General features: G+C 35.8%; 8 protein-coding genes across 12 annotated transcripts in view; 6 read left to right on the plus strand and 2 right to left on the minus strand.

Moving 5' to 3' along the window:
• Positions 1-4,215: 4,215 nt before the first annotated feature.
• On the minus strand, positions 4,216-16,157 carry LOC114531251. Of its 3 annotated transcripts, XM_028552892.1 has the most exons (14): positions 15,880-16,157; positions 15,714-15,785; positions 15,022-15,105; positions 14,515-14,883; positions 14,187-14,288; positions 13,697-13,935; positions 13,342-13,520; positions 13,117-13,219; positions 12,678-13,019; positions 12,398-12,515; positions 12,221-12,312; positions 11,969-12,095; positions 11,786-11,880; positions 11,626-11,718 (listed from the first exon to the last, which is right to left on the minus strand). In XM_028552892.1, exons 1-14 carry the CDS (start codon positions 16,109-16,111, stop codon positions 11,701-11,703), a joined length of 2,172 nt encoding a protein of 723 aa, XP_028408693.1. In that variant the 5' UTR covers positions 16,112-16,157; the 3' UTR covers positions 11,626-11,700. The 3 variants fall into 3 exon arrangements, with proteins under 3 accessions (XP_028408692.1, XP_028408694.1, XP_028408693.1); XM_028552891.1 differs by lacking the exons at positions 11,626-11,718; positions 11,786-11,880 and adding an exon at positions 4,216-4,743; XM_028552893.1 differs by lacking the exons at positions 11,626-11,718; positions 11,786-11,880 and adding an exon at positions 4,879-5,522 and having other exon boundaries at positions 11,944-12,095.
• Positions 16,158-16,359: 202 nt separating this feature from the next.
• On the plus strand, positions 16,360-18,559 carry LOC114531254. Its single transcript, XM_028552896.1, has 4 exons — positions 16,360-16,591; positions 17,110-17,217; positions 17,605-17,724; positions 18,298-18,559. The coding sequence occupies exons 1-4, from the start codon at positions 16,504-16,506 to the stop codon at positions 18,408-18,410; spliced, it is 429 nt and encodes a 142-aa protein (XP_028408697.1). The 5' UTR covers positions 16,360-16,503; the 3' UTR covers positions 18,411-18,559.
• A 1,542-nt stretch (positions 18,560-20,101) lies between these two features.
• LOC114531253 (store-operated calcium entry-associated regulatory factor-like) lies at positions 20,102-30,108 on the plus strand. 2 transcript variants are annotated; one of them, XM_028552894.1, is made up of 12 exons: positions 20,102-20,279; positions 23,070-23,254; positions 23,319-23,429; positions 23,660-23,760; positions 23,843-23,941; positions 24,552-24,610; positions 25,244-25,309; positions 25,508-25,564; positions 25,815-25,874; positions 26,096-26,135; positions 26,457-26,701; positions 29,474-30,108. In XM_028552894.1, exons 1-12 carry the CDS (start codon positions 20,204-20,206, stop codon positions 29,497-29,499), a joined length of 1,125 nt encoding a protein of 374 aa, XP_028408695.1. In that variant the 5' UTR covers positions 20,102-20,203; the 3' UTR covers positions 29,500-30,108. The 2 variants fall into 2 exon arrangements, with proteins under 2 accessions (XP_028408695.1, XP_028408696.1); XM_028552895.1 differs by lacking the exon at positions 25,244-25,309.
• A 2,342-nt stretch (positions 30,109-32,450) lies between these two features.
• Positions 32,451-34,919, plus strand: LOC114531324. The gene is made up of 2 exons (XM_028552959.1): positions 32,451-33,507; positions 34,462-34,919. Exons 1-2 carry the CDS (start codon positions 32,539-32,541, stop codon positions 34,834-34,836), a joined length of 1,344 nt encoding a protein of 447 aa, XP_028408760.1. The 5' UTR covers positions 32,451-32,538; the 3' UTR covers positions 34,837-34,919.
• Positions 34,920-42,033: 7,114 nt separating this feature from the next.
• Positions 42,034-43,368, plus strand: LOC114531357. Its single transcript, XM_028552990.1, has 4 exons — positions 42,034-42,117; positions 42,398-42,464; positions 42,933-42,994; positions 43,094-43,368. Exons 1-4 carry the CDS (start codon positions 42,036-42,038, stop codon positions 43,270-43,272), a joined length of 390 nt encoding a protein of 129 aa, XP_028408791.1. The 5' UTR covers positions 42,034-42,035; the 3' UTR covers positions 43,273-43,368.
• A 391-nt stretch (positions 43,369-43,759) lies between these two features.
• On the minus strand, positions 43,760-48,449 carry LOC114531313 (target of EGR1 protein 1-like). The gene is made up of 6 exons (XM_028552950.1): positions 48,257-48,449; positions 46,881-46,921; positions 46,524-46,794; positions 45,357-45,616; positions 44,933-45,086; positions 43,760-44,588 (listed from the first exon to the last, which is right to left on the minus strand). The coding sequence occupies exons 1-6, from the start codon at positions 48,365-48,367 to the stop codon at positions 44,103-44,105; spliced, it is 1,323 nt and encodes a 440-aa protein (XP_028408751.1). The 5' UTR covers positions 48,368-48,449; the 3' UTR covers positions 43,760-44,102.
• A 226-nt stretch (positions 48,450-48,675) lies between these two features.
• On the plus strand, positions 48,676-57,073 carry LOC114531320 (U2 small nuclear ribonucleoprotein A'-like). Its single transcript, XM_028552956.1, has 9 exons — positions 48,676-48,924; positions 49,270-49,310; positions 49,822-49,928; positions 51,106-51,184; positions 51,458-51,504; positions 54,946-55,048; positions 55,263-55,345; positions 55,874-55,955; positions 56,561-57,073. Exons 1-9 carry the CDS (start codon positions 48,846-48,848, stop codon positions 56,669-56,671), a joined length of 732 nt encoding a protein of 243 aa, XP_028408757.1. The 5' UTR covers positions 48,676-48,845; the 3' UTR covers positions 56,672-57,073.
• Positions 57,074-65,478: 8,405 nt separating this feature from the next.
• Positions 65,479-70,622, plus strand: part of LOC114531325 — a 6,267-nt gene continuing 1,123 nt past the window's right edge. The window contains exons 1-9 of one of the 2 annotated variants that reach the window (XM_028552961.1): positions 65,906-65,920; positions 66,199-66,266; positions 67,307-67,675; positions 67,980-68,022; positions 69,012-69,171; positions 69,277-69,348; positions 69,577-69,649; positions 69,721-69,797; positions 70,267-70,357. In XM_028552961.1, coding sequence (XP_028408762.1) covers positions 67,325-67,675; positions 67,980-68,022; positions 69,012-69,171; positions 69,277-69,348; positions 69,577-69,649; positions 69,721-69,797; positions 70,267-70,357 — 867 coding nt within the window. In that variant the 5' untranslated portion in view covers positions 65,906-65,920; positions 66,199-66,266; positions 67,307-67,324. Of the gene's footprint in view, positions 65,921-66,198; positions 66,267-67,306; positions 67,676-67,979; positions 68,023-69,011; positions 69,172-69,276; positions 69,349-69,576; positions 69,650-69,720; positions 69,798-70,266; positions 70,358-70,622 lie in introns of both variants that reach the window. The other variant, XM_028552960.1, reaches the window with a different exon arrangement.

Genomic DNA, 70,622 nt, shown 5'->3' on the forward strand with positions numbered 1-70,622 from the left:
TTAAGAAATATTAACTTTTAGTTGTCCGCCATAATTTATAACTGCATTAAGTAACTTTCGTTTGTCATACTTCTCTTTGTGTAATCATAGACAATCCAGAAAACATGTCTTCTGGATTGTCTATGGTGTAATCAATCGACAGTCGAAAAGGTTAGATTACTTGCATTGGTATTGTGCATCTATAGCTGTGGGTGGGAATGTGGTTTGTAAAAAGTGCATGATTTGCCTGACCACTTTAAATAAATGCAAGTGCTAAATTGAAGTTGTTCGATATTATCATAGACAATCCAAAAGACAGGGACTGGAAACGCCGTTAAAAAACAATAGCGTCTCCAGTCCCTGTCTTTTGGATTGTCTATGATATTATGTACCGGACATAAAGAGGTAAGTGGTCATGGACGTTGGTTGGGCCTTTTTAATTGTTACTTGCATGCGCGAGTTTAAGACGATTTTAAACTGGTAACAAGCAAGCCTATGTTTGGCTAGACATAAATTTTGTTTCGAACAAAAGTATATGAGCAATTTAACTAACCAAAGGGTAGATATGTATATAAAGAGGGTTCACTCTGCGAAAATGCAACACTTAAAGATATGCCCACGCAATTAAAAGGCAAATTAACTATTCCAATTAAAAATTTTATATGCAGCAGATACTTTATGATACAAAGTGTCCCGAACAATCATTTCTGAACATCGTCTGATTATTTTTAACAGAAACTATACACAAAGAAGTACATAAAAATGAAAAATTATTTTTCATGCACGGGTTATAATGTTGTGACATAATTACCAAAAAGGTCTACTGCATCCTTCGCATGTGCACGTTACATGCATGGATAGAGAAATACTTTGATAATGTGATTCAGGTTCTTTGACATTCAACGTTTAGTTTCCTCTCGTTTTTCACTTCACGCCGGAAAAAGTCGCATATATCTTATATAATAGGGTAAATAAATGTAGAAATGAAACATATCTCAAATACATGTACTCATAATAACTAAAGATACTCACGACTTAATACAACGCGTATACCTATATGTAGTTACACTGATAATTTTTTTTATTGCATCCTGCACCGCCAACTTTTCGCAAGAAGGAGCAGGTAAAGACTGTGGCGATTATTGCTATTTTAAAATCATCGAGAAAAAAAAATTCAGATTTCAGACAGATCGAAATACATAACCAACATAACCCACAACGCAATGAGGAAGCATGCGTTGAAAGAAGATTCAACGTATTAACCGCTTTTGCAAGCGAGACTGATCATGGATAAGTTTCGGAAAGCTCAGACCTTTTCCTCAATTACATGCACTTACTTTTCTGTAGCGTCTCAGCTAGGGCAAGATGAACTATAAAAAGGCTCTAAATCATACCATAACTGATGTGGAATATTTTTTCTGACCCTGTACATATCTTTGTCTTGCGCTTATCAATATATATTATTATAGTTTTGGAGATTGCAGCGAAAAGTTTCTATTATAGCGTTTTATAGCGTAGTGTCTATTATGTTGTGTAGATTCCCCCTCGACAACAATACCGTAATGGTCTAGGGAGACCAAAATCTAGTGGTTAATGTCGACAATTTTTAGAAACATAGAATAGACGTATCAACGGAGTACAAGTACAATAATTAAGGCTGTTTTCCACTTCCACCGTATCGTAGCGAAACGTAGCGTATCTCATTGTTTTTTAAAAAGTCATTAGTTCTGGTCGAATACTTCGGAAACAAAGAAATACGCTACGTTACGTTACGATACGGTTGAAGTGGAAAACAGGCCTTAGGGAAAGGCAACACGCTCGGAAACTGGGGGATTCACATTTATGAAAATTCTAATATAAACTGGACAACCCAGTCTCTTCCTAAAATTGACTGTATATACTAATTGTGTTCTGCTGGGCAAATTGACTGTGAGAATCAATTTCAAGGACGCTTTACAATCTACCAGGCCTGGTTACGCTGGATTTATTTCACGCAAATATTTCGCAATTTTGCTCGTTCTCTGCAGCCATATTTCAGTAAAATTTGCATATCGAAGCGTCGGTGTTTGAAAATCATATATTAAACATGCAAATAGGCAATGACAAAGGTATGTGGGACTAGTTGTAAATGATATTGATTCCTTGGGATAAAAGCATTATGTCTATATATTCGTATAAAATCGCTCTGAGATTATGAAAATGTGGCATTTCTGGGGGGCTACATTTTGCTCAGCCCCCCATTTTATACATAAAATATTAAAGACAGAGTAAATTTATTTCACATTTTAGGCCCTGTTCACAAGGTACCTTATTAGCCGGTCACGACAACTTCGTTTGCCGTTATTAAGCAAATGTATTATTGTAAATTTATATGTGTAATGTGTGAGGCCTAATTGTGGGCCTCAATTTAATACTGTAAGACAAATTAAACTAATGAGAAGACATCTCTGAATATTTGAATAAATAAAGTTATTTAAAAATTTTATGACTTAAACATTTTATGCACTGTACAGTTTGTACTCAGTCTTCGACTACATTATTTACACTTTTACTGCCTGTACTAATTACTGTATTATATATTAATTGATATGTATTATATATTGATATCGATATATAATGCAGTAATTAGTACAGACAGTAGAAGCTGACCGCACGCGTAAACAATGTAGTCGAAGACTGTGTACAAAGTACTACAAACAGATTTCTGGGCAACCTATGGTTGTACAGTATGCTTCTTACACATGTGGAGGGGCATAATGCAAACAATTTAAACTGTATGGTACTTTTTGTTTGACAGTTAAGTGAGTTAACTAATTTACATGTATCCAAAGCTCACCTATCAACACACAAGACAGTCATTTCTGGCATGAATGCTTGATAAATAATTTTTGTGTTAACTATTATTATTATGTCATTATATTATTCTCATAACTATTTTAAAATTTTCTTCTGCACAGCTGCATGAGGAACTTATTTATAGTCTATATAGGTATTTGCACCATAGTGTATAGCATATTTTATAACTGCATGAATGCTTAATTATTTTAGAAGAATTTATCCATCAAAAAGCATTAACCAACCTGTGAAATATAATTGTATTTTTTAAAGTGATTTAAAGCTGCTTCAATGGTTAACCCTTTTAGTGATGTGATATTTGCTTCATGACATTAATAAACAGGCTTACATTTCAACTCAAATTTTTTATGTAAGCATGACAAAATTTCACTGCATGAGTTTACTTCTTTGAATAATCACCTATTCTGATTTAGTTATGATTTAATAAGCATACAGGTATTGTATCTACTACTTTAGTACTTATGACAATGTTAGCCAAAAAGAAGCAAAATATTTTGTTGATAATCCATAATGAAATCTTACTGATCAATATTTAATTTGTAAACATTCCCATCTGTTCCCTCCCAAGGAGATTTTGTACCCTGTATATAATGTAGTGTAGTCTATATCTAAACGACATTGTGAAATTCATAAGCAATTAATGAACTTACACATAAAAACTATTATTTTGGCAAATTTATGGGAATTTGGATCACATGAATACCTCTGTAAATGTTACAAACTACATGTATAGGGAGTGATTTGATTTCATACACATGAGTACCAGCAGTAATTGTAATAAGCCTGATAATCTGATGAAGAGTACTTATCTAATAGGGTATAAATTACAGCCAACATTCTCATTCGTGTAGTGTACATGACTATAATATTCCATTTTGTGCCTATCCAGTGACTGCTTATGTTGTAAATAATACTTCTTAATTTACAATGACCCAGTCTTTTAATTGCCTTTGTTTTTCCTCAATATTATTACTAGATGATGAAAAACAAGTTGTGAGTGCCACATCAGAAAAGTTTGTATGTTGTCACGTTTTAGTAAATTCAAAATATTTTGTTGTGTGGAAAAGTTTTAATATCTCATTTTTATATATCAAAATAATATACCCTAGTGTGATACAGTATGTTTTTAACAGTATGAAGGATATGTGATCAAGCAGTAAATATAGTAATATTTTTATTATTTTGTTATTATCTTCATGATGGGTTTGTATCATTAGTCACTGTAAATACTTGTACATATCTGACAGAAGTTGACAGCCTGAGAACAAAGCTGATCATTGACTTAAGGCCAGGGCCGTAGCTAGACCGCTTAACTGGAGGGCGTATATTCATATATTCATGTTTATCTACCCCAGAAACAATAGCGTACAAAAGAAATCAGTCGGGCATAAGATGAATTTATGAATATACACCCCCCAATTTAAGCTTCTAGCTACGGCCCTGCTTAAGGCTGGCTTGCATTATCACAGTTTCTGCAGGTAAGCACAGTTTCTGTGATCAAAGTACACTTTGATCCATGTATTTGACAATGTGAACACCTTCAAAGAGGGCAGTTGCTTTGAAGCTCTGTGATTCTGTGAACACAGACTTCTCACAGAGGCTAATTGATCACAGAAACATTGACAGTGCAAATCGGCCTTTACTTCGTGTTACATTGCAACCATATCTTCCACCCATTCATTTTATTCATTCCTGATTCTAGTCTGCGCTCTTCTCCCGAACTTAGGTAATTTCTATTTATGCTCACATTAAAATTGTCATTTTAAGCATCATTGATCGTATGTGTTTTTTAGACTACATCTCGTAAGAAAGTGTGCCAGAGTTGTTCAGCTGAGGTGGGCAATGCTTGTAAGCGTTGTTCAAACTGTGGTGAAGTTTTCCCGAAGCGCCTCTGTAACATTTCACTCCCTAAACATACAAGCACCACCAGTCAAAAAGAGCTTCTTATGAGGAGGGTTTGTATACAATACATATATATATATATATATATATATATATATATATATATATATATATATATATAATATATATATAGGTCAGGTATATATATAACGAGGTCAGGTAACTGAAAAAAGCCTATAATCAGGGATGCCGTAAAATGACGTAAATTGATGCCGCGACGATGCGAATCTGGTATGGCGAAAACAGGGCCGTAAGGTAACAATTGAACAACTAGCACCAGTTTTTGATGCTGATGCTGTTGTGCAATGTCGGCCAATTTAAGCGTGAGTAAAGACCCACACACACTGGACGCGATTGGCCAACGCGACGCGAGTTTTCTACTCAGTGTTAAAAACTGAGAAATTCCTACAGATCGCGTCGCGTTGGCGGATCGCGTTCGGTGTGTGTCGGCCTTAAGGCTTTGTGGCTCCAATGTAAACAGCAACGCAATTTTTATTGTACAGGCGTTGACACTTCACCAGAACCACGGATACCACGTAGTTGTCATGTATTGCCATCCATCTTCAACTGGTGGAAAGACTATGTGGGATTTTGCATCTACTCCTGGTTTTGGAGCAGACTTTATATCAGAGAAAAGTAAAACTGGAAAAGCAGCCCGGGAGTTGTTCAAACACGGTATGAAATCACTGTTTTCTAGACAGCGTGTCGAAGGCTCGTCGTCTGACCGTGAAACGCCTCAAACAAGTCGAAGCACGTCATCCACTGGCAAAAGCCCACCAATGCCTACGTCGTCTCCACCTACAACTCCCACCGAATCAATGTCAATTGCATCGTCTTCCGAAACATCATCCACAACCTGCATCTCAAAGGCTGGCGAAACCTCATCAAGCTCTCGTACAATTGTAACTCCTTCCTCGCCGTTGTCTTCAAAGTCTCTCACAAAATCCACCAGACCACCAAATGAGGCAACCAGACAACCAAATCAATCAACCAGACCACCCAACCAAACATCAAAACCATTAGATGAAACATCTGACTTACCAAATCAATCAACCCGGCCAATAACTCATACAACCAGACCGCCAAATCTAGTAGCGAAACCGTCTTCAACAACATTGAAAAGTTTATTTTCTGCAGGTAATATAAATCTTTGTTTTGCAACCTTGCTTATATAATTTATTACCTAGCTTGTTATATAATCTCAAAAGAGTTCACGATATTACCTATATATATATATATATATATATATATATATATATATATATATATATATATATATATATATATATATATATATATACACCCGTTTGCAAAAACGTTGGCCGCAGATAGATATATAGATAGATACTCGAAATCTACTTAGAATTGCGTATGTTGTGTAATATGATTGAAATCCCATGCAAATGTAATCATATGCAATTCTAATTAGACTTCGAGTATCTATATCTATCTATCTATCTGCGGCCAACGTTTTTGCAAACGGGTGTATATATATACATTTGTTTCTTTTCAGGTACGGTTGTGTCCTTGACTGACAATAAAGGCACATTTTGCGGTGAGGCATGTGTAACAGGTTTTAAGAGGGTGCACAATGTTGCAGTCCCACCAGGCCATTTGTCAGTTGTAATAACATCTTTGGTGGAAGGGATGGTTATCCCCCCTCCGTGTCCTAGTTCTTTTGATACCAGCAAGGTTGAAGTTGGCGAATTTCATGCTTGGCCACTATTGAGAATGCATTCCAAGCCTTAACCTTTATATTATTTGATTTTGTATTCCAAATTTAATAAACTTAGCTATTATATATCTCAAACAACTGTGAAAAAAAACTATTTCGGGGTGGCCCACAAGCAGAACGTTATAAAATGTGTAATTTCTTAACTTATATACAATTGGGGAATGTTGTGACAATATATATGAGATGCGAAAAGTACTTACGTACGCCTTCATCTATGCACGCTTATAACACTAGCTATAACCACGTGGAAGTTGAATTGGAAGTATATATATAGACGTTCCAAGGATGCAACGTGATAATGGTTTTAAAATGCATATAAAGTATAAAATAACCACGACTCATACATTGTGTTTTTTCCTTCTATATATTATAGAACAATGCTACTCCTGTTTTAAATTATTACATAAACCATATGACATGGTTTTTATTTATATAGTTTATGTTTAATGTATAAGTTCCTGAATAAGCGATGTTGAAATTCCTGTTCAACTTTGTTTCGGCAGATAATTTGCGAAAACTCCATAAAAACATAATTTTTAAAAGCTATGAAACAACAATTTCAATATAACAATTTTTTTATATTTCAAAACAACAATTTTTTATATTTATCGTCTATGCTACTGCTTCTATACATAATCTTAACTTTTTATATCGATAAACAAAATGAAAATAAAACTAAAATAAACTGTGCATGGTTGAAGGAAATGTCAGCTATCTGCATGAGTGACTTTCCAGTTGGTTCAATTCCAACTCACAGTTCTATAATTGAATTCTATTATTGTTGTTATAATAAATTATTATTATTAAAAAAATATACCAAAATAACGTTATAGGTTAAAAAGAATGAGGAAAAAGGATATTTTTGATTATTTTTCGTTACTTTAGCAAAAGGAAGAATTTGGTTACTTTGGTATTACAACCATGCATATAGACATAGGAGTTTAATGAAGACTGTTTTACAAGAATATGCCAGCAATTTCTCGTGAATATCTAAAATTTTCTTACATAATACCATGATTACCTCGTTTTTTACTTTTGTTCGCTAAAGACAATTTAGTCCCTATATCCCGCAAACATATGAAATTAATGTAATTTTCCCGAAGTTTCCCGAAATTTGACATTGTTTCGAAAAAACAATTTGTAACAAGAAATTTTTTATTTGAACTTTGACTAATTTTAATTTGACTATGTGTACGGACTGATTTAAAATTTATTATTAATATCTTAACTTTTAAGGACAATACCCTAACAACAATAGACGAAATCTGTGAGATCTCAGACTGTCTTGATTTTCCGGCATGAGATCGTTTTTTACACAAATATACGTGAGTCTCACGCCTAATCCGTGAGACTTGGCAACTATGTTAACTTGCCAATATTGGTATTACAAACTATATAGGTAATACCATAGTGAGTGCATAATTAGTGATTAAAGTTTCGATACCTTTTAACGAAAAAAAAGGTGATTCGGGTGTTCAACAAAAACGTGCGGTATCAAGCTATATTATGGATTGCAATGATTAATTTAAAATTTTCGTGTTACTTTTATCATATAGAAAGATCATTATTTCACATCGCCAAAATTAAAAACAAATGGGACATACATATATAAGGATCCTCACGTCCATAGCCAATCCAAAAGGATCAAAAGAAATAAAAATTTGAAAAAGTCGAGGTGATTCGGGTGTTAAAAACATGCCGCTTCAAAATGCTATAAGTTCCTTCCCATAAAAAATATCATGTGTTGCTTTCGTAATTGAGTTTTTAGTACTTTCTTTATATATCGCAAAGTGAACATTAAAGCGAAATTTTATAGTTAGTATCCAAAACCGTTAAATAAAACATATATACTCAGTCAATACAAAATCACTTACACTACACCTGAACATTACATCGGTATTTAGAAAGGAGAAATTTAAGAATAACCCTTCAATTTTGAACAAGTTTACGTTTTGTGGTTCTCGTGATCCAATAAAAAGGTTAACAATACTGAAACATAGATAATGGAATCAATGTAAATAATAGTAAACATCAAAATTACAACAACTAACCTACCAAATATAGTTAGTGTCACCATAATCCTAATACCCTAACCCTAACCCTAGAGCCTTGACCAGTATGAAAGACGAACAACGTGCTCACTAGTTGAAGTTACGTAGAAGTTCAACGAAGAATCTTTAATACACGTAGCGTAATGTTACTGTAAGATCGATTTTGTTCTGTGCAATTAGCCTAGCTTTCTCACGATGACGAATATGCCGCCATTTTTGGGGTTCTTTATAGCAACCGTGAGTGTATGGCTTCGTAACGACGACTGTCTTTAATTTTAGGCTGGAGTTATTCTTCAAATGGTCTGTTGATTTTAAAAAAAATGCTTTTCATGTTGGTATTATTTTTTAAACACATTTGAGAAAATTGAAAGTACCCCAAAAACGTCATCGTGAAGGCTAATAATCAAATCTAGAAAAAGTTTCCTAAGGAATACTTGACAAGAAAATTTTGTTGAGAAACGTTTTCTCGAAAACTTTTTATTATTTTGAGAAAATTTCTCTAGAGACTCTATGATTCTTATTTCATGCAAAACATGTTCTATTTCCTTAGGCCATAAGTATGATCAATGAAGAATGAAATATTTTTAAAATCTCTGCATTTGAAGTTTAGCCTAATTTCTATTGCAGAATTTCTTCAAATTTCTAATTTCTAAATTTTAGTAAAATTTTAATGAAACGATCTTGCTGCTTCCTTTTTCAGAATCTGAATTTATTATGTAGGTAAACTCGTTTGAAGGTCATGGCAACTTTCAAAATATACGGTATACGAAAATTATACTACAAACAAATGTGCTTGTTTATCCGATATTTCTCAGCGAACCTTTCAGAAGTACACTACAGCTCATTAACTATATACTTTTGCCAGGTTTATGCAAGAATGTGTTCCTTTCGCTCGTCACGAGGAAGGACGAAATGCAATACATATAACAGATATATACAAAAACAATTGTTATATAGGTGCTGTATATTTTAAATGTGATTGGTTCATTCGTAGTCACATGACTTTAAATAAATGTAATGTTTCCCAAACAAGTGAAAAATTGGTGCCCGCATATTGTCATAACATTTTGAAATGAAATTGTCGTGTAAGATGTATGTTTTTGTTCCTATATAACAAAACACTTAATGTTCGCTACACCTCGGGAAATAGTGAGTTTTGTTTTCCCTCGAGTCTAAATGTTTCCCTCGACATTCAGACTCTTGGGAAAACAAAACTCGTTATTTCCCTCCGGAGCATACATTAAGTGTATATTGTATTAGGTTTATGAAGGAGTATATTGCGAGACTATCGATTGATGGACGCCTAAAAAATCTTTCCTACAAGTGACTGCACTGCACGTAAAGTCTGTAATTTTTTTAAAAAAATGTTCTACTGATTTAAGTCATCATCACAAAACAACGATACTGCATTCCTAATATTAAATGACGCTTAATTACAGAACTGCGAGTTGGAATTGAACCAACTGGAAAGTCAAACAGACAGCTTGACATTTCGTTCTACCAGACACAGTTTGGCATTTATTGGTTGGAGTCTATATAGAAACTTTTTCTTGTCGGTCTGTTAAGATCTGGGATCATGATCCTGATCTGAACACCCCCAAGTTCTTTTATACATCGCTTTGGTTCATAACTGCAAGAGCTTTGGCAACTAAGAAAATAGCAAAAATGAAATGCTTTTAATTCTTCTAAGAGAAAAAGGAATTGTCATATATAGATGTTGTACAAATTTAGAGTTTTATTACTATTTATTTTTCGTATAATATATGATATTATGAATAAGGTATCTGAACTTCAATTTCAAAAACTCTTTAAAACTAAAATTATTCTAATTCATTATTGTCGTCACTTGACCAATCTTCTTCACTTTCATTGTAATATTCATCATCATCATCATCATCGCATTTATCATCAATTTCTTCCAGGCATGCCAGAGAAGTATCTAGATGTCGAAAATATTTCAAACCAACTGCAATCTGGCTTTTGGCAAAAGCTATTCCTTTGTTAGTAATAGCAAGTTGACCCTGCAATGTCTCGATTCTTTCGCAACGCAAGGAATAACACTTCCTATCACCCAATAAGTTCTACAACAACAGAAAATGTAAAATACGAAAAAAATTGGAGACTAACACTAAACCTCAGAAGACTACATGCCATTATGGTGCACACATATTAATACATTGTTATACCTCATTTTCATTTTGATATTTGTCATCAGGTTCATTGACGTCGTGAATAAAAGCTAAAAATACAAATTCAGGTGAAAACAGTGCTTTGCAAAGACCATTGGAAAAAAAATCAATGAAGGAATCAAAAATAGATTTCTAGCAATTTCTAGCAAGTTTATTGTCAAGATTTATACAATAACAGCTATTGCAAAAGTTCGGAAAATATCTGATAATTATACCTATCCGCTCATTAATGACTGCTTTTCTTTGATGAAGGTTGTCCAAAATATTCTTTAAATAGAACACGAGGAAGTTCTTCATTTCTTTTCTTATTTGATCCTCTTCTTCTTTTAGCCTTTGAACCAGCATGAACTTTTCTACTACTTGTGCTTTGTAGCGTACAGGAAGACCTATAGTATAGCAAAAAGTCTAAATCAATTTATATAGAGATTAAGAAAAAATTCTATTCTTTCGATAAAAATGTAGCCATGATACACTAGTAAATTCGCTATACTTTTCGTAGTTGCTGGTTCCTCACTAAACGACCAAAGAAAATCTCCCGCAAGAATAGCTTCAGCACTTGTTGCAGGCAGTTTCAGAAGGCTGTTAACTGAGTTTAACTCTTCTACTGTGGACGCTATTTCTGTTTTTTCCCTTGAGCATTTTGCTCGCATAGATGATCTCCTTTTACTAGAATCTAAAAGAAAGCCTTTATTTAACCAAATAAAATAAAGTACGCGGACCTAGTTATTAACTCCTAACGATGTGAGTGACCGAGATAAACATATTATATTAAAGTAACAATAAAATTGTTATATACACCAACCAGCAAGCGCCGAAATCTCCTTCATCCGCCTCGTAATGGAAAAGTACAGCATCTCCAATTTTCTCTGCAACCTGGACAATGTTACTTTCGCAAGTTCAACCTTCCCCCGAGCTAGAAGCTCCTCCTCTGTTACAGTGGAATTCAAAAGCTCGGACGACAAAACACGCAATCTTTCCATGTTCTTATTCAACTGCTTTGTTTTATCTGCAGCAAGTTGGTGAAATTCTTTATCCCCGATTAAAATCCGCGTCTGGTCATCGTTCCTACTTACAAACGTATTTAGTTGTTGAGCATTTTGTACCACATGATGTAAAAGGTAGAATTCTCCTAAATCCCCAACGTCAACATTTTTTCCTGCTTTTTGTTCTAAAGACGTGAAATCCATAAAGTATATACATTTTATCAATTCGTACGGTACAGTATATAATTTAACACGATCAATCATTAGTCGTACCAGTAGCAAACTGCTGAACATCTCTTTTCCATGACACAACTGAGGCATCCAAATCAGCGTCTGATAAATTAATCTCACGTGCATACGTAGCAAGTTCCGTTTTCGCATCGGCGAGTTTCTTTTCCGTCTACAGAAAGGCATTGAAAGAAAGACTAAACGAATGCTGAAAAGAACAACGCATAAGCTCAAGTATGCAACGAGCACGTTTTACACCACCTCGCATTTAAAGCGAAAATATATACTGTAATTAACCTTTTTCAGGCGAAGAACCAACAGCTTAGGTAGATTACAAATTTTTCGCTTATTCCAACTCAATAGATGCTCAGTGATGCAATCCTCGCGACCTGTAAAAGGAATGTATGGAATGTCAATGTTATACCGTTCATCTCCATTAAGATGCAGTGATGCACAATTATATACTATATTAACCTGATGCTATCATATTCTTGGTGGTGGATCCAAGTCTGGAGAGATAGCTGTTGATTTGTTCAACTTCCTCCCCAGGAGTTGCAGCAGCACCTTCTTGCCATCTTCCACTCCAAATAACCTATGTTAAATGCAATGAAAATTTGCTACACATTATGTCATGCCCCAAAATTTATATTGACGTTCTGTCCAAAAAAACTCTTGCCAAATTGAAAGAGAAATTTTTAAACGTTTCAAACCAATACAAAGACCAGAACGAATAATTTAGACCTAGTAAAAATACCTGACAGTTCCAACTGTGCGATTTTCCATGCATGAGTGACAAGGCTGGTTTTGTATCAGTTAATGCCATCTTGTTTTGCTCTGAAGTGACTCGCTTAGCCCATGGCCAGTACTTACATATCACATCTTCCCACAAGAACCTAACATTGTTTGGATGAACAAAGTTTAAATGTAGATAGTGAGCATAACCATAAACTTCTCCTCTAAACATATTCAAGGCGGCTTGACAAACAGAATGTCTGCAGCCAGCCACTACCAATCCAGTTTCATCTTGGTTCTTCTTCGCTTTCGACACAGCTTTTGCAGCTTTCCAATGCGTATCACCACAAGAACTATCTTCTTTCTAAACAAAAAAAGATTCCACCTAAATTTACCTATGTGAAGAACGAAAAAGAACAAAAATATCGGCCAACGACCAGTATTTTATACTGTAACCTTACCATATCTTTCTTCGTGATTTTGGAATTCAAGCTTCTTATGTGAGAATCTACTTTCGCATTTTCGACAATCAGATGGTCATTGTAATAAGAAGGACTTGTACCCCTAAATATTCAAATTTCCTGGGTGACATATAGCCAGTTAGTTTTATAATGTACGTAGTCTTACAAATGTCATGTTAGGAAAATATAAATCACACAAGTACATGAACTATTAGGGTGTGGTACCTTGATACTTTATCATATCTATAAACCTTGTGGTTGCCATCAATATGACAAGAGTGTTGGTCAACACTGCATGGTGGGCATTTTCTCCAATCCTGAAGTTGTAGCGAAGCCAGTTCAAATTGACAATAGCACCACTCTGCAAAGGCCTTCCGAAATGTTGCTGCAGTTATCACATCTGCCTTTAATACAAAGAAAAAAGACATTTGTATGCTCTGACCCTACTGAGTGCTAATTAAATACCATCCAACATATTTTATATGTACCCCATTGAATTTGTATGCACATGATTATCATCTTTTAGTGTGATCAGGCTATTTCTAATACATTCATAACTGCCATTATATACAGCACTCACCCTTTTTTTGGAACGAGACATGTCTTCCAAGCTTCTTATAAAAGCAGTTTGTGAGGAGCCTGGCATTTGCTTCCGGAAGGCATCCCAAAGAAGGAACAGCTCTTGATGAAACAAGTAGTTTACATTGGCAGGACTTCCTGGCCAAAAACCACTTTGAACTATACAGTCAAACGAAATTGGTGACCATTGCCAAGGACATGATGAACAGTGTATGTTAAACCAATTGAGGTCAAAACGACCTTAAATATGAAAAAAATCCATTAACTTTAACCGTTTACTTATACTCAATCTTAGCATATACTGTTAATGATTGACTGTGAATGTATAATTACATTATATTAATTATCTTAATATACACTCTACTGTATACTATAAACATCAGCACAGAAATAAAAAAAATAACAAAAAGAATTGGCACTAACATGTACGGCATTATTTTGTAATAAACTTATGACTAGGTTCAATTTTTGATAGCGTTAAAATACAATACCTTCAGATGTGATGAGTATAACTTTTGAGCTGTTCAATGTTTTCAAAGTAGATTCCCCGCACACCAAGCAAGATGTTGGGTAAAGAAGAGGACATGCACGACCTTAAATATAGTAAGAAAATTACAGCTTATCCCTTAGGTCCTTCCATTATAAATAAAAGCCTCTGAATTCCAAACTTCTCATTCAAATTTGGAAGTGCAGATTCCTGTATACCTCATATCCTTTTAAGTTATTTTATAGACAGTTGCTTGTAAACAGTTTGCAACCATATTGCACGGTACATTGCCTTTAAAAAATTATTAATTGAAAATAATTATTGACACATACCAACAGGAACAAGCTTTCCATCATCAGTTATTGACTCAGTTGGAAGAATGTATTGAAAATACCCATTAATCCAAACTTCACGATCATGAAGCGGCTGACACTGATGTACTTCTTCATCACAGTTGACACATAAATATTGAAAAACACCACACTGCTTACACCTCAATTGTGCATCATTGGGGCAATCAATTTTAGAGCAATGTAATGAGGAAGTGGGAGGGGCAAATGAACACAAAACACTGTGAAATATGGCTCCTCTAGCATTCTCCCAGTTTTCCTCAAGATTGTTTATTCGTTTTTGCCACACAGTGGTATTATCATTCATTTCACCAACAGCTTCCTCACACTGTTCAATGATTGCATCAAGGTCTATAAAATAATACATATACCATTTACAATTAATTCCAGTTGAAATGTTATTGTAGGTCACATACTGTTACTGTACAGTACCTTCAAACATGGAACACTCTAGGTTATTTAAGATGGTAGATCCAAAATTAATTTTACCTGTACCTTGCTCAAAAGTTTCAGAATGTTCATCTACTTTGTCAGTTAAGAGATCAACAGGTTCGTTCAATCTTGTGTATTCCACTATTTAGTTATAAAAGCTATACATTAAAGTGATTTAAAACTTGCATGCTTGTCTATTTAAATAAAATCGCAACTATATTACCTAGGAAAATTAATATCTTAAGGTAGACCACAAAAACCCATTAAACCACATCCTACAATCGCATACCCACATTATGTTTATACATAGGCTAATTTGTAATGATATTTCTAACCTCACTCTCTAGTTCCAATATGCTTTAATAACTTAAGGTAATAGTGAGATTAGCCATATATATGTTTATTTATTATTTATTTAAGGCAATACCACCCTAACCCACTGTAATTTTATAACTGATTTGAGGCTGATTTTAGTATAATGATTTGACTGTAGTGCAAGACTAATTATGGTAGTTGTAGTCCAAAACTAAACAGTAAAACCATTATACTTGTAAAATAAAATTCATACATCATTTTATTGGGCGAATATTTGGACGTATTTACAGCCTGGATTCCAGCAAAGCAGATGCAACATGCAGGCTTGGAAAAGGTTATCAAAAATTTGTATGGTTCGATCTACCTTCTAATATGAGAATATACAGTTAGAATATATAACTGCATAACACATGAACTGTGATTGAAGTGTTTACCTGACTCTGGATTGCTTTCGTTCACAGAGTCTGTCTCGACAAATCCTTCCTTGTTTGCAGTGATATTGCTGCCTATTAATAAGTGGTGTAAAACAGTAAAAGTCAAAGCTTAAATAACCTACAAAACTCCACAACACAAAAACTTTATTGACATTTCCACGTTTACCTCGTCTTGCCCAACTAGATTGCGACAATCGTCTTGGGTTGTGATATATTCGCTGGCCAGATTCGTCTCTTCTCAGCACGATGTCAATATCTTTATTTTTACTTGAGTGGTCAGGTCGAGTCTTTCTACTTTTAGAAGACTCTGCACCTGTAATGGTGTTAATTTCATCAATTATCGAGTCTAGATGTTCATCTTCATTCTTTTTGCGTTTTCCAGCAGATTTACGAGACATGATAGCATAAAAATTAGGCGATATTCAAAGAATACAACATACTGTAAGAAATGCAATGTTGTGTTTAGTTAATTAACCTGCGAACAGGCGATTAGCGAACAGGCAGCGTAACCAGGCCTGGTAGATTGTAAAGCGTCCTTGAAATTGATTCTCACAGTCAATTTGCCCAGCAGAACACAATTAGTATATACAGTCAATTTTAGGAAGAGACTGGGTTGAACTGGAAGCACAGTAGTCACTGAATGCCCGACCAGTGCCCGACCATGCCCGACACCTTACGGCTGCAAACCGATTACTCCCGAATACAAAATATTGGTAAATTTACTGATTATATACTGTAATACTGTCTTGTGTGCACTTTAAATCGTATTTTATCTGCCAAATGGTTTAAAATGAGCTCTGAATTAACTTTGGACGAGTTTGATGGCTCCCACTGTATCAATCGTGTCGTTTCGTTTGGTGGAAATGCAGCAGTTGCAGGTGAAATACGTCCGACTATATCAATAAACCCCTTATTTAGTATTTAATAATAAAAATCTATTATATAAGACATCAATCCTATATGAAAATCCCTAATTAATTTACAGTAACAAAGCCTACTGATAATTTAATATTTTGTGTTTTGCAACGTGCATAATCCCTAGCCAAATCACAATTACACCACCATAAAATGATTGACAGTTCAGAGTTAAGAAGTTGTTAAAAATCTATGGTTAACACAACTATTTTTACAGTTTTAACACTTGTGTATTCACTAACCAAAACATCTGCTAAGAGAGAGTGGGTTTAATCCTTTCAAATGCATGGGATTAACTTTAGGTGGTGAATAATTGAAAGCAGTGTCTCTGGAAGAAGTGACTAAACTATTTTGCTTAGGAAATTAAGTTTAAAAAACATGGCCAAACTTGCATACAAAATGGATCCTCACAGTTGCATGCATCAGCGATTACTTGTCAATCAGTGGCGAAAAATATTTTGCATTTATTCCATCACCATAGGAGCTCTATATGGTAGCGTTGCCGCAGCTTTTATGACGCCTGCTCCACATCCCAAACCAAATATAATTCAAGCAATGGGACTTGTTAGCAGATACACTTTGCTCATAGGTAAGTTTACATAGTATTCCAATATTGTATAACACAATGGCAGTTCCTTAAGGCATTAACAAAAATTAAACCAGTTTAGTACATGACATTCAGTGAAATTTTCTCTCAAGGTTTGATGGGACCAAGATGTGACCAAGTGGATTAGAGCATTCTGGCTCACATAAACCTGAGTGCTTATGAATATATATTAAAAGAATAGACTTGCAGTGCAAACAGACCTTATTGGACATTTGAGTGATTCTCTGGTCACATACATCACATCAATTGCTGTTTTTTCAGGCTTCATATTTTGCATGTAACAAAATAAAATAGCATTGTCACATGATTGTGTGGCCAGAGAATCACCCATTTTGAAATAGATCCTATTTCCTGTATTATCTCTTGCAGGTAGTGCAGGTGCGGTATTTGCAGGTTCAACATGTGCATTGGCTTCAATACGAGATAAAGATGATTATAAAAATTGGGCTTTTGGTGGAGCAGTAGCTGGTTCAATATTTGGTATACAAGGTTAGCTATTTATTAACACTGAAATATATTGACATTTTATGAGTACAGGTATTAATTGTCTTTACATAGAGTTGCCCACTTTTTATTTATATGTGACATTGGGGCACTAGTATGTAGTTTGAGAAGACCAATTTCTTGTCTCTATTCATGTGTATTTTAGATAAAACACATTTTTGCCCATCTCATAAGTCATAACCTCTCTCAGGTTCAGTGAGCAGTGTGTCAGTTTCAACACTGTGCAATGTGTTTCAACACTGAGCAATGTCAGTTTCAATGAGCAATGTCAGTTTCAACAATGAGCAATATCAGTTTCAACACTGAGCAATGTCAAGTTTCAACACTGAGCAATGTCAGTTTCAACACTGAGCAATGTCAGTTTCAACACTGAGCAATGTCAGTTTCAACACTGAGCAATGTCAAGTTTCAACACTGAGCAATGTCAGTTTCAACACTGAGCAGTGTGTTTCAACACTGAGCAATGTCAGTTTCAACACTGAGCAGTGTATTTCAACACTGAGCAGTGTGTCTCAGCCTCAGGGCTGAGCAGTGTGTTTACCTTGTTTTTCTTTTCAGCACGAAGAATACCGGTTGGACTTGGCTGTTCACTGGCATTAGCTGGTCTAGGGGCACTTGTTAAATATACCGAAGTATACAAAGATCCACTCCCGCGCCGAGAGATGCCTTGAAAGGCTCGAATTACTGGGCTTTCTTTGCCGCTGATGTCTGAAAGTGAATCGTTGCAATTTATTGCACAAATAATATTATAAACGTGGCTTTGGCCAAGGCTAAATTTGTAAAGGCGAAGAAAGAGATTCTTGTTATAAAAATAAATTATCTTTTTATTTACTGTGGATTTTACTTGTATCAAGCTGTAAAATACACTTTTCACTATTATTTATACACAAGGGATTGTTTGAGGGTAGTTTTATTACATTATATATTATCATTAAATGCATGCATCTCGGCCAAACCAAAGGAAAAAGACGGCTGGGACCACGGTGTGAACTTTTCGTTTCCAATTGCCCCATTGCATCGATATAGCGGCTGTTGAATTATATGTCACGTTGTTTGCCAATCACAAAAGGGGTGTTGACTGTTGAGGCGAGCGCGGAGGGGACAGCGCAGTTGCGCCGGGATCAGGAGCAAACAGGGGTCTCACCTAATTTGCTGTGTTGGAGGACGAAACTAAGCTTATTACAATAGATAAGTATAAGACCAACTGACTAATATAAGAGTCAAAAAGGGCTTTTAATTATTGCCTCTGAAGATGTCGTTCCAGTAATGCAGAAATGTCGCAAACGGGCCCTTTTTCCTAGATTGCAGGTGAAACGAGAAGGAGTCTGAAGGACTGTATTTCCACAATCCAGGACGGTTCCTTAGCTTTCTATTCAGTACTATAGGATTGATCTGGAAGTCGATGCGACTCCGAGATCGATCTTTCATGTCACTAACCCTGCCTAACAGAGCTTAATTTCGCAAAAATATAGAGCTATATTTACAATGTCAGTAGGTACTGGGATTTTTTTAAATAGATCTTGGTTCCAAATCATTGTACTGAAGATGGTGGCTGAAATATATTGGGTTAACCTTTCATGTTTCATACCGCTCTAAAGCTCTTTATACTTCATTAATCTTGTAATTCTAGTTACAGTAGATCACTTTAGACTTTAGTAATGATAAAACTACCTTCAAGAGCATATGACTGGCGGGAAAAACGAGAGAAGAAAGTTGTATTAGATCGGATACCCAGTAACTGCGTAGTGATTTTTAATAGTGATTTCAGTTTTCAACCGTGCTTGAACATGCAGCGATAAAATTTTAGCCTTTGGAACCAACAATTGTTAAAGAGGATCCTTAATTTAGGAAATACTAAGATTTAATCAAAGTTGCACCCAACAACAGGCGACTTTAAAGGGACTTGGAAAAAAACACTATTTGTGGATAGCGCTATCCGGCTGTCATACAACCGGCCCCAGATCGATCGACCTGAACCACCAATGACAATAGCCCCGATTACGCCCCATTTCATTTGTGCTCGGCCTTTGTTTTAGTAGCCTGATTTACTGCCTGAACACTGAAAAAATTGGGTACGGGTACCAATTTTAGCCGTGCCGTGCCAATAAATCGTGTGTAGTGTAAACGGGGCTAATGTGTACAGGTTCCAGTTTGCTTCACAGTAAATCTGATACGAAAATCAATTTTGCAAGGTCAAGAAAAAATCATTAAAATTTAAATCCTACAGCTGATGAAACATTATGGAACTATACCACCTAGATGAATAAGCAAAAGCGTTGGCCAATAGTAGCCTGCCAGCAATAACAGGTCAAAAATACGCAAAAATAATGACGTCATTTCTGATAAATAAATGTATATAAACAAGCGATATAATATCTTGTTCATATCCAAACTCTTTTAAATTTTCAAACCGTATAAAAACTGTTCTATCTTAATTGTATGACGAAAATTGTATATTTCTAGTATGGATTCTCGACGAAATACATTTTTTCTACTTCTGTGTATAAATTGTCTCCTTTGGAACCTAAAATTCGTAGTCGGTGAGTATATTACTATTGAGACTTCAAGGCAATGATGGAGCGTTGCAACTAATAAATAATAAAGTGTCTTAAAAAGCGTCCTCATTTGATGAGAAAAAGTCAACCAACCTGTTCAATAATATAGTATAGAAAATTAGTCGTAGCTACTTTCATCCGTTTCTGGCAAACTCTGAGGGAATGTGCAATGCATTATAAACTGTAGCTATATATTATGTGTTCATCATTTTCAAGCTGCTACACTACACTACACTACAGCAAATATTGTTGAACATGGTGCGATAATTGAACGTAATGTACGAGTCAAGAAGTTTTGAAATACCCTATGGACTATGGATAATCCTCACAGACACAGGCGTAGCTTGATATTTTATTGGGCTCGATCGCTATTAACAACTTAGTCTTCTGACAACACTTAAGTCTATTTATTTAGTCAGCTGTCTTACTGAAATGGCAGACATTATACGAAATTGCACACAAAAAGAAGGGATTTCCTATACCAGTTTAATCCTTAAGCAATGAAATATAGCACCCAATGATCAGTTGAAATGTTCCCAGAAAGGCTAGACATAAGAAGTTGCTATTTATGCTCCTAATGGCATCACAATAAAGGTTTACATACGTATATACTGTATGTTTATATATTAGTCTGGCTTCCATGAGTTCCATCCCACCCATACAGAATCCAGTGAGTCCGTCTATATTGCTGAGACCTTGCTTATAAGTGATAAACTTCCCTACAGGTTATTTGGCAATAGCAATCCCAAAGTATACCGGCTGTAAACTAAATATTTCTTGCTTTACAATTGCGAGCATTTATTGAAATATGTCCTAACAAAATTAAAGCAAGTCCTATAGTAACACTAACTTACTAAGTAGGTTTAATGCTGCAAAATTTAAATTTAAGACAAAAACTAATATGGGACAATTTAGGAAAACAAACCTTTAAAACCTGACTATTAAGATCAACCTACCTTACTGCCTATTAAGACCAGAATGTTTATAATCTATAACTCTCACAAATCATCAGGGTCTTAGCATACAGTTTGCATATGAACTGTTTTGTTATCAGTTTACATTAAAAATCTGCAAATTATATTTCCAATTGCAAAGATTTAAGCTCAATTTATATACATGCACAGCTCAATTGCATAAAGAGCTATTCTGCAATATTTAATGGGCCTCTATGGTTTTAGTTGTTGGACAATGCCATACATGAACATAAAAATCAATGGATGTATATAATTAGCAAAATCATAATTGTGATTTTGTGATTGATCCCCTTTCGTAATTTTTACCATTTTACACTATAACCTGCAGTTTTGTACATAATATTAATGCCATGCAGTGACATTCACACATTGTGCTAAACTCCCTGCAGAGGTTCACAGGAGTCACAACGTACTACTTGGGTCACTTTTTTTATCTATCCCTTATATAAAAGTTTAAAAAAATACATCTTGGGAAATAAACTCATTAAAGTAGCAGTGAAGTCTATTCTTATCTTCAGTTATGCTCATAACATTTTGATTTAAAAATTGCCCATTATATTGTAAATGTTTTGCCAATTTTATTTTTTCCTGAACATAAAGTGTAGTTCATAGTAATTTGAAGGTGGAGCAAACCTAAATGGTAATAGATATTTAAAAAATACACATACAGTGAGTACATTGTATTTCAAAAAGTATGGAAGTTCAAAATGTATTAAACAAACCGTTTGTTTATACACATACGAGTTTGATTTTCACTTTAATATTGTACGCAGAAGATACAAAATATTCTATAGTCGTACGTCCTGCCTAAAACAGTAAATGAAACCAGGTGCTGACTGCTGAGGCTGTAGATTTGTATCAATTTGACTATCAACCAATATAAAATACGCGCAATCGCCACGCATAATTGGTTTATAATATAGCTAAATCCCATAATTTAAACAGCAGCAAATTCACAAAAAGTTTTGACTAGGATGCTTAATAAATTTCCAATATTTGGATTGTTTTTTATATGCAAAACTAAATTTCAACAATCAACGCCTACTTTATTTCATAAGGGCTTTTGTCTGCTTTACTTACCACGATGAAATATTTGCATTCTATATCTTGTTACTTTGCCTTGTCTTAACTTATTATAACTGCATATTTCGGAAGTGTTTTTTAAATTTCTTGCATCGTGTATTCGTGTTGACCATTGACGAAAATAGTCGGCCATTTTGTTTAAAGGACTAACTGTCAGTCATTGGTTAATACATATACTGTACCCTGAGCAGTTCAACCAATCAGATTTCAGAAAACTCATATAAAGGGAAATGTAGATATTTTACCTCGATCACCTGGGTAAAGTTTTCATCTACTTTTGAATTTAATACGCAATTCTGATGGATTAACAATGCACCAACCAAATCTCAATAATAGAAGTCTCCCATAATACGTCAAACGCAGTCTGATGTTACACAAAGTTTGATTGGCTTCGCAAAACGTGCAGTGGTGCCTGTGCCCCCCCTATTTTTAAAGCACTTGAGATTATCTTAATCGATGTGTTGATGATTGTACGAAATATTACTTGTGCTTAGAAATCTTTTAAAAGTCATTTCAGAGAGGTACAGCGCTCGTGAAGAAATATAGCTAATTAATATTAGAGGGGGGCATCAGTACCCCGGTGTCTCTCTTCATACATTTATTGGATAAACTTTATGGTATTCTATACGTTTATCAGCTCATAGCCTCATTGTATAGTGGCTTGGCTCTGTGTAAAAGCGATATTCGACAGTGCTTTTGTTTTCATGTTGTTCTAAAGGTTCTGATAGAGTTCAAATCCGTAACGTCGAAGTATTAACCCTGTATCAAGGTAAAATGACCACGGGAAGAAGAAGCACTCCCGTTCTTCAGTTGAGATGCTCTGGTGGATCTGCGGGTTGTTCTGCTTTTGTCCCACAAGTTGTGCAGTGTTACAACAGAGGCTGGGATGGCTATGACGCCCAGGTATTGTAACCCCATGCATAGTCTCTTGCAATATCATATTACTTATGTCATTGTTTCATTTTAGTGGGAATGTAAGACAGACATGGATAGCAAGTACAGATTCGGCAAGATTGACGTGAACTGTGAGGGATATGATTATCCGGATGATCCCTATATTCTTCGAGGATCGTGTGGGGTATGTTAACTAATTTCATCCAGTATACATGTTCTCATAAATTAGAGTATGGCATAACACAGTATACTTCGGTGTGGTAAGGTTTGGTGTGGTTGTTATATTGGTATATGTGGACTTATGATATAGTTTGATATACCATATGGTATCGCAGGGTATAGCACGACGCAGTCTGTAAAAAATGCAAATGTAACCTCAGTAATTTCGTGCATTAAATAAATATTTTTTTGCAGTTGGAATATACTATCGAATTAACGGAAGAGGGGAATGCTAAAAAACAAGGATGGTCAAATTATCACGGATACGACAATTATCAAGGTGGATATCGTAAAAGGTGCGTCTTTTTGCTTTTACTCTTCATAAACATGCAAACTAAAGTTCCCCACTCGGCATCATGTTACTATATACTCCGGTAGGTATAACAGTTCCAGTGGTTTCGGTGAACTGGTCATGTTCATTGCTATTGCCGTCATTTTCTACATGGTTTTCAAGACATGTACATCTAATCCACATATATATCCTTTTGTGTGTATTTGAATGAGTATTCTGCCTGCAGAATTGCTTGGTGCCTGCAAAACTGCCTGTTAAATTCGCTCGCAGGTTAAGTGTGCAAAAAAATTTCCCAACATTTAAACTGATAGAACTAGTTCAAAAAAGTGGGGTACCAGTATGAATACAGTGTAAACACTAGAAGCTTTTTCCGAGGTGTGGCCGTTCGCAGTATTTATAGAAAGAACGGACTCGATACTCGAAAAATCATCTCATATGGTGTATATTCTACGTCAATGCTGTTGAGCCCTTTGAATGATGAGTTTTGCTACTGTACGTACTGTTTTGCTAAAACGCATTGCTACATTCATGTACACTAATTTAAAAAATCGATTAACCATGGTTCAAGATTTTTAAATTTATTTTCTACCTAGAATTAAAAGTATTTTGAAACCCTTTATTGGAAAGGCTGAACTAACTAATACCGTTAACTTGTTTAAGTTGAGCTTGTTCATCATTGAGGCTGAAAGTAGCAGTAGGACTATTATCCCGGCCTGCCTTTCCAAGATTTTCTTCCGTTATTGGAGTTGATAAATATAACAATGTCACTATATTCTCTCCCTAACCGCTGCGCACAGATACAGAGGCAACTGCTCCTCCTTATAACCAGGATCCGAACAACATGGGAAGGCCAGGTGAGGTTATACATTTCAATTCTATTGTCATCATGAAGAATATCATCCTGGTTGGAAATGATAAGTCCGTGAAGTGACCTTTTAACATTACATATCTCATGACAATACGGCACCCGTAAAAAAATTAAAACTAAGTTAAAGTTCCATCAAATTACAGCCTTGGGGAATGCTTTTACAGCCCTAAATTTATATGTTTATAACAACGCATATAAACACCGATGTTTTACGGCCCACTTAAAAAATCGTTAAACTTGCATGAGGAATAGACCATTTCAGCTTGCATGCAAATTAACCCATTTCAGATGTTGTGACCATTGAATAGCCATTTCAGACCATGTAATTTGAGATGGGTTAATTTGCATATTATACAAGCTGTAAAGGTCTATTCGCTTTAAAAAGTGATCAAGCCAAAGCAATGAACTTTGTCCTTTTTCGATCAAATCGAATTTGATGGAAAACCGTGAAACTAATGTCTCAATTAAAAGTAGGAAAATGTCTTCAGAATTCGAACCCGGCCATGTTAGACTTGTCTGTCGGGTATGCCTTTTACCATGCATGCACGGACGCATATTATTGTCAAGAATAAGGATTAGGAGTACTTTACTGCATATTAATGGTAATATTTCATGCCAGGTCCAAGTGCCCCGCCGCCACCTTATGGACCAGACCCTCCCGGCTTTAAGCGAGAATATACACAAGGTATATACATTTCCGTACTAGAGGTATCACGCGCAAATTAGGGAGCCTTTTTGTGTAATAATACGTAAAATAGTTTGAGTGTGGCTTTTGAGAGATTTTCAATCTGATTGAACTAAGCAGTTCATATGTAGGAAGCAATTAATATCATGAGAAAAATGTTCAAGAGCGTATAGACTGTATATTCTTTTCGTATACTAGGTCACACAGCCCCGCCTCCATATCAGGAACCTGGATACCGTAACGAGTACACACAAGGTTTGTGAGATTTGAATTTATTGCGGGCTAATCATAGTCAATTGCTCCGTACCGCTCGCCACGGACAGAGAAAATTGCAAGTAATTGCTTTAGTTATTAAAACATCAATATCTAGTATTGAAAGAAACTCTTTGATGAAAGAAATATACAAATTCAATCAACCCTTCTTGCATTGACTTTCAGTTAGTATTCACGCATAGCATAAATTATATATTTATTATTCTAATTTATTTTTTGCCTTGCAAAAAAGGTGCCGCTGGAAGTACAACAACTGGATCTGCTACGAACTCAAATGCTGGATTTTGGACCGGTAGGTTTCGTATGGTTCAAGTCCGAAAGTTTGTATCACAACAAGCAGTAAAAATTCTCTGCAATTAATTCACATTCACGCCAATTCCGCAGTTCAATTGTTATTACTGTCAACTTAGTTTGAGTAATTCTGATAGTAAAATAGTGGAATTTCAACTTCTCCCGATTATAATAAACTTAATTTATTACGCTTTATCTCTTGTGTGTCAATTTTGCATGTAGGTGCTGCTACTGGAGGTCTGCTTGGATACTTGTTCGGCGGGTAAGTAGTACAACAAACTTCATCCGACGCTGTGTAGTCGTTCTACATATTTATAAGGTCCCTATTGTAACTGCAATGAAACCTATCAAAGAGGGACAAAAGCTTGTGTGCAGCGTTTTGTCTTCTCTCGAAAATGTTTACATGGTGCTGAAAATCGTAGATTTTCACAATTCACAAAATAGCTCAAAGCTAGTGTGGATATTCCAGAAAAATCTTAGCGATATTTAACGGTGAAATGACCCCCAGGTATGTAGGAGTGATACACCTCTTGGTAGTCACTACGAAATAGAAGACTGATTCAATCCTTTTTCCCTTTTCTAGACGAACGAGAACAGGCTACCATTACAATCCCTATAACAACAGAGGATGGGGTGGGGATTGGGGCGGTGGCTGGGGATCATCCTATCAGTATTCACCTCGAAATTCAGGCGGATTTTTTGGGAATTGGTTCGGAGGAAGCGGATCTTATCGACCTTCCCATAATTCCTATGGTTTCTCGTCTTTTGGCGGCTCGTCGTCATCGTCATCGTCATCGTCACCAAGCAGTGGATCTCGGACCACTTCAGGCAAGTAAACTTTTTGTAAAAATGCATTGAGTGGAGAAATGGAGTTTCTCTCGAGATCATATATGAGTGCGATAGCCGTTGCCCATTGTGCGACAGATTCGTACGTATACTGCCTCCTGAGTTAAGGCTCATTATATTTTATGTCGTAGAGTCCCCCTGCATGTTTGGCTTAATAAGTCTAAAATACTGATAAACGAAATGGATGTTGGGGATATTTATACTAATATAGACCTTGCTTTTCTCTGGACATTTTATTGCTGGATTTTTAAATCAATTCGACTGCTTGTAAAAGTGGTTGGTTTTTTACCCTGCAGATTATTTTCACACGATCTGCGGATTAACTAACAAAATAAATTACGACTTACCGACCTAATTCAGTTTCTCTATATTTTAATTTGAATTTCGTGTTTTGGCGCTTTTTGAAGTAGTTTTGAATTTGAAACGCAGTTTAAAAAAATATAATAAATCATTACAAAATTATGCAGTCTATTCCAAGTAATCTTATACAAAGAACTAATTAATAGTTGGTTTTGAACAGAGTCTTACAGAGAATATAGTTTTTATGAGGCTTGCATGTGCGTATAATAAGTCATAATTTCATAAAGACTATACATGCATGGGTTACAATTAAGAAAGAGATTCTTCGATTTTTTCTTTTCTTTCTCCGAGAAGTTTCTAATTCATCCACATGTCGCTCTGGCTTCTTCTTTTGCATGTGCTTTATCGGGTGAAAATCCATCAGTTCCTTTAGCATCTTTGCATCTCCATGTATACTAGCCGGTTTTTTCATCACGTGTGAGTTCGTACGGGCGTCTGAATAACCAGCTTGATGACGGACGAGGGAATTCTAATTGAATAGGGAAAAGATAGCTTGGCACGTGATTTTGAGCAACAATGAAATGAGTAGCCGTATACCGACTTTTATCCATGCATGCTCGGGTTACCAACGAAACTAATTAATATTAGCATGATTTAATGCGCGAACAGTTGTCACTTCAATTACTAAACCTACAGTTGGCCGGGCGTATTCTGGTGACTAGTTGCGAACTTTATATAGACCTATGTATGCATTGAAAATTAATATTGAAACTAGGGCGAAACGAGACACTGCTGTATATCTTATACATATCGTACAGCCACTGTAAACATGCATTTACATAGCTATAAAAAAGCTTTAATCTTAATAGGATGAACCTTACCAACTAAACTGAGCAAAAGAAACAATAGGATCAGTGTGGTCGATGTCCTTGCCATACCAGTTGCGTTTACTCTCACTCGACAATGAAACGTCTTCGAACGACTATAATACGTATTATACTATTTCGCCTGTAAAATTTGCCCTTTTTATGCTACTGCCATACGTCATAGCCTACCTTGAGATATTTCCTATCGTCGAAATTAAGAGGGCGTTCCGTGTATGATAGGCTTCTCAAAACAAGTGCAGAAATCCGAAATAAGTTTCCGCAGGCGCAGGTAACCGAAAAGAAAAAGAGGTAAATGCACGAGATGCCGGCTAAACTTTCTTCCTGCAAATGGTCTTATCTTTAGCCGTATGCATGAGAATGTTCATATTATAGTTTACATTTTATTTGGAAACATCGTCCAAAACGCATGAGTAAAATGTATTTATTTCTATATTTATTTCTACTGGTTTACTTATATTTGACACAACCGTATATAACTAGTATATAGACAATAACACTTCCGAGCACTTTGATGTTACTCGGCATTTTTTTGTAACTATAGTTCTGCATTATAGCTGAAAGCATTATTAGTAAAACGTTTTTGATCTGTCGTGTAGTAAAAAGCTATTATAGCGTTTTAGCTTTTTTTCTCCTTTAGTTTACCTCTCAGAACTGTCATGTGTTCAAAACGTTCATTAAAGTGCATTTATTAAATTTTTCTCACCTTTCCTTCCTGTACGAAACATTACAGCTGCAGTATTGGCTGCCTCCCGTTTTCTTTGGATGCGATATCTCTCATGACGTAAATATTGTCTTCTGTCGATTCATTTTCCGTTTTTTGTTTACATATGACATGGGTGTGACTTATTATTAATTTCCTTATTGAAGAAGAATTCTGAGGTTCTTTCTTTTGAGAAGGAATTCATGCCCAGAAGTATAAAGAAATTAGATTATTAATTCCCTATTTACACCACAGTCGATTTATTGGCACAACACGGCTAAATCTGGTACCCGTATTAAATGTTATCCGCGTAATCAGGCTATATATTATACCAATAGAATTAAAGTCCGAGCAAGGATGAACTGGTCCACACAGGCACCCATTTTAGCCGTGCTGTGCCAGTAAACTGAGTGTAGTGTTAACGGAGCTATATAGGGCCACAGGTTTGTCAGTATAGCTTTGCTGACTGTTATATGTGTTTAAAATCCTGTTTAAATAAAATCCATCATCATTAGCTAAATTCATTTGCCGTGTTAGTCTCAAGCTTGACTAGCTCTCATCTGAGTTTAATTTCAACCCATCTGCATTTTTCTTTATTATGTGTTATTATACAATTCTCTCTAGCTTTAGGCAGTGAATCCCTCTCTACTGTTGAGAGATTAAATTTATAACATATTTCGGTTTATATCCATAAAGCACTTTTAAACTACGTTTTAATTTATACTGCACCCAGTATAGATTTTAGATCCAATTCATATATACATCCGGCATATACAGGTAAAAACACCCGAAATCCACAATTTTTTCAATAAAATGTAACATAATGAATGCTCAATGTTCATCGCGTCTTTTTATTTTTATATTTAGGAATGGGTGGAACCTCAAGGCGATGACTCATTAAAAATATTTGTTATATCAGTTATATATATATGCTAGTTTGTAGATACAGCACGAAAATTTGCACTGATGGAGAATCAGGGTATATTGCCTTTATATATGTTGTCTTTTTCATGTTGCCTATTGCTTGACGTTTTTAGCTAAATAATACAAGGTGCGTGATGTATGAATATCATACTTCCATGTGTGTGCAGTCTGCAACGTCCGATTTGTTGCGGAATTTAGGTTAAAGCATGGTTGAGTACACCAATCATAATCACGCGTATGCGCAAATATATAGTGTTATGGTTATAAATTGTATATGTATTGTTAAAGAAATTGTTAAGTAATGTTAATAGTGTAGTATTATATAGCATAGGAAATGGAGGTTTTGAGGTAGCACGTTGTAGCAACCGCGAAACTAATGTCCCACATAATAACGTAAGCGGACGCAAGTGTGGGTTGTAGTGGAGCGAAAACCAAAGAAAAACATCCTGTAGTTCCGTAAGAGATGCATCAGGAAATGCATCATTTTGGTAAAGCATCCTATTTTGTTATTTTAAATATATAGGTTAAAATCACTGTTGTAAGTTACGGTTGTGTATTAGAGCGTGAATTGTTGTGAATTCAATTCCCAAATCGTACTATTTTTGATCATTAATCACATCATTTATAAGCCAAAAAGATTGAAGTGTAAGTGAAACTATCCGATCAAATTACAGGAGAAAATGGCACAAAATTTTAATATTTTGTCTTTGAATTTTCAAATGCCCCGCAAAATTTCTTGACAAAAATAGATGAAAATTACTCGCATTTTACACTGTTACGGTATTTTCAGCCAATAAATCGTTTTGAATTTGTTTAATTTTTTGTACAATTTCAAAATGAATTTAATAAAGTGGAAATTGCACTTCGTGTCGTGCAATTGTGGTGTGAAATCAAACTTGTAAAGTGGTTTTTTTTTTAAATGAAATTGTTGTGCAACAGGAATTTTAGCCCTCCGAAACATGAATCTGGAATCTTCTTTTTAAACATCTCTAAGTTCTCACGACTAATGATGATACGGACATTTCAGTTCTGCAATTTTTGTTTTCTCCTTATGCTCAGCCGAACGAATAAGTACATTTGAGAGTCGATTTCAGTCATTATAAAGCATGTCATAAGGATAACCAAGACCATTCTTCACAGTATACATCTTCATGCCACTCTAGGGAGTTCCAATTTCACTGCCGGAAGTTAGTGGGGTTAGTCCGAATAAGTTATATAGGGAGTTATAAGGTAAGTCCGAATTTGTTATATAGAAACAAAAACATACATGTTACACCAGACTTTATTACAACCGCGTACCCATGGCCTTCTCGTAGGGGGAGGACGCTGCCCACGTGACTTCAAAGTTTTTGGAGTATTCGGTCAACTGCAGGCTGCTTCATTTACTGTTCGGAGTACTCCAGATTTCAGGAGCAGTAATGGAGTGGAACAGAATACTGTCACGTGAAAGTTCGGAACTGTTCTGATTACCTTAGGGGCAATCTTACTTAGGGGCAGTTAGAACATAACACGTGACACGTACAATTTTCACATGTTTCAAAGTGATGATAACAGATAATGTGTTCAACCGTGTGATGTTATGTTTGTCTTAAGACTTTATCGTCATCCATAGACATATGTCTATTTTCAGGAATGTGATGGCTATAGTTGTGAGAGATTCAATGTGTAAAAGTGTCTAAAAAGTGCATTTAGACATGAAAATACATGAAATCATTATACTGTGTATTATGCGAACAATTATAAAACGCATCGTTGAACGCATATAAAATAGACTGAACACTGTTCCAGAACAATACGCGCATCCATTACACACACTTCTCGCACAGTGTTCTGAATTATCCAGAACAGTAAATGGAGCAACCCTCTAGTACCTGAATATTGAATACTCAAAATAATTTGGAGTCACGTGGGCAGCCTTTCCCAGGGCCTTCTCCTCCCCCCTACGAAGCCCTGGGTACGAAGATGCGACTTTATTAATGCTCAGCTGTCGTGTTGTGACACATCATGACTCCATCAAATAAGTCACAAATAATACCAATAGCCAAAATAATGAAAAGGTCATGTTTGACAAGACACTGTATTTATGTGTTGCTTATATGATGAAGGTTACCACGGTTTTCGGGAAACTAAATTCACTCGAAAATAGAGCGATATACGTATAAACAAAGCCTAGAATTAGTCTGCATGGTCTATAATACTATGAGGTTATATCGTTCATGGATTTTTCAAACCATGTGCAAGTCGAGGTTTGTAACTACATTTATAATATCGTTGCCGACTAATAACCGACAGAATATTGTTAATTTAACGTAGTTCAGGTCATTCGGTTGCCCTTATATACTATCGACCAATTAAAATACCATGCTAAACGCTCTCGAATCTTTGCCGTGCATGGAAAGTACATATAAATTAATTATGACCAGCTTACCCTGCTATTCGGTGACTCCGCTGATGGCAAGCCGGTGTATACGAGAATTCTTATTGTTGCGGCAAATCAGTAATTCCAGTAATTCCAATAACACATATAGGAGCATGCACTTTCCCACAGAAAGCTAGGACATATTGTAACACTGACGACATCATGGAAAACTATACTTTATTAACGCGAAACGTTATTTGAATATTTGCATGTGTATATACTTAAGCAAACAATTAGCCATTGCAGTCAATTTAAAATTTGGTAAAATTGTTGGTAAAATTTTCCAGCCTATGAAATGACCTGAAAATGACCTGAACTACTTAAAATGTAAAAAATCATACCAGCCTTGAGTCTTTACACAATGATTCACCTAGGTTAACTATCGATGATTCCAGCCTCGTAATAGAAAATCATCCAACCTTGCATTCAGCTATATATAGAGGTCATATAGTGCATAATTGTATATTCGTATAGGAGGAAACTCTCTTTGCAGTTTATTATTCCGATTTTCGTGTTTATCGGCGTTTTCTTTCTTCCAATTTGGCATCTGGTTTTTAAAACGAAAGAGGAAGTTCTCGATCAAATATATATGAAACGTGAGTGCAAAGCAGAACTGGAGTTCGAAGACTTACCCGCAATAATAAAAGAGAGTGTTGGTCAAAATCTAAAGTTGAATGTAAGTCAGGCGCGTGGCAGGTGCACCGGAAAACCGACGATAACTGCAAATTTCACTGCATTGGTTTTCCCCCAAATTATCAACATTTCGAAGGCATTTAAACGATATTCCGCGAGGAAATACGTTTTTCCGTACTACCAATACACCGACCAACTTTCGGTAAACACTCGTGCGTTTCTTAGCCTCTGCGCGCAAGCTGGCACAACGGGGCGCAAGGTTGTGAAACCCTCAGTGAAACAAACGAGACTTCGTTCTGACGATTCGTGGCTTCCCCTGGACACTTATTACGATGTTAAATACTTGGAAAGCCTATTAGCATCTTCTGGTTATGCCGAACTTGTGGAAAAGATGGAGTACCTCAAGGAATGTCCGCCAAATAGCCCGGATCATGTAAGCGTGCACTTCATTGACAACTCGGAAGCATCGATGGGTTTCACTAAAGCGAACTTACGCTTGGAAAAAGGTTTTTACAACGATATAGTGAAGAACACGTCTCGAAAAGGTTGGACAGAATGCGAGTTTCTGGATAGAGCTATGGCGAAAACTCCTGGCAAACAGTACTGTGTGAACGGAGATATCATACAAGATTGGAAAGTCTTTGAAAGGGATGTTGCGAAGAATGAAAAATGCCTGAACATATTCGTCTGGCGAGGAGTCGAAGGTCCTACTTATCGCTTGAAATTCAGTGAAGACCGTATGAAGTATTCATCAACCGATCTTGCATTAGCTTTGAAGCCAGGGCAGCCTGTCATGGAAGAGGTCGAGCGTTTTCAAAATGAGATACTGTCACAAAACTACATTGCGGTGTACATACGAAGTGAATTCATGTTGCGTGAATTTTCCATCAGTTATCTTCGAGACTGTATTCAACTAGTACTTCAGGTTCGTATTGCACTGATTTCAACTCTTTGAATTGCACATTAGGCCTAGTTTATCAATTTTGCACGTCGCATTTTGATTGCGTAAAATGCAATTCATATACAATGCAATATAGCTAACAGCTTTTTCGTTTTTATTAACCTCGCTTGCTGCTCAATTACCTGGGGGAAGAAATGGACCGTTGAAATTTTTTCTCAGCCATTCACTGGCCTTTCCATATCAATATAATGAAATGGTAATAGGAATCTTAAGGTGGCTCAAAAAGAAAAAAAATAGGTATTTTCGATAGCTCAAATGACAATGAAAGATTTAACCAAATGCAACCATTTTTTTTGAGAAGAAGTGTAACAGTTTATTCCTTAACATTATCCTCACAAAAAATTGTTAACAGTATATAGATGAAAGGGACATGAGTTATAAATTTGACACTCAACCCATATTTTGACGACACCAAAAATTAAGGTATTACAAGAAAGCAAATATCTCTGAATGTATTATACATGGTTCTTTGAAACTTATAAAGTTATAATCATGAATATATTAGCTATGCAGGGAACTAGAATTATCCAGATAGGGCAAAGCAGTCATATTTTTTTCCACCTGCCAAAATGTTTCATTATTTTTTTTCTGTTGAGCCACCTTAATGAGGTTTATCATCTCATTATCTGATGTTTAAATTGCATCCAACGCGAGCAAAATGCATGCGAAGTATTTTTGCTCATAACTTTTTTACAAAATTATTTACAAACCTGGTTCCATGATGATGACAATAATCACAGCTATATATATACAAGCCCATGCAGGCATAAGTCAAGAGCTCTGAAGTCGCCTATGTTTTGATTTGGAGTGCACATACATGCTCGTATTTTAGAATTAACTACAAGTCTATAACTAATTATAGAGTTACCTAACCAATCACAGCTTAAAAAAATATCCGACCAAAAATCTTTATTACAGGCCCTGTTTGCTCTAAAAAGGATCACTGGGTTATCTCGTGTTTACGTCGCCACGGATATGGGTGAATACGGTTCGAGCTGGCTGGTTCGCTTCCGGAGTAAGAATCATTACCATGAGAATTTTTTTAAAGATATTCATGATGATGTAGTGAAACAATCCCAAGGCGTAACCTACAGACCCCCGTCTAATGTGGTTGATCGCGGTATTATCGCAATGGTCGACCTAACTTTGTTATCCCGGGCGCGACATCTCATAAGTGCCGGGCCGGGAACCTTTCGAGAAACGGTCGCTGCGAAGTTTTTAGAGAATCGTCGAAGCGATAAACAGACATTGTCACAAATCACCGTTTGTGCTGATTACAAAACGAGCGATTAAAAACCCGCTCTGCCATGCTACTGCGCTCTTCTCAACGGATGCATGTCGAATACGGACTGTATTCGTATATTGCGTACCAATTGATCGAGAATGAGTTACAGTCCGTATTCGTTTGAACCCGAAAAAAACAAAGGATATGTGGATATGTTTCACTGATTCAATCCCAGAACCACCTCGCACCCGAATTGGAGATGAGGAAATAGAAAGGGTTGATAGTTTTGTTAGATACTTTGTTGCCGGACTACAGAGAAGACTCATACGATCTTAGGGAAAAAAACATATGTATAGTTAGCTCTCTTTTAATATTGTATATATTGTATGTAGCCATTGTATATATTCCTGTAAATCCATTGTACTTTTTACCCAAAGATGGAACAAATAAATTCATTCATTCATACCAATAACGCGTGCATGCATGCATGTGCTAACAATCTTTCGCCGTACTTTTTGAAAGGCAATATTTCCTCTTAGCAATAGAAAGCATTCTACCATATAATCTTTACGATGAGACGATTATTTCACTGAGTTTAGTAAAAGGTAGGTAGTAAAGGTAGTAAAGGTGGTAAAAGAAGGTAGTAAAAGCGCGCATTTCTAAGTTCTAAGTTTCTAAGTTTTGAAGCAGCTACTCGTAACTATATTAACTAATCGACAATCATACATATTTGAGTAGAATCCTCAATCAAGTACAAGTATCTGGGGCTTTGTCAACTATATTAATGTGCTACGAATAGTTTTAATACTTAAATTTTTAGCGAAATTTAAACTGTTTTTTTGAGGTTCACTTATAAACTTGGTTTGAGATAACTGCTTCTTCCCAATTCAAACTCACGGATAAACAGCTATAATCAGTAATTAATGAACATAACTTCAAAGGGTTTCATACATTTTGCGATCCACATATCAAACTTACAAAATGCGCGCATTAAAATAAAACTTTTCGACGTTTTTCTCAACTCTTAGTTTTTCGAAAAAAATATTCCACAAAAATTTTTTTGCGAATATGAGGTTCTCTGTGAGGTTCCTCAGAATATGACGTTTTTCTCTGAGGAACATGAAGTTTTAGGCTGCATGTGGCTTCATTAGTTCGGTGAAGTGCAAGGGGGCTTACCGCGCGAATAAATACTAGGTTACCCATAGGTGGAAATGCTGCCTGAATAAAGGAATCCTAAATGGTTTTCCGTGCAGGACTGCGTGATACGGCACGCGGGAAATTGCGAGACTCTCGGAAAGCGTGAAAAAGCACGAGCCGTAGGCGAGTATCACGCAATCCTGCACGTAAAACCATGTACTAGTTTCTTTATAAAAGAACTACAGTGAAACGACGGTCAAATTTTAACAACAAAAAAAAGCGGCATTGTAAACTTTGCGTACAAGATTGTCTCATACTGCACGCCTACGAACCAATCAAACTGCGTGTTTCATTGTAGTTATTATATAAAGCATGATCATGTTCGGATTGCCAATCTCGTTCCTACGGGAATTCTGTACGAAGGGTGTTTAGGGAGTCTCTAAGGAGAGTCCAGTATATGAAAGCTGTTCATCTTAACATGGTTCCTAGTTGAATTTTTAAATATTCCATTTAATCCCACACAGCAAAAAATGAATTTCTTAAGAAATTGAATTTTCTTAATTTAAGAAAATATTTACTTGTTTCAAGAAACAATTTTCTTATTTTGAGAAAATATTTTCTTAAGATTTTTTTCTTCTTAATTTGAGAAAACATTTTCTTGAAATAAGAAAATTATTTCTCGAGAAAATATCAGAGATATCACTTTCTTATCATAAGAAAATGTTTTTCTTAAAATGAGAAATTGTTTTCTTAAGAAAATATTGAGATATCAATTTCTTGTTATAAGAAATATATATTCTTAAACTAAGAAAATGCTCTTCGTATTAAATGTGAAGAATTTCAGCTAAGAGTAAACTTCAAAATTACTTGTGTTTCAAATGTTCCTTATTGTTGAAGTTTGTTGATTTCAAAAAGTTATATATGTTTCATATTTTATTGTTTTTAGTTCCGATCATTAGATGATTTTATTAATTTAGCGCTAGCTAACTACATCAGTATGAGTCAACAATGAAGCTTTTCGTACTTGCACTTTACACTGAAGCATGGCGTGACATATTCGGTCAAGAACCGTTAAAATAGAACAAAGTCATAATATAATGTTTGCAAAATGCTGTTTTCATTTACGGAAATCCAGCGTGAGATAATTCAAAGCATTCCAAGTTAATACTTATTATTATATGGTCCAGCCTGACGCAGAGCCTGATTATTCCATTTATCCCATTATGCCTTTCGAGCGTAGACCACGAGGGAAATTTGAATACTTAGCGAAACAACCTATAACGCTATTAACGGATAGTAAAGAAATATTGTTTTTTTACGGCGAATATGGCATTTGTATCTTGTTATTAACTTTATATATTACCGATAAAGATATGGACGTTTAGGATGTGAGAAAATATACTCTATATCGGCGCAAATTTGTGGTATTTCATAAGGTGAGTTGATGTTTCATGATGTCATATGCCAACATGCTGATCGAGTGTGTTATTATATCAGTACAACGTATAAGCCTTTATTTGTTAGCTTTCGTTAGCCTTTATTCCACCCTATTATAGATCAAGAATTGTATTTTCATCGTTCAATGATTTGCGCTATGATTTTCCATGTTATTATCTGTTTATATAGTTAAATAATTGGCTATAGCACTAATAGCAGGGATAGCTAAACAATATCTTAGAATTTCTCAGCAATTATGGCCTAGAATACCTCAGAGGAGCAAAACAGAATAGTCCAATGTTGTGATATATACATTTAAGGAGCAGCATATGGCAGTGTTTCTAATGTCTTTGTTTGAAATGAAGGATAGGAGTTGAGTTCTATTTTCAGATTGATACTAATTACTAAATCCAGAGGGGTTAATGTAACAGTGCTTCTCCACAGTAGGGTTGAGACTGTTCCAAAGGGTATAAATTGTGCATCAGAGTCTGCCTATATCATTAAAATGATCACAAAGCTCTCTATTTTGCCTTCAGATACATTTACCCATCCATATTTTGTTAGGGACAATTTTTGGATTTAACACCATTTGATTTCATTGGATAAGGGCTCTATCTATATATTGTTTTAATTAATTACATGTATTTTCATGGTGAATTGATTGGAATTTAAACTATCATAGGGATGTAGAAAAGCAGTGTAGAATGGGTTGAAGGATGGGTGTATTTGATAAAGGTCTTAAAGTAGTTTTCTTAAAGATGCCGGTATAGCAGGGAATAGCTAAAGAAAAGCTTAAAATTCCCCAGAGTAGCTAAATTATTATTTACCAGTATTTTTTGTTTGATGTACTCATTCCTAACATGATTGCAAAGTTTTATTTTAAGTTAAATGTGAACTTAGGATTTACTTCACACCAATTTTTAAATTATTTACTCTCAAATTTATCTGATGATGTCTCGTCTGATTTTAAGGACCACAAAAATCCTTTTGCAATAATTGATCTGTACTGCAATAATTGATATTTGAAAACATGTCAAATAAACACTGGACAAATACAAAACCTTCAAAGCCGGGGTGCAATATTATATAATCATGCATTTCTCTGTATTTCTATATAATCATGTAGGGCCTATAATTCTCATGTATTAATGTCTGCTGTGTATTCTATATTATGACTCATGAATATTTTAGTAAATTTACATTACATTACTTACTTATAACAAAATATCATGTCAGAGTTTCTAGGGTTTCTTGAGAATTAACTTTTCTTATTATAAGAAAATATTTTCTTGGAAATATTTCTTATATTAAGACAAATTTCTTAAGAAAATTTTTCTCATTATGAACATTCTATAAGAAATTTTGGACTAATTTCAAGAAAATTTTCTTAAACTGAGAAATTATTTGTTAGCAACTTTTCTTATTCTAAGAAAATTTTCTTAAGAAAAAATTTCTTAAGAAAAAAAGTAAGAAAATTTTCTTATTATTCTCCCAAGAAAATTTGAACTCATTTTAAGAAAATTTTCTTAAAATGAGTTTTTTTTTTCTTGAAATAAGAAAATGATTTTTTGCTGTGCAAGTATTCGCTATTTTGGTTGCTATTTACTTATGGAGTAGTTTGTTGCTGATCTATCAACCCTTTGGAGTAAAATTTACCTGCATGGCATTGTAGTAGGGTTCAAAATTTATCTCTTTGTTAATCTACATGGCCAATTCGTGGTATATGGCCTGAAGTATATTTCTCGCGTTTGCAACGTTACGAATCCCTACAAGAATAATAAATTCGTTGGAATATTAAGCGCGCGGATACAAAGGTGGCAGACTATAAAGCATCTTTGTCTTCCCATCCAATAAAGGTTCAATGAAAGACTCTCTATTGTCTTTTTATTCAAGAGTATCGTGACGTGTATACGCTTTGCCTTTGGGAAAACATGTATATACAAAGATATATAAAAAGCGGTTGGCGGTATAGAAAAGTCAATACGATATTGCTTTTCAATACGATTGTGGGATAGACGAACTTGTAGAATAATAAATATCCGCTAAAAATTTCATGTTTTATAATGAATGAGCAGCTTCGGGGGCTGGTTTGGGGCATAAAGATAAATTATGCACATCACGATTCACGAGTGACCTATCTATCTTGAAAACAAATGTCATAGCATTCGGTATAGAAATATCGAGATTATATTGACTGTGGGACAAATATATTTATACCTTTGTTTGAATGATATATAATGTATTTTGATAAATCAGAGTCGTTTCTTCGAAACCTATATAATTTTTTACACATGCATGCACATATACAGAGTTTTGTTCTCATTTCATAACCATTTTAAGACAGATACAAATCTTTATTCCATTTTCTTGTAAATCTGATAAAAAAATGTACCGTCGTATACCTCGCTTTTAACAACCACTGTTTTCATGTTTTCAATGAAATGGTTTGCCGAACAAGTTTAGGTAATCGCCTGAATGGAGCGTAGATACGATGGCGAGTGCGATTTCGGATTAATAGTATGTTGTTTAATTAACGAATGATTTTGCAAAAATTTTGTGAAATTCAGACCAGTCCCCGCATTGACAGTCCTTCCGAACTTTTATCTAATATTTTTTACTTTAAAAATAATGTATATAGTAGTGGAATTAATATATGCAAGTAATAACCACGGATTAAAACGTTACGCATATATATATGCATGCATTCATTGCAAGTAACTCTCGAATTACCGGCCGTCGTAGACCAAGCAATCACCTGTTTAACTTGATGAAATGAAACCTTTTTTATTGTAAATTTAAAGAGTGCTGGACCAGGATACGGTGCTTGTGAGTGATAAGAGAAAGTAAAGTGTTTGTTTTCCAAAAGCCAAACAAATAATCTCATATAGTTATAAAAAAATCATGATTGCATAGTGCATATATATATACGACGTAGAACTTTTCAATTTTCTCTATTCATTGCATGATGCATTACTGCCTATAATGCGCCAAAATACGTACTGCAAATCAGTGGTTTCAGCTTAAAACACTTAAAACCAGGGCTCAAATTCCACGATTCCCATCAAAGTCCCTGTTTGTTGAAATTTAATGGCTATATAATTTGCGATGATTTTCGGCTTTACAGTCAAATATCTCTCAACTCAATAGAGAGGTTTATAAATATTCTTAGTTATGAACAATAGGCCTTTCTATGTGTTCTATGCCGAATAATAAGTCTTTATGTCATGATTGTTGTTACACGTACCTTGTACCAATTACTCATCCTTAATTGCCTCGTTCTGGTGTTATTATATTCCAGTATATATTAGAAGGAAAATGGAATTGTTTCGATTTTCTTTCTCCTCGTAATCCTGAGCCCAATAACAGCTGAACAACAGCAACAGTTTTTAAACCACGAAGCATGCATGCATGAGCAAGTATTTATATAAGACATCCGAGGCAATAGCTAAAAATTTTAAATTATCCATAACTTATATTTCGCGATGAAATGTGTGTATATATATTATTGTGAGACTGTGAGTACACATATTGAGTTTTATAATAGGTGTATAAGCACAATCTAGTCGTATAGTAGCTATATCACAAAATAATCAGAACAATAAGCATAAATTTTCGCCATTACTGTACATATACATGCAGTTCAAGGTGATTCTAAAAACACCATGAAGCCAAACATCAGTTCTCTTGGGCGGATGGATATAAATATAACTATATTGCATCAAAGATCTCGTGTTACAAAAACGTTTTACCTTGCAAAAGCCTTTGTTTGTCACACAAAAGGTTTTTGTAAAACTCCACGCTCAAGTTGTATTCAGTTTGTATAAAGAGATCCGGCACATCGATAGGCCTTACACTACAGAAAGTTAATCACTTTACGAGTTGCCAGAGTGAAGAAAATCATGTCTTTAAAAATTTTCGTTTTAACTTTGCTGGCGTGTCTTGCAACGGCAAAAGTGAGTGAGTAAAAGACAAATGTGTTACAAAAAGAATCTTTAAAAAAATCCTATATTTGTTCATAAGAATATAATGGCACGTGAGTTAAGGCTGTCTTGCGTTTATAGTATACATGCATACTGTGTATTTATACGTTCATATACCTACCTGGAAATTAGAAATAGTATAATTTATAGTCAACTGAGTTTTTATATTTAGTCGGTTTATGACGCCTTTTGTACCACCATGTTGCATTCACATAATTTCTAAGTGCAGAACATGCATGCGGCAACTTTTTGATAAATAATTATACCTCATGCATATATCTGGCTTTTCTTTAGTACATATAGCCAATATATAGAAAACATTTTCCGTGTTTCTATACACGGTTATAGTGTAAATTTCGAGGTGACTATTGATTTTTCTACATTCTGGTCAGTGCATGACTATAGGCTAGCTTTTTGATGCTTTTTTTCAAATAAGAAACTTTAAGTAATTATAAATTTTTATGAAATTGTGTTGATTCTTACTTGTAAACACCTCCAAGGTGAAAATGTATATATATACTAAAAAAAGGCTCGGTGATTACAAGCCTATATTCACTTCGGTGATTACAAGCCTATATTTACTTCGCCAATCACGCGTGGCAGTTTGGGAGAACGAGAAATAATCAATGGGATTCCGTTTCATTTTTTTAGATGAACTCAACAACGCGAAGAAAACTCAACAGACATCAAATGATGAACAACAAAAAATTGTTATGGAAGACTTGAACACTCAAACGTCGACTGATCTCACAACCGTTGCAAATGATGACCCGGACAGTATCGCGAATAAAGGACGTATGTTTATTCACACTATCTTCTCAGTTGTATTCGTTAGAAATATCATAATTTAGGAGTTATATTTGCCTCGACACTTTTCTCGATATTATAAGACGTATTTTAAGACTTAAAACTAGAAATTGCTATTTACACGTGAGTAAATATATAGAAAATAATGGCCGGAATGTATCCAAAACAAAAACTATTGAACACATGTAGGTAGAACCAATCAATCTAGACTTATATTATTTACGGATTATATCAATTTTTGCTTTCGTTTTCCATTTTAACTTTTTAGTGTGTCACTGGGGCATCAAGGTTTGGCACAAGCCTCGCACCGCCATTCGTTGTAACTGCATGAAATGGTGAGTGAAATAGTTTCACTAGTCGCAAGTACAAAATTACACAAAAATTGATACAAAGATCAACGCCAAGCAAATATGGTCAGACATACCCGCACACGAGTTTTTTTCCTTAGGTAATAGACCATTCTTATAATGACGTCAAACGCGGAAAGTCTGATGATACACGGAATTGGATTGGCTCCGCTAAACCATCGAGCTAATCAAACTTCGTGTAAGATCAGACTTTCCGCGTGACGGAACTGATCCGCGTGATCAGACTTTGACGTCATTATGAAAAAGGTCTATTGGACAGTGCGTATAGCTGTAGTGCGCATTGTATAGGCTTTACGAATAACGTAGCTCGACGATTTAGCAATTTATTCAAGTGGTCGCAATTCAAAAGAAACAGGCAAAATCTTTCGCATTTTACGTGGAACCACGTCCTAACACCTCCTATATAACTTCCGACCTCATCTTTTTAACCTATAGTACGTGTCAGACGGGTGGTAATTGGGCCTGCGCATATGAATTCGCATACTGTCCATACTTCTGTAAGTATATATCGCACAGCTGGAATCACTTTCGAGATTTCTCGTTAAAAAATACAATCCGCTACGATCAAATTTACTTTGGGTTTTTTCAACTTTTAGATTGTGGCAATGTTATCTTCAATCCCGCCAAGCAAATCTGTTGCTCCGGTAAAGTGTACGAGAAAAAAGGCGGCCATATGTGCTGTGGCTACTTCTATTACAACCGCGCAGTAATGCAATGCTGCAATTACTACTCCGTGAAACCGAGACGGGCCGTGTGCCCTCGTTTTAAAGTCTAGAACCCAATTTCTCGTGGCGAAAATGAGAGAGCGACTCTCGTATACATAGTCTTTGGCTTCGATATTAATTAATACGCATGCTTGAAATTGAAAGAGCGATCGAATAGAAAGTATCATATTAAATCTAGCTGTCAATTGTGTAGCGACTTCATTGATATTTTTCGAATCAAATATAGAATTGAAAGAATATCTATCGTGAGTGGGTTTAATATTGCACGGCGGATTATTATCTCACACAATTTTAACCATCTCTTATATATATGCATCTTTTACCTGTAATATAAATATCTTTCTACATAACATTTGGTTCTGTTGCCACATGATAGCAGCCGTATAAATTACTTGACAATTACTTGAGTCTGTGGAACTGTAAAAAACTTGGAACAATATAACCACGTCGACATCTCTTATAACTAAATTGAAGGTGGTTTTACTGAGTTTTTGAACGTTTGAGACTGGCTTATTAAAAACCTAAAATCTGGGAATGTTAAGAAACAATAGTAGAAGTAAAATACGTTGATTTGCCAATTTGCATGCAGAAAAAAATATCAGGCAATTAATAGAGTCAAAATCTCAGCTTTTTGCTTCATGCTTTTGCATCCACGAAGTATAGAACTGAACCATAAGAGTTATCGTTCCAGGTTTTACTACAGTTCAGTTGTTAGACATTGCCTCGCCATGTGTATTTTTGACGCAAATATAGCTCGATTTCGAAAGGTATGCGACTGCGTTTCAACCTCTAGCTATAGGCTACAACAAATTTTAAACGATTGAATTTAACATCTTGTCGAACAACGTAAACAGTTAGGTTATACTTATATATAAATTATTTAACATGATGTCACCCTCTTCCAGACCTCGTTATGATGAAGAGAAGTCTTACAGTATTGACTCTTTTCGACTTTCAAGGGTATATCTTTGCCGCTCAGGTTTAACTTATTAACAAAATCGGGAACACTTTCAGCAAAAGATGATGCGTCCTTGGTTTTAAAGCGATGAAAATAAAACGCCATACAAAACCCAGTCATAAAAGCATCAAAACCAGCACGGTGATTTCCCGTGGCGGTGTTCGTCGGTTTTTTCGTTTCTGATGGGTTTTCGGATTTGTCCGACTCATCGGCGATATCACAATCCGCACCGCCGTTCACTTCACAACTTTCATCATTTTCACATTCTTTGGAAGAAATATTCTGTTTTGACTTTCTATTTCGTTTCCGTTTCTTCTTCTTAGCTTTCTTCTGCTGTTCATAATTCAAAATGACATCAATGTCATGCGACATCTCACATTGCATTCCTTTAGGACAATAGCCATGCGCCTGTAGGAAGGAGAAAGGATTTTTTAGAAGTTTGGAAATCAAAATTGAACATTTCATATTTGATTCACGCATAAAGTCTATAAAGAATAAAGTGCCTTGTCTTTACATTTGCATGGCATTTAAATACATAATATATTATATATAGCTATATAATTTAATAAATTTGTTATCCTTCCAGTCGACACAGGGCTGAGTGGTCTATACCCTCTTGAAATAAAGCTGCTCAATCCAGGACACTGGTACATAACCAAAAGTTTGGCAAAATCTATGTCAACCCATATTCTGCGCGGCCACTATTACACAAAGCAGGGAGCGAAAGGCCTAGATTACTAGGCTAAACCCACCGCATACTGCTCGCAAGGTAGAGCTGAGCCCGCAGACACTGATATCTTGTTGATAATTCCATTGATCGAGACATCAGCGGTTGATGGATAACTACAGCATTCAATAGTCACACACGTTTTACCACTTGCTTCATATTCGATATTTTCGCGCCAACTAAGGAGAAATGGATGTGAGGAATTCGTCCTAACCCAAACTGACTGAATCTGTAAGTAATTCGTGGAAATTGGGGCAAAGGAAAGATCAGTGCATGCGTACTATAAAAGTTATATTATAATATAGCTATAGTAAATGGAAATACTGTTATGGATATAATGATACAGTATGCATGACAGGTTATAATAATTATAATCTTTGACAATGTCCAATTGATTTCATCACCTCTAAACCCGGCTAACAGAAATAAGATTATTTGGCATACTGTACCTTTTTTTAAAAATGTAATTCAGGTAGGTTGCGGAACAACCCGCGTGAAATTCAGCAATGTATTTCGTATCTATCACTCCAGCATTAAACATTACCGAGAGATCAGCAAGAAAGGTCGATAATGACGAAGGCAAATCAGTGTAGAAATTCTGATATAAGAACACGAGATCCATTATCCCATTGTGTAATGCAATTGGTTTGGAAGACCTCAAGATTTCGAAAAACAACTCTGATATCGTGTTTACATCTTTTTTGGCATCCTGTAATGTATATATTCAGTCGTCGGACTTCTGCTCTGACACCGGGGCAGCGGAGTGTATGGGACGTAGAGTAGATTGAATTGAGATATCATATTTCAATGAAGAGAGAACTCGCAATGGTTTTCGTGAAGGCGGGAAAAATTAATGTAAGATTTCATGCCTATATTTTGTCCCACCTATCGTATTAAGTTATCAATATCTTCCCCTCCTAGCTGAGATTTTCAGTATAGGGAGTTTAAAATGACACAACGGCCAACGGGTATACACGGACTATCTTTAAGCATTTTTTTACATATTCCTAAGGCTGAACATTAAACTAGCGATCATGACTACGACTTATAAAATAATAGCACTAAGGCATGCGACGTCTTGAATACATATGTTCAAATTTATGTTATAATTAGTGAGAAATGTGAATCGTTATTAGATGCATTCCCCTTTATAAACTTAAGGCCTTTATCGTAAATTGACTGAAATAACTTGAAATATTCATAGCTAATTATTTCACTAATAAGTAGTGGGTTGATAGTAAATTACAGTACACAGTACGTTTTTTTAAAGTGACGAAAAAGTAATATAGCTAATGCATGCATGCGTCGAACAGAACGTATACTAGGTTCACAGAAAAGACTATTTCGTGATACCTGCATGCATGCACGCACTAAAGCCAAAGGCTCATATCTGAAATATCAGCAGGACAGAAATTTCTGTTCCGCGATCAGTAAATGTGCTTTTAGCATATTGAGTTATGCATCTAAATGGTGTCATAACAAAAATCGTATACATATCTAAATTTTGAGTTGGTAAATTATAAGAATATCGAAAACACCCGATGCCAGAGACTTACAAGTGTAGCTCCTCATATATTTCAGTGGAACAACTGCTCCGTTGACACACTGTCACTTACCTTGACATTAGGCGTAGAGTAAGGAATTGCTTTGGCATAATGTGTATTGAAATCAAAACCATGCTCCAATAGAAACTTCAATGAAGCAGGCTCGACAGTGAAACTGTCTTTTCGTAACAGCATCACGTTATATGTTTGAACAAAAAAATCAGAATTTCCTTTTCCAACATTTGTATTTTCAGCTCTTTTCTGGAAGACTGAAATCCCCACAGACAGTATAGAACGTGTCTTTGCAATGTCGCAAAATGCCTTGTATCTTTCATTCGAATCTCTGGGGTGGAAAATAATCTCATTTAACAAAGACGTCTGCTAGTTTTATTAAAACAATTTCTGAAATTAAGATTCTATTAGGATTACCTTGCCATGGTGTCTTTTCTGTTACCTATACCGCTCATCTCCTAATAAAATTATTACAGTTAGAGACAAGATAGTATAGCAAGAACTCAGACAACTTTGTGAAATTCAAAAGAACAACACATTAAAAAATGAACAACACATCTTAAAGACATATATTATCAATGAATTATGATGATGTCTAAATTCTTTATGAATTTAATGCATGGTTATTCATGGAGAAGCCACAGAGTAATTCGTGTTGCATTCCCAGGCATTCAATATGATTGATAGATCATAACATCTCAAGTCTAATTGCCCATCCTACAAACCTAATTAATGTCAAACCTGGAAGGCTTGAACCATAAACTGGCTTAATGATTTTCTCACCCACAACAAATAATTAAATTACACGATCAAAGTTTTTCTGCTTGAAAAAATGTGCCAGCTGGGATACCTCAAGGAACATGTAATTAGGTCCTTGTCTAGAAATTATCTATGATCTATGCCCGTTGCTCTGTTAGGTAAATAGAATCACTTATGTGAAAGTTTGCAGATGAAACCACCAGTTTAGAACGTTGACTAGCTTTACATTAACAGGAAAGAATGCAGCAGGAAATTGATTTTGAATTTGCTTAATGGTCAGCAGGAAATGATCATATGTTTTAGAAAGACTAATATTCCAGCATTAAAGCTAATACAAGTACATATTAGATAACCTACCTTTTTAAAGAGTTCAAACAAAAAAACTTTAGGACTTACGTTCACAAATAAAGAAACATATATTTGACATGCGTAAAAATAATCAGCAAAACGTTTGTACTTCATCAAGCGATTTAAACAGGCTAATGCAGATGACAAATAAAAAATTTTATGCAGTGGCATCACTAGGGGTGGCAAGGGGTGGTATTTGCCATCCCCATGTGCTAAAATTAGGTATCTTATAACATATGGTGTATGGGAAAGGGGAAAAAAAGTGAATTCCCTTTTGCCTTTCATTAAAGCCATGCACACAACTTCACACCAGTGTTGCCTCCTCAGGAATCAATTAAACCTATCAATCTTATTCATGTTTACATATATCATAGAAACAATGGTGAACAAAAGAATTACATTGGGCATACAATGAATATATGAATATGCACCCCCCAACTAAGCTTTTAGCTATGGCCACACCCCTGAACCTCTAGTTCTGGACTTCTAGACAAACCAAAAACTACCATACATCTTCAATATTACTCCATACCCCTGCGACAAAAATGTACATTAAAACATGCTTTCTTGAATTCATTTTCACTGTGCACCCTACTGCCTAAACCTATCCTCTCTGTGAGAATTGCTGTTTTATAGTCCATAGTTTAGATTATTACCATGATTGTACATATATAATTATGTCTCACCAGATCAAGTGCAATAAAAGTTGCAGACTTAATAGCCAAGATAAGTCCTGGCCAATATTCCCTGACATTTTCCGCATGCACATCAACCACGGGAATATTCCTCTCGGCCATATAAACGAGATCAAATTCCGTAAATTTAATGATACCCCTACTTTCACTACTTTGATCAACTCCACATGTACATGCGTTTTATTAGTTTGGAACACAGTTTTAGGACAATCACTCCAGTAATACATAAAGATCAGTGTTAAGCGAGCTGAGGAAATTAGCCAATCAGAAGCCAGAACCAGTCTTCTGTTTGCAGTCTGTTTGATATTCATATTTGACTTTTATAAGGAAAAAGCGCGAGATTCAATTGGAGCCCGCGATTTCGTTCACTGGTCCAAAGAAAATCCATCAAGCATGCGCAGAACCAAGACAAGAGATTTTGCCTCTGACATGTGTGTTATATGTAGAACGTTTTGGAACGAAAATTTTAGCAAGAGTAAAGAAAATAAAAGTTGCGGGTGATCTTTAAAACGGATTTTACCTAACCGCAGTTTGCTAGAAGTGAGGAGAATATATAAGCTGAAAATCGCTCAGAGATATAATGAAGCTTACAGCTGATCTGATTTTGCAGTCAGCACAGTTTACAAATGCACTCAAAGACAGAGAACTTGATCTTAGAGGTATTTACTTCGTTTATAGTTTGATTCATGTCTTTTTATGCCCTGGAACTAACAGTACTGCAAACAATAGTGATAATTTCGTTCGCTGTTATGAAACTGCTTCAAATTTAGTTAATTAGGAAATAGGAATGAATTAAATGTTCAGTTCGGACTTCGGATAGTTCAAATCCACGAGATCAATCAACAGTTCACTATAAAACAATACTTATATATTATAAAGTTGTCAATTCATTACGAATGATATCAATTCTTGCAACTGTGTGTTGAAAAGTGCTTTAAGAAAAGTACAGTCATAGTTTATTAATCCACTATGATGCATCACTATCAGTCATTTTTGTAATATAGGTTACAAGATTCCAGTCATTGAAAACCTTGGAGCAACTTTGGTAAGCTACAGTTGACTTAGCAAGCTACAACCCAGCAAGATGAGAACATTTCCTTCTCATGTAATAGAAATGTTAAAATAATAAGCAACACATATTACAAACAGGTCACTTTGCAAAGCAGGCCAACTTGCTTAGCTGGGTCAACAACATTTTTCTCTTAATTAATTAACTTTATCTGAAAGGTCCCATAAATCAATATAATAATATTTCAAAGATAAGTCGAGAAATACAAAGTTTAGGTACCGTAGGTAAACTTTGAAATTGATAAATATATAGAATATGGCCCATAAATGGCATGACTGAACAATATTTAATTGATTTTAGCAGTGTGAGAATATTCTAGGATAGCATTAATCCAATATGTTTCCTACTTTTTATATACATGTTGGGAAATGGGAAGGGGACCCATTCTCAACATGTCAAAGGTAAAAAGTTTGGGAAAATTGCAGATATTAGTGGCAAATATTGTCAGTGGTAAAGGGTTTTCAATTCATTGCTATTGTGTTTTTAGGACCAGTTTGACACAATTAATTTCTCAGATAATGATATCAAGAAACTTGAAGGATTTCCCTTATTAAAGAGATTGAAATGTCTCTTGCTGAATAACAACAGAGTTTGGTGAGTATTTATGATGAAAAATCTGTTATCTTTTAGTGATGTTATCTATTATTGTTGCCATCAGATGTTATATAAACAACTCCTCTTTTACACTGTACATTGCATGGATATTATTTTTGCAAATAAAGGTATATATAGATCCTTAATATACTGATGGGTAACAAAATTATGTGTTCTCCCACATCACATTTAATTGAAGCTCTTCTAATAATGTTTCATTTTTCCAAAATGCAAATTGCAGAGCATCATTCTTTGGTTCCTGGTATAAATATCTTCATATTATTTCATACATTTCAACAAGGCTTATGAAAATGACCCAGAAGCTATTTTTCCATTCTGAGATCTTTAAACAGAGTTAGTCAGATGGTTTTGCAATATTTGATGTATCATATCAAATGAATAATCAATTGAAAAATCCTCTTATGTATAATAGTAAAAAAAATGTAGCTACAGGGTCGTTATTGCTTGTTAATCTTGATTTGATTAATACCTGTCTATGAAAAAGTTAAACCTAAAAATACACGTACCCATGTAAATTAGATGACTTTAAGTGTTTTGAATAAGATCTAATGATTTTATGCATATATATTTTTACTGCAAGTGTGGATGGACCAAATTGAGGTAAGCTATCGATGGCGTCACCCAGAAGAATTCCTTAATTCCATTGTTCATAGATAATTTATTCACCAAATCACTGCTTGGAACAATAGACGTTTGAAATGCATTATATTTTGAATACTGGTACTCGTAATATTTTTGCTGTGAAAACAGGCTCTAAATCTTCAATCTGCCATTGTTTTAGCATTTTTTTGGTTGTTATCGAACAAAAATCACTTGATTAATGCAAGGCACATTTTCATCAATATAACAATTTCAAATGTCATATATTCAAATTATATGTTTACAAGGTAATGGTGCTTCAACTTAGTCAATACTCAATTCCAGATATGCAAAGAAAAAAGTACTTCTAGCTGTGGAAAACATGAGTTCCCAATGCATAGCTAGACAACTAAACAGTAGGAATTTCAGGGTTTTTATTTTCAAGCCAAAAGACAAATACCAATCTACAAAGTTCTCTCTATTTAAAAGTCTTCATTTTATGTAAAAAATCTGACTCAACAAATCATAACATTGTGTATGAAGGTCTTGTTTTGTTTACTTTGTATTTTTGTTACAGTCGAATTGGTGAAGGATTAGAAACATGTTTACCAAATTTAGAAACGCTGGTCTTGACCAACAACAGTATGCAAGATTTGGTATGTGACATGCTAAACATGTTTAGAACAAGTACTTTGGCAGAGGAGCAGATTTTCCTTCTTTCATTGTTGATTGCAGAAATCATCCATACTTGAAATTTAGTATAATGCACTGCAGTACATGATTTACAATACATTTTTTTTACCTAAAACCTTTACAAAAGGATTTGTTTAAAGTATAGTAGGGTGGTCAAAGATTTTATTATATCTGTTACATCATTTGAATACAGAAACAAATAAATAAATTCATTTTACTCCTTTTTTTCTATATAGAGTGATTTGGAAACATTAAAAAGTGTCAAATCATTGAGATATTTAAGGTAGGGTCAATCTTACTAGTATACCGGCCTAGCTTTAACAAAAGTTATAGTATACAGATATTTTTCATTTGCCTCTGATGATTGACAATGTATTTTACTGAATGTTTTTAGTATAGTCCATAATGTCCATTCTCCATAGTATAGTCCACTCTCCATTGTCCATAATGATAAATATCAAAGAAAAGAACCATCACTTATTCACTTTAGATAAGAAAGTATTGTATGATAATACCACACAGTACCTTCAATTTCTATTCATGGCTCAGTTGTTTGGTGTTATTTATTGTGTTGCCTTCATCACTAAACCTTCCTCGCTGACCTCCCATATACTAGTAGACAAACATCCTTATGGGCGCGTCCTCATGCATGCCCACAGCTTTTGGCAAATCTAAAATGCAATATACAGTGCATTTGGTTACCACTGCGCATATCACTGCGCATTTTCTCGTTCAACGGCCGCTTTGTTGAATGACGAGCCTAATTCAACTGTTGATATACGAAACGTATTATTTTAGCGCTTTTAAATACAAAGTCATTCAAGTTTCATAATCACTATGCTCGAGCCGAGGAGCTTCGACTGGTCAATTTTAGGTTTTCCGTTTGGAATATTGTTTTACCTCTTTTATGACGGGCTGACTCAGTCTCGACTTATGAAAATTACCAGTGAATATTGTTTATTGTAGAAATTATTACTGTAGTGTACATCTTACTTAACTTTTTCTTCAACAAATTTGGAGAAATTCTATATACCATGCATGTATATGTTGTGAATGAAAACTATACACGCTCCGAAAAGCTTCAGTTCGTCCTCAGTAGTCATGCATGGGCTATGTAACTTATGCCATGAAGAAACGATTTTTTTTTCGCAGCTTTTAAACTGCTCCAAATTTGATAGGATGGCACATTTAGCACTTAAGTTAGTCTTGTGTGCCGCGTATACTTACATTAAAAGACTGGCCCGAGACCAAATCATTCAGTTGACAGGTGATTAAGGATGTCCTTAGTTCATGCAGAAATCTGTTTTCGATAGAAACCTAAAGGAAGAAGTACAAATACGTTGTGCGTTGTTGTGCGTGCATGCAGTACGCATTTCAAGAAACGAAACAGAGTCAGCTATGGGGTAGATAAGAATAGATTGTGTTGATTAACAATAACGAGAAACAGCTGCATGACTATTGGGCTGGTGAAGATTTTAAATGTACTGAAGTAACGTAACTCAATCTAGTAGCCTATACGATATCAATATTTTTCACACCGTTGCAAACGTGCGCGGACAATCGTTCACCGGTCTATTTTTCCTCGACAAATGTGCTTTTAACAAATTTCATTTCATTAATCCCCGCTAACCCTCTCAGGACATCGTATCTTCAAACAAAACCGCCGAGACATGCAGATGCTTAGGCAAGTGTATTGTGTATACTGTAAAAATTTTGAAACATTGCATGTGTAGCTCAGGCCTTCTACATACATGCCGCTTTCTCATGTATAGGCTAAAGCATTTTACAAGCAAGAATGCACGAGAGCTAAGTCCGAGGCACGTTCAATGTGCGTATAACTCTTTCACACGTGACTGGACCGTAGGAAAGAGTCTTTCAAAGAAATTATGTTTATATGCAAATTATGGTCTCTTCAACGTTTTATGAATAAAGTGCTAATGAAATTTGATGGAATTGCGTTCTCGCTAATTTTCTTATTAACATCGTATCTACACATATAGTATAAATCTAACATTGAATGATTGCGAGAAAATATGGATGTACGTTCTCGTGGCAAAAGAATTATCTCGAATTCACACCGGTATTTAGTTGCATCGGCTCTCTTTTGTAGGTTGTCCCTCCATCACTAGTGTCCATTCTAGATGACAGTTTAGACGACTGTTCCATTCTTTCACCTGTTGTCTCTCTTTAAACCCGCAATTTTTTCGTTCTCCACAATAAATCGATGGGCCTCGATTATTACTTCCTGAACATCAAACTCCTATTTGCTGTGAATATCCTTTACCTCTTCTGTGGGACCGGGTTGAATTTCCTGGTCATTCTTAGTTTCTGGAGATGCGCACAACTACGAAAGAAATTATATCATTTCATGGTCATGGTGTTGTCGTGCTTCGATCTCCTTGCTGCTTTTATTAGTCATACATTCATGGCAACCGTCGCGTTGTTGTCGTTCACTGGAAAGTTCAGTGCATACCCAAAATGGGTGCGAATCTCATTGGACTCTTCAACAGTTTTTCTTGGCTTTTCGTTACTGGCGATGTTAGTAATGAACTTTGAAAGATATTTGGCGACATCGCATCCTATTTTTCACCAAGTCTCGGTAACAAAAAGAAAACTATTAACCCTTCTTGCGGTACTAATTACCGTCGAACTTTCCCTGGTGTTGATTTCTATAGAGGACTTTGTAATTCCCCAACAAGTTGTTGCTCCAGTTACGTTCGCTGCTATATTTCTCCCGATGATATTTTTCAACTTTAAGTTGTTAGTCGTCGTAAGGAAATGCCGTAAAAGCAACAGACTTTCAACCGACCGAAAAAAAAGACTCTCTTTGAAAAATGTATCGAGTTGTCTGCTGGTTGTTGCCTGTTTTGCCGTGCTCTCTATTCCATTGTGTGTTTATATCGCGCTGGGGAACAATTCTGAGAAAAGAAACGCGTTTAACAATGCAAACATTGCGGGATTCTGGAGTATAACTGTAATCTCCATGAACTCGACATTTAACTGCTTGATTTTTTACTGGAAAAACAAGATTTTACGCACAGAAGGAATGAAAGTTATAAAAAACTTGAATATTTGTCAATGGAACCGTTTCCTATCCAACAGTTAGGTGTTGTTCATCGGCAATGGAAACGTAATTCATGATGTTTATATATATGAATGTCGTTTGAATACTTGAGAGTGCATGTAGATAGAGCATATATAAAAGTATTGCTCACCTAAAATCGTCCACTTCGGTCTGTTTCATCCGCGTGTAGGAATCTTCAGGTGGCAGAAAAAGAACAAAATTTTCTTTACGGGAACGTTCTCCTCATCAAAATCATATCGTTATTTGTCTACCACCTGAAGATTCCGATACGGATTAAACAGACAGTATAGTGGACGATTTTTGATAAGCAATTATAATATATTGGCAGCTACAAACATGATAGTATAGGAAGAAAATGACTGCGAGGGCACTATTAGTTTCGAGCGAAATTTTAGCGTTTTATATCGTATACAATGCATGTGATGGACCTCAAAATGACGTTCCCGCAAATATACAAAAGTGACCTTTCTCGCCAATGTTGAATTATTTAATGTTGTTGACATATCCTATTTGGACTGATCTAAAATCGACCTAGGTTTTCGACCTTGGTTGCATAATACACACTCTATATATGATTTTGTGTGGACAGTATAAGCACCATACGTACATTTATACATAACAATATTTTGATATTTTCAGTTTGATGCGTAATCCTATACTAAATAAACCAAACTACAGATTGTACGTCATCCACAGTTTGCCTCAACTTAGAGTCCTGGACTTTCAAAGAATAAAACAACGGGTAAGATGTGCAAATGTTCACACACAATACAATACTTCTTATGGCGTCCAACTGTAAAATTCTAATGTTCTCGAAAAAAGTGAGGAATTTCCTCACTATCTATGGCGACATATTTTAATCTCCAAAGAAATGGCCTACATTGTAAAATAGATCGGATACGTTATTACATTGGAAAATTCGAGCAATCCTGTCATCTTTTCTTTGCCTGCCTCAGGAACGCGAAGCCGCCGCGAGGATGTTTAGTGGGAAAAAAGGAGAAAAACTCGTGAATGGTGCAATGAAAAGCAAGACCAATAAGTATGTCGTACTCTACTTTTGCGCAATTTAACAGCAGTCACGCGATGCTTGCAAAATAACTGCTGATTATACATTGCTATAACAACACAGAACAACACGTGCATGTGCATGAGGTAGCGCATTGATTAGCGACATGCACTAAAGCAAACAGCCGAAACAAAGATGCATCGATGAAGGAAGCAAATAGTGAACGTATAGAGAGAGGAAAGAATACACATGCTTTGATGGAAGTTATCGGTTTTAAAAACCTGGATATTTGTAGCTCTATATAGCTAGAATATAACGCTATCCACCGTATGATTTTTTAACCGTTGTAAGAAGGTTACTGCACAATGAAACTGCGTATAATATTCATCTCACAATCGATGAAGAAACCCCTAATTGGTCGTAAAAATCACTGTCCGGTGCTTAACGGCGCTGAGATTTTCTGCGAGAAAAACCTTTTACCTGTAAAATATATCGCATGAAATAGGCAAGCATGTTTAGTCCGTATTCTACAATCTTCCTTATTGTACTGTTCCGTTTAAGATTTGTTCCTGGGGCGCCTCTTGTTAATCCTCCAGCCCCACCGCCGAAAAATCCACAACGGAACAACATTGCTGCAATCAAGGTTTGCAATTCTTAACATTCTGGTATAAAATCCAATACTTTAAAACCACGCTCAAATAGCAATTTTTGCGACAGATAGCAAGGTTTGTATTTAATCATGTACAACACTGGCAATATTATATAAATCATGTTGGTAGCACTCGACTCAACTTATAAACAAGACGGCTGGTTCAAATTATATAGGAAAACAATTCCCGTTAATTACTTTTGTGATTCTTACAACATTTGTTCTTACGGTAGGCAAACAGGGAAACAGTAAACTCAGTTAGTCACTCGGCTAACTTTATAGAGTCAATAAGACTAGAACGATTCAGAAGTACTTTTGCATGCCAAATGTTATGAAATCCCTTTTTGATGCCATATAAATCTATTTATAGTGATTTGTCTGGTTAATTCGTTAACGAACGAGACCTTGACCTGCTAAATAGTCAGACGATTCGCGAATCGCTCTCGACTTCTTAGAGGGACTGTTGGGGTGTGTACAAAGAGCAGGGACGTAATCAACGCGTAAACGTAATAGGCATAGAACGTAATCATCTATTTATAGTTATAATCCCCGCACAATTGTTGAAATATTGGTTGAAAAAATAATCTTTTTCTTCCTAGGCTGCCATCGCTAATGCTAAATCCCTGGAAGAAGTGCAAAAACTAGAAATGATGTTAAAAACTGGCCACGTACCAGAAACGCAAGAAGCCATGGCGGTGGACAAAAGTTGAACTAGAATGGCCCTGGACTAAAGGAATAATAATGCCTCGCGTGATGAATGCATCATGTATATATCAACTGACATACATTGCTTGTGCTCTGTTCACTAACTATTCGTCATTGGCGTTGGTCAAAACTAAGATTTGGGAACTACATTGCTACATTTCTATATCATAATGCGTATCATGAACATTCGCAAGTTGTTTATATAAAGTAGTATTTTGTCACTTTTTGCCAGTCTTTTCGCCGCCATGTCTAGTTCATTTGCCTTTATATGATTTATTTTTCCAATATGTAAGTACATACAGAGGAAAGCGTGGTCGGTGGTGGTATATATATAGCTAGGGTATATATAGCGTTATGGAATGTACATAACAGTTTCGATTTCTTAAACTTGGCCAAGTTTTGTGAGATTGTAGTAAACGACCATTTTTCTTCCATTACTTTGATCCATGTAAATAGGTGAACCTTTCAGTCTCAAGAATAAAACTTCAATAAACGTCTGTATATGTCATAATACACCATACGTTTTCTGGAATTATCTCAACCAACTACCCAAGCTTATCATCGTCAGTGCCATCTCTGATAAAACTGTGATAAAACATTCAAATTCATACAGCTGGCTTTATGGCCTCTTCCCAGCTGTTCGTGTACGGTCGTATACATGCGAAATAGTACTGAAATATACGGACCAGTAGATATATCATGATAATTTACTAACTGGTTTAATTGACATTAAAGGACACGAGCGATAAATTTATTACGATTATCTCTAATCCTAAATTTAACTCTGATTCTATATAAGCTAATCTTGTGATTAAATTCATATATTTAGGATTTAATGAACATAGTCATTGAATTATTTCCCGACATTAACAATTCTAACGTTTAGAATTTATCATCTTTATCAGGGTGTTAAATATCCCCTACGAATAATTTCCAATCGTGCATTGTCTTAAAAGTCTTTCTCAATCATTTTCGTCCAGGGTATATAGGGATGACAAAAAAACGCTTTTTTTGACACGTCTATACGTATCAAAAACAGGATATCAACATGTCAACAAAGTTTGTCGGGGAGATTCAGCGGATTTGGGATGTGATACATCACTTGACGGCATGAAATAAAGACAAACATACAGCGAGAGAAAACTTTCATACCGAATAGCGAATATAGAACGGCGTTTTTCAGCTTTTGGATTGCAGCAAATGCCGGAGTCACGTCAACGTGCACAAGTCACAACTATTTCATTTAATTTCGAATACATATTTAACGAATACATATTTGTGTGAGTTTACATACATTAGGTAATATTGATTATTTAGCACGCATTGTAGTCACTAGACACTACATTCTCTTTTAAATGTACTAGCAAATCTAATCTTTAATCTACTAGCAAAATCATGATTTCTCGGTCAAATACAATACAAATTGTTAGTTAAAACATTATATGCAAGTTTAATTTTTCCCGTAAAAATATCAATCAAATTATCCGCAATTTTCCCCCCAAATCGGTTTCATATGTGGCGGCGGGGGGTTAGCATATTAAATAACGAATTACGATGATTTACATATGTAAATAATGCAGAATTATCACGAATTAAAAACAACCCTTTACACCACGGACGATTTAGGTTTTGACAATCAGTGTATGTTGTCGTGCGGTCTGACTATACACCGGACGTTTGGCTTGAACTAGAAATTGCTATGTAGATATATGCCTTTTCTTTTACGATAGCTATCTCTGGTGCATTTCGGCCGTATTGATAGACCACGACAAAACTTTTGGTCTTACCGCGCCATGTGTCAGGAAATGTATCATTGCTGGCCTTTATATTAAGTGTACTTTCATCTCTAATTTGGCGTCGAACTTCAGTTGTAACATTACCTAACCCGTAAACTGCACCCAGGATTGCGAGCTTATGCGAATCTCTTGGACCATGATAATCTCCCTTCCGAGAATAATGTATTACCATTTTTTTGTGCTCCTCCACAACAGCGACTGATGGCGTCTCTCCGCCGTACTGATAAACGACCACCAAACTTTTACGAGTCCCACGCCACCCGTCACCAAATGTAGCATTATTCGCTTGGACCTTCAGTGAACAATTTTTCACCAACTTTTTAGCCTTATCGGTGACGTTTTTCACTCCATATGCAGCACCAAGTATGGTAAGAGGGGGTGATGCAATAATATGTATTCTCTCACCTTGAACAGCGATCTCGACCATGACATTAGATCTGTACTCATAAACGACAACTAAGGTTTTTTTGCGACGCTTCCAACCCTGCCCCCATAGATTATTAGTAACTGGTTGGTCGAGTACAACGTTATTCTTTACAAGACTTCGAGCTTTCACAGTGACATCGCACACACCGTAAACGGCACCAAGGATATTTAGTTGTGAAGAACCTGTAGTTATTCGTGAATCGACTTGTGGACCCTTGATTTCTAAAGTTTTGCCTTCTTTTACCGCCTTTACTTCTGCTGCTTTATCACCGTACTTGTAAACCACGACCAGGCTCTTGTTGCGTCCACGCCAGGTATCGCCAAAAACACTGTTCTTTGCTATAACCGAAAGTGTTGATCCTTGCTGATATTCCCTTACTGTTGCAGTGACATCGGTCTTCCCATACGCTGCGCCTAGAATTTCTAGGTCGCTAGACATAGTTATATATGAAGTTTATGAACGTATGACGTTCTGAGTTTAGCAACTGCACATTCAAACTGACAAATGCACATTCCAGGTTGGCGTAAGTATTGAAAGAATGCACAGCATTACCGCGTAATATATAATTAAAATTGTTGCTATGCATTACAAACACCTAACTCAGTGCTGATATATTATTATTTATATGCATGATGATATATAGGGGGAAGGGCAGACGAATGATTTCAGAAAAAAATTACTTACGAGTGCAAATTGTCTGACTTATCACTGTTTTCGGCAAAATTCGGCCTAATTTTGATAAACCTCAAATTGACTCATCTTTTCTAAATTCAAAGGTTCCTGTGGAGCAGACGCCTCCCACCCTGTACGTTTATTATTTTCGTTTACCTTTCTGGCCTTTAATTCTTATCAGGGTTGTCGAATTACTGAAAAAAGAAGCACAATATTGTTATAGTCGGCACTTTGATTTCTTTGTTTGAAGCCCCGTTTACACTACAGTCAATTTATCGGCACGGCACGGCACGGCACGGCTAAAATTGGTACCCGTACCCAATTTTATTAGTGTTCAGGCAACCAAAACAAAGGCCGAGCATAGATAAAATGGGCACGGGTACCCATTTTAGCCGTGCCGTGCCATTAAATCGAGTGTAGTGTAAACGGGGGTTCAAACAAGGAAAACAGCGATCATGGCAATAATATTTGGGTGATTTATTCAGTAATCTGGCAACCCTGCATGATTCTTATCTTCCCCGGAGCTGTTTAGTTAGCATGCCTATATTTTTCCGCCATTTTATATCTATTCTGGAAAAATCATTAATTGCATTAAATAAATAAAAGTGCTCCTCTCGCCAATCCGCATCCAAAACAATAAATATTTGATGAAATACGATTTTTCTCGAGATTTATAAAATTGATGTCGATGTTTTTATGCACTGTAGGATACCTGACACCCCAGAATGTTTTTAACTCATCAATTCCAAATAACAGCAGTCATATTTCCTTCAGCAACTGGGCTCTTACCACTTCGCTGAATACTGATTGAATTTTTGTTTTGTGATTATATTATTTATATATATACGATTCCTATTCTGATGATACAGACTGTGGTGGCCAATTTTTGGTAAGCAAAAATTCTATATATCTGCATGTTCTTAACTATTTCGGAAACCGGGAAACGAAGCGATCAGTAACGTAAGACCATGCACCAAAGGAATTTAAACGCTAAAACGTGAAACAATTTAAACGTGAAACAAGAAACCGCCATCGGAAATTCTCGAATCATATACTTCCTGGAAATTTCCGACGGAAATTCTTAGACCTTAGTAAATAGTAAGGCGTCTCACTTCCGATGAGACGATCCCGTGTTCTCTCAAATCCTCTCAAAGTTCTCACAACTAACCATTAAATGTCTTGCAATTTTATGGTTAGTTGCTGAAATGACATCACTGGGGAACCTGTTAAGGGTAATATAAAAATATTTAAAAATTTTCAAAAAAGTACCGAGTTTCTACCCGTCTTAAATCGAAGTCCGCAATTGCAATATGTAAGATCGATTGAAGATGCTTTAATTTCAAAATTTTGCCTCGTGGCTTTTTCACGGCGTCTTAGGCGTCACGCCGTGTTTCCTAAATTTCGCTAATACATGTGAAATCGACCAACCTCATCTATGAAAGAAGCAAAAGCAAGGTGGTACGCTGAAGAATGGACATGCAGCCGTTGCTGATTCAGATATAGTTCTCTGATTGAAAACAAGACCTGGAAGCTTGTGGAATTATACCGCCTGCATGGTCGAACAGCAATTGGTTACAAATGAGTCTTCAAAGCAAAATACGATTCACAAGGAAAGCAAATCGATTCAAAGCATTGTTAGTTGCCAAAGGCTCAGGAGGAATATGGCATCAATTGCGATGAAACGTTTTCGTCTGTAGTGCGTTTTTCGTCAATACGCGAGCATTGCCGTTCAGAATAATATGACGATCAATGCATCAAATGGACGTGTTCAACATGGGATTTATGCATGAGGGATATGTTCAACCTGGAGGAGGTTGAAGTGTGTAAGCCTGAAAATCTCTCTATGTCTTCATTCTTCAAGAAACAGTCTCCAAATGTTGGAATAAAGGCTTAAAAGAAAGTTTAGAAGAGAATGGTTTCATTCAAGTCTCGACATGCAGATCTGTGTGTTAAGGCCCACACACACTGGACGCGATTCGCTAACGCAACGCGAATTCGAAATTCGAATAAAATAAATTCAAGACTGAAAGAACATTTTGAGAAAAATATGGATACCAGACCAGACAAAATGTACTATCATTCAATAATTACCAAGAATATCAAAACATTACCAAAATTAGCAGCTTTTGAAAACTGAAAAATTCGTAAAAATCGTGTCGCGTTGGCAAATCGCGTCCGGTGTGGGTCGGCCCTAAATGTCAAGTAGGAATTCGAAGGCACGACCGTAACGGGCTGTTCATCATTGCCGTTCATGTTGACGATGTGATTCCGGCCATATTGACAGGAAAAAGTTACTGATGGAAAAGACAAAGAAAATTAAATATCCTGAAATAACGAGGCTGGCAACGCATTAAGGAACTGTTTGGAATGGTTAATTTTAACTTTCACGTAAAAACTTTTTTAACGTCAACTCGCAACGAAACAATAAGCTAATTTAAGGATTTAAGCAACATTTCAGAATGTCGTCCGAAGAATGAAGCTTAAAAACATCCAAGCGGGAAGAGAATTATGTCCTGAAAGGAAAGAGATAGGGGAGGGACGTGTATGGGGCAAGCTTTAGATCAACTTCGTTCAACAGTGCTGCAAATTCAATAAGAAACGAAATCTCCGATCTCAATTCTAACACGAAGAGCATAATCCAAAAGGAGTTTCGAATCCGTTTCGACAGCAAGAACGTCCAAATAATGAAAGTTCTCGGAGGCTTTCGATGTATCTAAACTGGATATCGATACTTTGAGTTATCTTCTAGAGAATTTTGACTGTTTGAACATCAGTAGCCTGCGTGGCAGACGGTCATTTAGAAACACAAACTTCTAAAAGCCTATAAAACATCTGAGCTTGTGAACAGTTCATTGCATACAAAAGAACTAGAATTGTCGAGGGCAAAACACGGTTCCCAATTGGTGCTATACCGCCGGAGTTGTCTATGAGCGAATAGTCAATGAAGGCGAAGCTTGAGTTGACAATTAACAATTAGACAACGAAGGTGAGTTGTCTAATTGTTTTAGTATACACCCTGTACCTAGATATATTAATTTCGAGAAAATAATCGATACACCGCAATTATACACTGAAAAATAATTTAATTAACGTTCACCATCACGAATAGACAATGGTTGAGTAGTCAATCAGAATGTAGGATTTGTAATAGACAGTAATCGGGTGTATACTAACGTATATTAATTGAAGTTCCTCAACTTGAAGAACAGCATAGCAATTACGCGAGTACGGCAACTGGAGTGTATAGCTTTTCTGTGTTACGATCGAAGCTCACTCCACGCAAACAGACCCGGGATTCGTCATTCGAACCATCTTTGCATTAACTCGTAACAAAGATTTTGTGCCGCAACTCGACATTGATGTATACTATTAATTCGTGGGCTTCAAAGGCAGCCAGAAGGCTGAATGTGTCTAAAGATAAAAGTTGACGTATGTTAATTCACTTCTAAGAGAGTTACTGTAAACCGTAAAACTAGAGTGAGTCACGGGAGCCTCCACTCTCAAGCTTTGAGGAGATGCATTTATATCGACAATGGAGTAAGGATATAGGAAGATTTTACCGTTCTGAAATATTATATTTAACTAATTCTGCTATTACTATTAAATGCATGTAAATATAAGTTCATTTCATTGAGTAGTACACAATGGACATGTCACATGTTTTCTACAGTTAATTGTTCTTTATAAATAATCATTAACAATCATAATTATTGCAATTAAAGCCAGCCAAAAACTAATACAGAATAATGTTCTACTATATAGATACTTGCATGGATTAGTGTTGACTGATACGATGGTCTCATGCTTTGTAGTTTTGCCGGTATAGGAACATAATTTTAAGTAGAAATATAATAGAAAATAATGCAAAATATCTTCTTTCACATTTCTGCAGTTGCCCACATATTTGTACACCCCCAACCGAAAATCTAAAAATCCGTCTGGCGTCTATGCTATATAATTAATCATCGGTCTCCTAGTATCACCTGCTGTCTATGTTTAAATGTCTGTTTTTCTTTCACCTGCCTGTTGTCTCTCTTCAAACACACAACTTTTTCGTTCTCCACAACAAGTCGATGGGCCTCGATTATTACTTCTTCAACATCAAACTCGCTGTGAATGTCCTTTTCCTCTTCCCCGGGACTGGGTTGAATTTCCTGGTCATTCTTAGTTTCTGGAGATGCGCACAACTACGAAAGAAATTATGTCATTTCATGGTCATGGTGTTGTCGTGCTTCGATCTTCTTTCTGTTTTAATTAATCAACCATGCATGGCAATTGTCGCTCTGTTCACTGGAAAGTTCAGTGCATACCCAAAATGGGTGCGTATCTCATTCGGCACTTCGGCAGTTTTTCTTGGCTTTTCTTTACTTGCCATGTTGGTAATGAATTTTGAAAGACATTTGGCGACATCGCACCCTTTTTTTCATCAAGTCTGGGTAACAAAGAGAAAACTCTCAGCTCTTCTTGCGGTACTAATTACTGTCGAACTTACTCTGGTATTGATTTCTATACAGGACTTCTTGATTCCCCATCAAGTTGTTGCTCCCGTTACGTTTGCAGCCATCGTTCTCCCGATGATTCTTTTCAATTTCAAATTGTTAGTTGTCGTCAGAAAATGCCGTAGAAGCAACAGACTTTCCCCAGACCGGATGAAAAGGCTCTCTTTGAAAAATGTATCCAGTTGTCTACTGGCCGTTGCCTGTCTGTTTTGTGGTGCTCTCTATTCCATTGTGTATTTATATCGCGCTGGGGAACAAGCCGAGGGCTAGACACACGTTTAACAATGTAAACATTGCAGGGTTCTGGTGTTCAACTTTAATCTCCATAAACTCAACATTCAACTGCTTGATTTTTTACTGGAAAAACAAGATTTTGCGCACAGAAGGAATGAAAGTTATAAAAAGCTTAAATATATGGCGACGGAACCAATTTCTATCCAACAATTAGGTGTTCCTCAGCAAACGTTTCGCAAAAATAGGTATACAATAGCAAATATAAATACTGTTATCATCGTAAACTGATCCCTACGGAGGAACACAATTTTTACCTTAGCCTGTGCACAGACATATATAGGTCTGTGCACAGGCTATTTTTACCTATGCAATAGATTTTTTTCCTTATCTAATTTGCTCTTTCGAGCCAAAGATTTTCACTATACATGCGCATACAGTGTAACAAATATTTCGCTATGAACAAGGGCAATAGTGTACCTTTCAACGTTTTCATCAAGTAGAAACAGTTAGCTATCTTGCGCATGCACGCTCACTTTAAAAATATAATAATGTAATGCAGTACTATTCACAATTTTGAATACATGTGGTAGTAATGATCCAATGTTGATTTGTCGATGAATCCCATATTGGCCTCAATAGCCTGATGGATAAGGTCCCCACTTCGGGTGCAACGATTCCAAGCTCGGGTCCTGCCGGGACCGTAGTCTCTCTCATCGTTGCTTTCACCAACTCGTTTACATTATACAGGACGGATGCAAATTTTTAATAGAAATTTTATATTGGATATAATGGCTATACACTGAAGTGGTTTAAAACTATAGTAGATTAGGGTTTTCATGTTCAAATTCTAATAGACCAAACGTTCTGGGATGATCATTTTCCTTCTGAAAAGAACTTCCAAGGTCGATCCTATTTCATATAGATGGTAAACGTTGAGTTCCTAAATATGGAGATATATTTGGAGAGTAGAAGTTATATATGTTATTTACCGGCTAGGAGGTCCGGATAGAAAAATATTTTCCCGAGGTCTCAAAAACGGCCCGAGGCCGAAGGCCGAGGGACGTTTTTGAGGCCGAGGGAAAATATTTTTCTATTGCTACTCGTTTTATGGTACGAAAAAAAGGCACGGAGCCACCTTAAATCAGATAATTCGCGCCATTTATTTCCAATATGGCCGCCGGGTAAACAGTGGAGATTCTTCTCATGGTTTAAAAAATGGCCAAAAGTGGCATTTCAAGTGCTAAAAAGCCGCGCAAGAAACGCCAGTCGATAAACTTTTTGACCCCAAGAGAAAGATCAAAGCCAAAATTTAAAAAAACCTCCACCGACGGGCTATTGACCACTCCGGAAAATGGAGACCAAGGCTCGCAATATGGAGCCCATGGAGACTCAGATATGGACTTATCGTCAGGTAATAAAAGAATCAAAATAGTTTCTTCGACACCGAAATCATCGCCAACAGGACATCGAGATAACAGTAGCTCGGAAAGCGTTTTAAAGACTCCAGTAGCTCGGAAAAAGAAGAAAACCAGTGGGAGGCCTGCTCATACGACTGTGATCACGACAGAAAATGATAACCATGACATTACGTTGGAAATTGCCAGAAAACCTGCGGCCTACGATAAGGTAAGTCACAAGGCTGCTGTTTAAGATATTGCTGTATAAGTCCATTTCGGGAGAGAGGGGGGCCTTTTAGCCTGGCCATACAGTGATACACAGAATTTTTATACCAACCTTTATACCAAGGGAGCAAACGGGCTGTGGATTGTGGATCACCAATACGTTTACTTATGGACCTATTGCACTGACGTCATAATCATTAAAAGTTTCCTATTAAATATTTCTGTATTTTGCCCAAAATTTACGTTTTTTCAAAATTTATGCTGCGTTAATTTGTCCTCCAGATGCCTAATGCGATGTCATGTGCAAAGGGTCTATTGTAATGTGCCTCAGCAAAAGCTGAAGTATATAGGTATGTGAGAAAAAGCCATTGAAACTGTGTTTCAATTAAATATCATATTTTCTCTGTGGTAATGTTCTTACCTTCTTTAGCAAAAAAGCCCCCAATTTCCCGAACAATACTTAGCATAGATGGCATAATTAGAAAGCAGTAAATTTTGACTGTCGGGAAGTCTGTTTTGATCAGAACGAAGTGTATGCAAAATGCAGTTAAAGAGTTTTATACAACCGAATAATGAGGGTCTGTTGTCTTGTCGACTGTTCGCATATTAAAAAAAAAAAAAGATGACTACTGTACCTACAGGCTGACTATACAACTATAATCACAACTTGTGATTGAAAATTTATTATTCCAGTCAGTATTCATTGTATGTAGGCCCCTGGTTCACAATATATAATACATATTGGTTTAGGTCTTTGTGGTCCAAGTTTAACTATTTTGCCTGTGTCCAATTTAATTGTCCTTAAATGACAATGTTAGCACTTAGCAGGAGAAACCGAATGATAAACTTTTCTGGAAATATGATCTAACAAATCTAAATGTAGTACGGTTTTTCAATGTGGTATTTATTGATATCAAATAATATCTTATTCTAAATTAAGTGTGTCTTGTCATCCTTTTCTGAAGTGCAAATGATTATATGTGATAATACAATTCTGTGAAAGACATTTCCTCCAGTTGCATCTTGTCTCCTGCCTATTTATACTTAGTATGGTTCTTTTGTGTCTCTCTACTGCACTAAAAAGGTAGTTTACTGCCTGGCTTAAGAGCTTATATAAGATAGGGTGGTACACTGCAATATAACCCATGATCAATTTGGCGCATGTGAAATATTGAAATGTACATTTGCAAATTCCTCTGAGCAAATTTGCACTGCATTGCACTGCCTTGTATACGCTCTGCAAAATGAAGCAAGGAAAACAGAACAATTTAAAAGAGCAATGCCAAAAGAAGATTCTTAGTTTTTGAGCAAAATATACGTACATACGTACGCAACATACGAATAATTTACTCTTTACCCAGTGGTTCGTTTGCTCTTTAACCGTACGTAGGGAGGACAGGAAAAGGAAATGAAAACAAGCACGAAGACCAAGAAAAGGAAACGACCTTCAGTCAATTTTGTTGCTTACAAAGAACAAAGACGAGTTAGTCACCACCAATCTAATACAGGGCATACCCTCAAAAGAGGGGAAAATGTCGATAGTGATGCCAAAGCATTTAACAGCTCACTATCAAGTATCAACAGACTTTCTAATAACCATATCAGTAAGTTGTCGGATAGCTGCTCCGACAGTCAATCGATAGAACATTCGACAGGTGTTCTGGTGTCATCCAAAACCAGTCAAAAACGGAAAATGGCTGGTGAAAAGGAACTGCAGGCTACACCCGGTCGTGAAGCAAAAAAACGCAAAACGTCAAAGGTACAGTACTTAATACACCTGTTACTACATAATACATACACTAGTACCTTCCTGTCTTTGATGTAAACAGCATCAGCTATATGGTAATCAAAACAGGCACTGCACCTTTAGAAATGGCATTGTTAGCTAATATACTCCTCATAAAAATGAGATCATTGTTTATTATTGGCATGATAAAATTTTCTAACGATTTATCGCGATCTTTTGGGGCAGTTTTGAAAGCTTACATGATTACGACTAAATTGAAACTAGGCTTACTTGTATCCTGCTATAATAATATATAAATCGTAACAATCTCTTGTAGACTGCTTCTCCAGCAAACTCCTCTCTCACTCCAACATCCTCAAGTAAGTAAACCAAATAGCAACATTACTTTTGAATAACATCCGAAATCCGAAACATCACGTACTGTACCCCTGTCTTTCTGAGTTGCATGTCTTTTGCTGTGCCTTTTCTCCCCATCAACCATGCATTAATAACGCATGATGCAGTGAACTCTAATAAATAACTGGAACGATACCACCTCATTGATTTATCGTTCGAGTTATTTATTAGAGTTCACTGGTATGATGAAAAGGAAACAATGTATAGCTGTATCCCAGTGAACTCTAAGTGGGCCGGAACGCTAACTGTAGTGATGAAGTCTCTCAAATCATGATTGCACGAGAAAAACACTTTGAAAAGGGCTTGGGAGGGTGTCAATGAGCAGGAAAGTGTGCTTTTGGCAAAAATTTGCGAGGAAAAGGCGTTATATATATATATATATATATATTATATATTATATATTATATATATATATAATATATATATATATATATATATATATATATATATATATGGTCGCTATTATGAATTATATACTTATGTCGAGATTTTCCGCTGACATAACGCGACCGCAAAATGTCCCATATTTCTGGTGATTGGCATTGTAAATGAAAACTCCTGCTCTTGAAAAAAAGGTAAACATTTTTTCGCGTTCCCAAAACTTGTTTTTACGGAGGTTCAAATATGAATGCTCTAATCTTGCTCCGATGGATGAATTTTCAGTGACGGCACCACGAAATTGAATGCAGGGAGCCTGGGGCTAAGAGTTGAGTTAACTGACATGGGCGCCCCCCAGTGACTGTGCTTACTGCCTAATTTGGTTAAGATAAACAGTTTATTTTCGGCTTCGGATCTTTAATAGCGACCTTCAATTTGACTTGAAAGATGGCGGCTAAGTTATCGTTCCAGTATACACTTAGAGTTCACTGGTTGGTCCACATGCCGCCATCATTCGGTTGTTGTTTTCATTCGTACGGTGCATATGTAGAACTGCATGCTTACAAACTTGTAGGTACCAGAGTCAGACCTAAATCAAGGAAGTCGTCGGGAATTCATACGGCTCTAGATCGAATAAGGGATCTTAAAGTGACGAAGAAGTCTTTCGAAAAGTGGAAGCCTTTGTCCAAAGTAACAATAGCGTTCGTGGAGGATATCATGAAATCAGTGACACTGTAAGATCTGTTGAAACATTTGATCGACGTTCAGTAACAACGACAAAAATTGGGACAAAAATTGTCATCATGATCTGTCTGTATCACTTTTATATACTGTTTAAGGAGTGTCATAGCCGAAGCGAATCTGGAAACTGACGAGGGCGCAGGAAAATGTCTTGCAACGTTAAAAAGAAGGTTTGTTACTTTTATTACTGTATATAATTCTAACGTCTTCTCTATAACAAAAGACAACCTAAGAATACACTAAATGAATATAGTACGACAAAATCACTATCAACTACTATTTATACCAATAATCTAAAAATGCCATTTTTAGTGCATAAACGATGGATATGCAAGATGTTGCTTGCACAAGTTGGCGTGCATAGGCGCACCATTTTATGTTGTCTGATTCTTATTAAGGGTTATGGAAAGAATTCCAACTTTGAAGGCACCGCACACGAAAGGAGATTATCGAAAAATGGAATCAGAGAATGTACGCGACTGCCGAAAGACGTATGATTTCAGTGCATATATACGTAATTGATTCTGCATGTTTATTTTCAGAGATTATCTGAAGATGCTTATCTTGAAAAGTCAAGGGAGTTGAACATTTTAAATAAGAGAATCGAAGAGGAACAAAAGTACGCTACATGATACCAATAATTTTTCTAGCATAAGTTATTTCTGTCATAACTCGCGTCGCTGGCAGCTGGCATTCCCCCTTCGAACTCCAACCCTCGTCTAATCAATTGACACCCCCCCCCTCCCCGGCTAGAAGTATTTGCACCCCACTAATGTCTTTAATGTCTTGAACTGTTTATAGTTCGTGATAATTGTGAAACTGTGAAAATTACGAAAGTATTAATTCATGTTCACGTCGTAGTTTTGGTGCATCATAAGATCCCTAATGTCTTTCGTGTAAAAATCACAATTCACCGGCTGTCATGCCTGCATGGATCATACCCAGCTTCAATATATATTAATAACGATCGTGATACATCTTTGGAACCGGAGCCCGAATCTTCATTAATTGTGATGATACACACTTTAAAACTTTACCCGTTTCCCTCCAAAATGACTATACACTATTTATTTTCGCATTTTTTCTAGACTATTGGATAAACAGACAGCAATGGTTGGCGATTTCACGAAACAACTTGAAAAATTTGAACATGAGCTGGAAATTTTAGAAAGAGATAAGGTATGAAGATATACGTCTTCTGCGACTACTGGAATCAATGATTATTCAATGATAGTCACATTTTAGCACGTGTCTTAAGCTAGCCAATAGCATTTCTTCAATCTTATAGATCATGTAATTTGTTAATCCTTCAACAGCGTTTTTATTCTGACATTAAAGAATGTCTTAATTTTACATTTTATATCTTTTTCGATAGCTATAAAAAATATCCCGCAATACACCAAGCTTCTGTATGCGTTTTACATTGACGTTTTTATGTATCTAC

Source organism: Dendronephthya gigantea, unplaced genomic scaffold (genome assembly GCF_004324835.1).
Source record: "Dendronephthya gigantea isolate DGI-Jeju-01 unplaced genomic scaffold, DenGig_1.0 000070F, whole genome shotgun sequence".
NCBI classification, from domain to species: domain Eukaryota; kingdom Metazoa; phylum Cnidaria; class Anthozoa; order Malacalcyonacea; family Nephtheidae; genus Dendronephthya; species Dendronephthya gigantea.

Excerpts from the sequence above, each read along its gene's own strand:
- LOC114531251 (XM_028552891.1), bottom strand. The coding sequence starts at position 16,111 with ATGTCTCGTAAATCTGCTGGAAAACGCAAAAAGAATGAAGATGAACAT. Across the intron at positions 13,521-13,696 it reads TGTCTCGTTCCAAAAAAAGG|GCAGATGTGATAACTGCAGC; the intron begins GTGAGTGCTGTA and ends TTTGTATTAAAG. Across the intron at positions 13,020-13,116 it reads AAATCACGAAGAAAGATATG|AAAGAAGATAGTTCTTGTGG; the intron begins GTAAGGTTACAG and ends TTTTTTGTTTAG.
- LOC114531254 (XM_028552896.1), top strand. The coding sequence starts at position 16,504 with ATGAGCTCTGAATTAACTTTGGACGAGTTTGATGGCTCCCACTGTATC. Across the intron at positions 17,218-17,604 it reads CAGATACACTTTGCTCATAG|GTAGTGCAGGTGCGGTATTT; the intron begins GTAAGTTTACAT and ends TATCTCTTGCAG. Across the intron at positions 17,725-18,297 it reads TTCAATATTTGGTATACAAG|CACGAAGAATACCGGTTGGA; the intron begins GTTAGCTATTTA and ends TTTTCTTTTCAG.
- LOC114531253 (XM_028552894.1), top strand. The coding sequence starts at position 20,204 with ATGGATTCTCGACGAAATACATTTTTTCTACTTCTGTGTATAAATTGT. Across the intron at positions 25,565-25,814 it reads CCGTAACGAGTACACACAAG|GTGCCGCTGGAAGTACAACA; the intron begins GTTTGTGAGATT and ends CTTGCAAAAAAG. Across the intron at positions 26,702-29,473 it reads TGGATCTCGGACCACTTCAG|GAATGGGTGGAACCTCAAGG; the intron begins GCAAGTAAACTT and ends TTTTATATTTAG.
- LOC114531324 (XM_028552959.1), top strand. The coding sequence starts at position 32,539 with ATGAAACGTGAGTGCAAAGCAGAACTGGAGTTCGAAGACTTACCCGCA. Across the intron at positions 33,508-34,461 it reads GTATTCAACTAGTACTTCAG|GCCCTGTTTGCTCTAAAAAG; the intron begins GTTCGTATTGCA and ends TCTTTATTACAG.
- LOC114531357 (XM_028552990.1), top strand. The coding sequence starts at position 42,036 with ATGGAAGACTTGAACACTCAAACGTCGACTGATCTCACAACCGTTGCA. Across the intron at positions 42,118-42,397 it reads CAGTATCGCGAATAAAGGAC|TGTGTCACTGGGGCATCAAG; the intron begins GTATGTTTATTC and ends TTAACTTTTTAG. Across the intron at positions 42,465-42,932 it reads CGTTGTAACTGCATGAAATG|TACGTGTCAGACGGGTGGTA; the intron begins GTGAGTGAAATA and ends TTTAACCTATAG.
- LOC114531313 (XM_028552950.1), bottom strand. The coding sequence starts at position 48,367 with ATGGCCGAGAGGAATATTCCCGTGGTTGATGTGCATGCGGAAAATGTC. Across the intron at positions 46,922-48,256 it reads CTTTTATTGCACTTGATCTG|GAGATGAGCGGTATAGGTAA; the intron begins GTGAGACATAAT and ends TAATTTTATTAG. Across the intron at positions 44,589-44,932 it reads TACCTTGCGAGCAGTATGCG|GCGCATGGCTATTGTCCTAA; the intron begins GTGGGTTTAGCC and ends TCCTTCCTACAG.
- LOC114531320 (XM_028552956.1), top strand. The coding sequence starts at position 48,846 with ATGAAGCTTACAGCTGATCTGATTTTGCAGTCAGCACAGTTTACAAAT. Across the intron at positions 49,929-51,105 it reads CTGAATAACAACAGAGTTTG|TCGAATTGGTGAAGGATTAG; the intron begins GTGAGTATTTAT and ends TTTTTGTTACAG. Across the intron at positions 55,049-55,262 it reads TTCAAAGAATAAAACAACGG|GAACGCGAAGCCGCCGCGAG; the intron begins GTAAGATGTGCA and ends TGCCTGCCTCAG.